Source organism: Schistocerca nitens, chromosome 9 (genome assembly GCF_023898315.1).
Source record: "Schistocerca nitens isolate TAMUIC-IGC-003100 chromosome 9, iqSchNite1.1, whole genome shotgun sequence".
NCBI classification, from domain to species: domain Eukaryota; kingdom Metazoa; phylum Arthropoda; class Insecta; order Orthoptera; family Acrididae; genus Schistocerca; species Schistocerca nitens.
The window spans coordinates 168,657,862-168,729,950 of NC_064622.1; the positions used below are offsets into that span (position 1 = coordinate 168,657,862).

The window sequence follows — 72,089 nt, forward strand, 5'->3', positions numbered from 1 at the left end:
TGAACCTTCCCCACTGCATGCAAATGTCGCACGAAGGTGGAATGATCACAGTTGATTTGTCACTACTCGAGTATACTTACGTGGATAACTGTGGATTAATGCGCTTAAACGATCTCCATCAAACCCTGAAGGTCTTTCTGAACGTAGAGAGTTACCAATGTCAAAACGATCCTTCTTAAAACGAGAAAACTATTCTCTTGCCCTTCTCTGTCCATGGGAATTATCCCCATACACGGTGCAAATGTTTCTGGCAGCCTCCGCGGCTGTCTTCTCTCTATTAAACTGAAACAGAAGAATATGACGGAAATGTTCCGATTTCTCAACTTGGCACTCCACTTTGAAGCTTTCACACCTCAATTCACCGTATCTAGATGACAGAACGACAATATATAAATGCAAGTAGCAACAGTGATCTACAGATAAAAAGTGACAATCGATAAACAAACCCATAGCAAACGGAATACCAACATGCAAAACCAAAAAGACTACGAACTTGTGCATCAACCCAATACTAACAAAATGTTGCAAGTTACAGTAAATAAAAACACTACTGCCACTATGACCTTTACTAAATGAAACCTGATCAGGTGGAACTATCTTCTATCTTGAAACATCTGGAAAGCTGAATTATATTATTGTTGCATCTCTGCAATTAACTAACTGAAAACAAAATTATTATCACAACAGCAAAGCCTTTACCGAGAAATTACAGCTCGTTTTATCGCCTAAAATTCCAACCAAATGGCAAAGACTACGCCTGCTTCGAATTTTGCTTTGGCCGTGGCATATATTAATAACAGTTATCTCAGTCATTTAAATCTTGTATCTCCGTAAGCGTGGCAGTTCGGTGCACTGTATAATAACAGTTAATTACAATACATTATTTCCTATGATATACCTTGTAAAAAGAACCGTGCCAAAGCTACGTATTAACCTTGAACATGAAAACGGAGTAATCGCAGCCGTATATTAATATTAAAAATTAAACAGTACCAGTTAAATCTGCCGCCTTATAAAGCCCACACGCGAACTTCAAGAGCCTAAGGCACAACCCCAAAAGGGACTAAGTACACCAAATGTTTATTTGCAGAGAAGGAGAATTACCGAAAACTGTGATATACGAGGGTAATCCCAAAAGTAAGGTCTCCTGTTTTTTTATAAGTAAATAGACCTGTTTATTTCTGCAATGGTTTACATCAGTTTACAGCTTGAACATTTAGCTATTTTTCGACATAATCACCATTTCTGTCGATGCATTTTTGTAGACGCTGTGGCAGATTTTACATGCCCATATCATTCCAGCTTACAACCACGCTGTTCAGAAAGTTATGAACCTCTTGTTTCACCTCGTCGTCGGAGCTGAATCGCTGGGACCACAATTAATGCTGACAGGTACTGTGAGACTCTGAAAAAACTTAAACTGGCAATTCAGAACCGGAGAAGATGCGTACACATTCTCCATGACAACGCTCGCCCACATGTCGCTCGGAAAACCGTTGCTCTCCTGCAGCAGTTTCAGTGGAACATAATCACCCACCCACCTTATAGACCTGACTTGGCGCCCAGTGACTATCACCTGCTCCTAGGTTAAAAGAACATTTGACCCTAAAGCGATTCAGCTCCGACGACGAGCAACGTGTGTAGCGTTGGGTCTCGGGATCGTGGTGGCATGACCTAAAACCACCCCTTCCTATCCACCGGTGGGGAAATTTTATATCCAGAAACTATTTGCGTAGCGTGGAGAAGCGTCTTATTGTTGAGAAATGACATCTTGAGAAACTGTGGCATTGCATGCTACTTAAACAAATCAAGACAATTGTCTGACGTCACCGTCTGCTCAGCAACACGCCACATGTTCACCTTAGGGGTGTTACATTCGTTCTCAGCGTAGCCCGAGGATTTTCACAAGCCCATATTCTGATGTTATAGCGATGAACGTGACCACAGACATGTAAACTGACCTCTTCGCTAGCCAAAATCTACTTCAAAAATCGTTCATCACAGTCGATCTCATTAAGTACATCTATCACAAACTCGAATCGTTTGGGGCCTATTAGTCAGGCTGATAGCGTGCAATAACTGCAATTTGTAACCCGAAAAATGAAGATACTTCTTTAAAACCTTATAAACTGTAGTATATTTTTAGGCCTAATTCTCGAGCGCACGTACGCATAGACTATTTTGGGACGCTTTAGGTAACAACAGTTCCCTATAGCTTCTACAGACTCGTCACTTACCGAAGACCTACCAGAACGGTCTTTATCAAACCAAAGGCCGGTATTCTTTAACCGCTTATCACACCTATTAACATTATTTCTATATGGTGGCTCTCCGTTGTACACATGACGATATTCATGTTGAACGTTGGTCACAAGTTCGAATTTAGCAAGCCACAGAACAAACTGAACTTTCTTCTGCACGCTACATCTCGTGACCTGATCCGCTGCTGCTACTCGGTTCGTCGTGTTTCGTCGTCACCTGCGCATTCACGCCATTAAACATCATACTTCGATACAGTCCAATGTAGCCCAAGTTTCAGTCTTTTGTTTCGTTTCTGTTAACCACAACAGGCGTTCGTAGCTGCACCATGACTTTACGGACGCAATGTACTGACGCTACAACTTATTCTACAAGGCATGCTGAACAGAGGCAAAGCTACGTTTGTAACATTTGTAGATTTAGAGTAATCTTCGACAATGTTGGCAGGAATACACTGATATTCTGAGGATAGCTAGCATAAAATACAGGGAGTGAAAAGTTGTTCGCAACTTGCACAGAAATTAGACTGCGTTTGTAAGAGTGAAGAAAACGAAAGAGAAACAGTAATTGAGAAGAGAATGAAACAGGTGTGTAGCCTATTCCCGAAGTTATTCAGTCTGTAAATTTAGTAAACGGTAAAGGTAATTATGGAGAAATTTGCAGCAAAGTTCAGAAGAAGAAATAAAAACTTTGGGTCTGTCGACGACACGGTTATTCTCTCAGAGACGAAAATGACTTGAAAAAACAATTGACTGGAGTGGGTAGTGTCTTGAGGAGGGATTAGGAGACGAACATCAACGAAAATAAAGCACAGGGAGTAGAATGTTATCGAATTAAATAAAGCGACACGAGGGAACTACATTAGGATATGAGACGTTAAAAGTAGTAGATGAGTTGTGCTATTTTGGCAGCAAAATAAGTGATTATGACAGAGGTAGAGGGGATATAATAAGCAAGTTGGCAATTACAAGAAAATAAGTCTGAAAAATAGGAATTTCTTGACATCGGATATAAATTTAAGTGTTAAGAAGTTTTTTCTGAAGGTACTTTGAAAGGAATTGAAACGTTGACGGTAAACAATTCCGACAAGAAGAGAATAGATGTTTCAGTAAAGTGGTGCTACAGAAGAATGCTAAAGATTAAATGGGTGCATCTAATAAGTAATGAGCAGGTACTGACTCGAATTGGGAAAAAAATTATAGCACGACGTGACTAAAAGAAGTGGCACAACCTGAGACATGAAGGAATCATCAATTTGGTAATAGACAAGAGTGTGTGGGGTTAATATTGTGGAGGGAGATCAGGGCTAGAATACAGTAAGCAGGTTGGAAGAGATGCAGGTAGTAGCAGTTGTACAGAGAAGAAGAACCTTGTACGGGAAAGATTAGCGTGGAGGGCTACTTCGAACTGGTCTTCGGACAAGAGCAATAATAAGAACAGAAGACTAGTACTTTCGCAGTCATGATAAATACGGGGGAATGCAAAAAAATTCCAGGTTTTGCGTAAAAAGAAGAAAGCTGGACTTTTGAAATTATCCGTTTATTAAATATATTCTTCACTGAGACTAATACATTTGTCACATCATTGTTGCAATTTTTCTAGTCCGTGCAACTGAAAGCCACGTGGTCGGTCGCGAAACGAGTTCTCTGCAGCCCCATTGACATCTTCAATGTTCTGAAAACGGTTGCCTTCAGACGTTCGCTCCAGTTCGGAAGGATGGTTGTCTAGTTGGATGCCCAGGTTCGTCAATTTGGAAGCCACAACGTTGGACGTGTATACAGGTGCGATAACAAGCAACAAAAGAATACCTACGGTCAACTTTCCTCGGTGTTTATTCTTAATTGCTTCCTTCAACTGGCCCAGCAACATAATGCCGACTTTGCCCCAGAAAACGGACGCCTTCACTTTTTTGGCCGAGTTCTGGGTGCGGAACTTCTCCAGCCGTGGGGACCTGCTGTGGTACAGTTCTTTTGATTGTCCCCTGGCTTCATGGTCATAAACGTGAAGAACAAATTTTATCCTCAGTCACTAACATCACCGAAAATGTCTCTGGATCTTTGAAATGGAACAAAATGGCTGCCAATGTCTCAGCGTCTTGCTGCCATTGATCACGATTCAAACATTTCTGCACCCATTTCACTGAAAGCTTGCGCATGTCTAGGGATTGTGGTGATAATGAAACCAACATGTTCCTGAGAGATATCCAGCATCTCGTCTATTTATCTGGCGGATATTCGTCGCTCCTGAAGAATCAGCTCATGGACAGCATTGGATGTTGCAGTGTCTGCTGCGGTATTAGGGCGACCACGTCAACAATGAAGTGGCCAGTCTGGAAACGAAATATCCAAGTTCTCATAGTGTTGTAGGAAGCACACTTCTCTCCTAGTGTTTGTGACATCTCATTGTGGATGTCCTTAATGGAATTTTCCTGAAGATACAAAAACTTCGTGATGGCCATATCTGCAATGACGAGAAATATGCTTATGATTCTATCATCTTGGCTATCACCTGCAACACGACAAATTGTACGAATAGTGAAAACCAGATATTTACGCAGCTACATTTTAAGATTTGGGACTTCAAATGAGCCCTCATTTGTTTTTTTATTTCAACTATAAGGCAATAAAGTCAGGAACTTTTCAGTACCCCCTCGTAAAACATAGACATACATTCAAGCATATACAATAAAAATTCTCTTTCATTTTTACTTTTGTCTTTCTCCGCTGGTAGTTTTGGCGTGCAGCCTCATTCTGAAGTGCTCTCTGCGGTTCAAATCAGCCAAGCTGTAATGCTGGAACTTTGCATCATCACCGCCTATAGTTAGTCCAACTGTGGGCAGTGATGATGTCAAGTTTCATCGTTACAGTTACCACAAAGAAAACTTCAGAATGGGGATGTGGAGAAAAAATAAAGGAATGAAGGAAAATACTCGTTTACACCTGATATCATTCGAAACAGAACATACACTCTGAGGAAAAAAGAAAACAAAAGACGCACCTCGAAGGATTTATGCAAGTTGGACACAAACTGATATTCATACAGCTATCGACGGAGAAAGAGAAACTGTAATGTTTGGCTGCCGATGGATGAATGAATGTGTGACGCTTCAGAGAAATTTCACCGCCCATCTAGCAAGGATGGTAAACAGGGTCATGTCGGTATCAAAACATGAAGTCTTTGCGAATTTCATTCCGTGTATTCAGCTGAGGCAGGAGCATGAACAGTGTATACAGATACGCGTACCAACATTTGAAAGAGGACGTGTAGTTGGGCTCGATCGGAGTAATCGACGAATCGCTCGACATGCCACTGAGCGATGTCACTTTTCGACGATGTTGGTAGGAATGGGTGAACCAAGGCCGAACATAACGTCAAGAAGGAAGCGATCCATCTAGAGACACGACAGAACTAGAGGACCTAGCAATCGTTAGAGAGGCACTCAGAGCCCCGGATTTATCATTATCATCGATCCTATGTGCAACTGATGCTTCACTGTACGCGAATAAGGCCGTATGCAGTAGTGTCGGGCACATTCGGTCTGGCATCTTATTAACTGGAGCAGAACTGTCATCAGTGATGAGTCTCGCTTCCATCTGAGGCCCAGTGGCCAGGGAAGACGTGTCTAGAGACGCCCTGAACAGAGATGTGATGCCAATTTGATGTCGCCACCATACGGCTCGAGACCCAGGACTGATGGTCTGGGGTGCCATTTTATAGCAGCAGCCCTTTGGTTGTCATCCACGGCACCCTTACAGCTCAATGGTACGTCGACAATATTCTACGACCCGTTATGTTACCCTTCAAACCAAGCCATACTAGGCTTACATTTCAGCAAGATATTACCCGTACTCACACGGCGAGAGTTTCTACTGCTTGTCTTCGTGTTTGCCAAACCATATCTTGGCCAGCAAGGACGCGGGATCTCTGTTGATTGGGATGATTTGGAAAATTGTGGGAAAGCCCTCGAGCCACCTCGGATTTTGACGATCTCATGGGCCACTTGGACAGAATGTGGCACGATATCCCTCAGAAGGACATTCAACAACTTCGTCAACCAATACGAAGCCGAATAACTGCTTGCATAAGGACCAGAGGTGGACCAACGCGTTGTTGACTTACTCAATTTGTGAAGCCGGCTGGTCCTGCCGGAGGTTCGAGTCCTCTCTCGGGCATGGGTGTGTGTGTTTGTCCTTAGTAGTGTGTAAGCTTAGGGACTGATGACCTTAGCAATTAAGTCCCATAAGATTTCACACAGATTTGAACATTTTTTTGTGAAGTCCTTTCTGTTGAACAACTCGTCCAACTTTTCTGAATTTGTACTTATTTGTTTGTCTGTGCATGTACGTCACATGTACCAATTTCCTTGCCATTCGGATAAATCCTTCGTGGCAGAGTGTATGTCTGTAAGAATTATTTTACCCGAGCCTACCGTTTTTGTCACACCCAGATTAATAACTTTTCCTCCTAGTACAGAGAGTTTTTTTTCATTTTTTTAACCATCGTTTCCTAACTCTAATGTTAGACCTGGTTGTTCAGGTAATGACCCGCTGAGGAGAGGCAGCTTTCGGCCAAATACCAGGAAAGCTAGTAGTAGAAAGGAGGAATATTTGGGAGGGGAGATGGCTTCTAGCTCGGGCATTTGATTTCAGACCAAGGAAAACCTCCCGAAAGGCTTGGTCAGAACCAAGGGAATGGGAACGATTTTTGGTTTAATTCTGTAACGGTATGTCCCAGGTAACAAATATGCAGCCTGTGTATTTGAATGTATATTTTTTGATGTAGGTGACTTCCTCAACACGTAAAGCACTCGTAATGCTAACAATGCATAGCGTGGAGGATACGGTTACAAAAGTTTCTAGACATCTGAAATGCGATTGTGAGCGGACCATATAAGGGAAACACACAACTAACAGGTCACCAATTTTGCTCATCATTCGCATGATTGTAGCGCATACTTAATATAAAACTGTTGCTTTTGTACTGTAAGCTTCTCAGGCGGTTTGAGGAATAAAAGTTCAATGTTTGGCGAGCTTGTTGATTAAATACCATTCGAGGGCGCCATCTGTCGAGCAGCGACGTTGGAGCAACCAGTATATTAAAAGTCTATTACGTTCGAGTGACCTCATTTTCCTTTTTTTTAAATTTTGCATCAAAAACATGTATAACATGTTTCATCGGAGAGGAACAACAACAATAATAATGATGATCACTGTAATGAAAATAAAAACGGCGTATTTCCTTTACTATTTCAATGCGTTTATAAGAAGGTTGCAAGGATGTGGTATTTGGATCTATAAAATCACAAAACTGAACAAGTATCTCTGGGAAGAAAAACAGATGGAATTAAGGTAAACTGCCACGCTGTTGAAGACGATTTTGCAGTACTTACAGAGAATCTGACAGAGGCAGTTACCAAATTAATTACTCTATAAAAATGGCAAATAGGACTGGTCTCAAAATTTCCGCTGAAAAAATAAAGTTCATGACAAATACAAAAAATGCTCCAAAATACAGTTAGTAAATTTAAATATCTTGTGGAAACTATACACAAGAATGGACTAGAATTATTTGCAATAGATTTAGGAGTTATGGAAAGAGCATGTGGTTTGGAAAAAAAAAACTAAAACGAGAAATGCATATCTAGAAAAATAAAACGAAAACAATATACTACAGTGGTAAGACGAGAATGTTTGTATGCCCTTGAATCCCTAACGACGAACTGCAACCTGGACAGGATAGAGGCAATTGAGAGACGGATTATTGGGAAAATAGTGGATGCAATAAAAACTACTGATGGTTGAAAAATGAAGAGTAACAAGGAGATCTACGAAAATATAGAAAAAATTTCAAAACTAGTGACAAAGTGAAGTTTCAAAAACGGTTCAAATGGCTCTGAGCACTATGGGACTTAACATCTGAGGTCATCAGTCCCCCTAGAACTTAGAACTACTTAAACCTAACTAACCGAAGGACAGCACACACATCCATGCCCGAGGCAGGATTCGAACCTGCGACCGTAGCGGTCGCGCGGTTCCAGACTGAAGCGCCTAGAACCGCTCGGCCACAGTGGCCGGCAAAGAGAAGTTTAATTTCTTTTTTTGTTTATCTCTATTGAATGAATGTGAATACGCTAACGAAGAAAATACGCCTATAATTCAGGAAAAGTAAATCGACCTTGGCACAGATTACAGAAGGAAGAAAAGAATTAGAAATAAAGAACATCAACGAATCAGAAGTAACGGAAAGAAACACTTTTAAGAATAAAATACTGAAGTTTGAAAGCTTCAATTACAGAAAAAAATAAGAAATAGAGAACAACATGGACTGTAGAAAGAAAAAGATAACATGGGGAGAAGTATTGGAAAAACTCGAAACAACAAAGAATGAAGAGGAACTGAAATGTTACGTGACTTTAGTTGGTCAATATAAAGATTAAATAAAATGGTAATACTTATAGTACATTCGTGGTGCTGTACCATCAAGATATAAGAACGAACGATGAGGTAATGATCATTTATTTACGGATACATTCATGCGCTTATTACAGTGAAAAATATAGAAAATGACAACACTCTAAGGGGAGTACTGGTCGTATGGTCTGCCGCTTTAGCTGGCTGCGCTAACAGCAGGTCTCAGCGGCTGCCACTCTAGTACAGTAATTAAAACGATCGTGAAACTTACAAGGAACCCCTTCAGTGAGAGGTCCCAAAAGGCCAATGATGTTTATGGCATTCGACGCCCCACGTAATGTCTATCATGCTATCACAATATTCGCTGGTAATGGCAACAGGCGGCAGGACTGGAGATATCGAATGGTGAGCACAGCATGAAGCTAAGGAGTGCACTTGAACTGCTTAGTCGACGAGCAACTCACAATAGTGCTACACTATTAGCGGTGGTGATACAAAGCAAAGCAATGGCAACGATAAACAAAGCATACATTGCATTATATCTACAACAGTTGCCGAAGTTGACATTTAGTCAGAAAGGGACCCAAGAAATTTCGCAGAGTGAGAAAGAAGTGACAGATGAAATATTACCGTTTCTGCAAGATGAGTCAGTTGAATGTATGGTGTCGTATACGCTCGACTGTGTGAACAATATATGTGACGGATTACAATGATGACGATACCTGCTTGAAAAGTTAAAATGATTTTGAAACAGGTATCTAGTTCATAATCCTTGTCGGACACGGAGCCTCAAATCCCGTGTCCAGTTAAACGATGTAAAGAACAATCGTTGTCCGAGGAGCGGGTACTAAACGTAATTACGTACACGGAATATTATCCACTGCACAGTAAAACGACAGTTACGAACAGATTTCGAATAAGGGAAGCAGTGGATGGTTGCATAACTTCTAATAGTGCTACAGAATTGGAAGACGTAAGGTAACGAAATTTCAAACAAAGTGTCAACTCGACGTTGCACAGCAAACAGCGGAATTGGCCCTAAAATTTATAGATGAGATAAAAAATCTTATCCCATCGTTCAGTAAGGAATGTGTTTTTCATTCCGACCAATCGGGATTTGAAGAGGAAATACATGTTAAAGGAACCCAGGAAACTATAGGTACAAAAGGAGTTGTATCATAATCGGATAACATCAACGCCATAACGCATTCGTATAAAATTGTGCCGACGGTTATGTGGATGGTAAATTGGCTGGAAAGTTTTTTTATTGCTGCGAGAAATTGGAGGTGCTATGTCCCTACGATTCGTTTTCGTGTGCGTGATCTCGTAAGGACAGTAAGGAATATTTACTCACATGGGCGTAAGACAACCACAATTGAGATGTGAACACTGCTTTCAGCCAATTGCTGGTCAAAATAATTTGCTTTTGCTTGATTCATAGTCTGCGTATCAAAATCGTACGTCTTTAGAGCTAACTATCCCTTCCGAAAACTGTGTAACATTGCAGTTCATACCACCTGGAATCCTGGATGTTTGTATTTGTCATTGCCTATAAAACATATTATCGCACTGTCTGCGGCTACACGTTAAAGGATAGCCAGTTTCACGATAAGTTCCCCGACATACTGTTTCGCATTCGGTTGCATGCCATCACAATCCGTCAGTTCTCATCACCCCGTTACACTAATTTGATTCTATATGCATTCCTTAAGAGTGGATACCTATATGAACGTTCTACACGGCTTGTACTCCCAAGGAGTTTGCCTTCGATTTTGATGGTGCGAACCTTTGTGATCATCATGGTGAGCCATTTTTCATTTGATGTTCATGGTGCAAGTCAATGGTTCGTTCTGGAAATTTTTTGAATGTCGACTATGTCCATTTTGTGAAGTGTAATACATACATCTCATAGAAGATTGAGCTCTGCGCATCCCGGACACTCATTTTCTGTCGGCTTCTTGGTGCACATGGTGAGTCACTAGCAGCTAATATTTCTGCTGTCATAATTGTTAACACAATACTTTCAAATGGGCCTTAGTAAACACTGAACTTGCGACCTCGCACTCAAGGGGTTCCTTGTTGGAACCACGATTTCTCAACAATGCTCGAGAAGCACTTCGTATTGGAACAGCAATCGTTACACCTATGCACGTACTACAGTCGTGCCGAGGAGGAGAAAAATCGGTGATCGGTTGCTGTAACCGTATGTTTCCCTCGTAGGAGTGAGGTGAACCATTAACGCAACACTCGGAGTGCTTCTCATGTTTTGCATATTGACTGCGCCCTCAAATATTAATAGACCCTATCCTGCCGGCTGCATATTTCAATGCCTCTGAGCAAAGCCTGCTGCTGAAGGAGGCGGAGCAGCGTGAATATAAATATAGGCATGGACTTAATGAGAACTTGTGCGTGTTGTCGTCATTCATGAGGCATTGACGTTTGCTGCTACATTCTGGGCATCTGCTGCATCGTCTACACTGCGCGATTAAAGACCCATGCGGCAAGGGGCTTCATATTTAATGGCTGGCACACCATACTGCTAATTCCGACACCGCGCATCGGTCTGGCGAGATGGCAGACTACGTACACCGTAAGCCGGTAGGTATCAGCCTCCTGTAAGTATACCCTTACAGGTGTTACAGGGGGTTAGAAAACTGGATATTTTCTTGAAGTGGTAATTGAAATTGGTCTTTTAGCGTTCGAAATCTCGCTGATGCCCTCTGCATTTCATTCGTTTCCTTCCGTTTCAGTGAGACGAAGGTCATTCGAAACTGATGCCCCTCATTTATTTTCTTGGAAATTACAATAGATACAGAAAGCATAACACCGAAGTTAAACAGATACATATCGTCATTTTTTCCACATAATCACCACCGTTTGTTATGCATTCGTTTTCGCCAACGATGAACAAAAGCCTGTAAACAGTGCACTTTGAAACCTAAACCAACTGATGATAGCCACTCTCTTAGCGGCCGAATCTGGAAAATGTTGACCAAGTTGTTTATCTTTTATAGGTTCACAGAAATTGAGACCTGAATGTCCTAAATCAAGAATGAATGGTTGACCTGATAGGTCACTCGACCTAAATTTTGGCAACGAGTTCCGCTCTCACAAAACCATGGCGAGATCTAAACTTATTGTATTGCAAGCGCAAGTTCCTATTCTTCTCTGGTCAGACACTGGGAATTTGTGCTTTAAGCCTAGTCAGGGTCGTCTTGTAGCTTTTTAAGTTGACATTTGCTTCAGGCTTCATGCAATTTCGTGGTTTAGCGTAATGTGGTTTGCCTTGTAGCGCACTGAAATGACAGTTACTTTAGGCTCCAAGACATCCAGAAGAACCATACCCTCCCTACCCCAGAAGAAATACAGACATCACTTTTTCTTCAGGTGGCTACGTCTCGAAATATTTCCTTGTTGTCGCCTGACGCCACTCATCGACTGTTTTTTGGGTTCCTACTAGTAGGGTGACATCACTTCTTTTATCTAGTGGTGATGGTGTTCAGGAAAACATCACCTTCAGCCTCGTAATGGTCCAGCAGGTCTTGACAAACTTCCATTCGACTTTTTATTTGTATTTTGTCTCGTGTAAGCATTCGCGGTATCCATCTCTCAGACATTTTGCGTAAACTGAGGTTGCGTAACGTGTTCGAAGGACACTAGTCGACACCCAGGTGTGTACACAATTCCACGGTCGTAATCTGCCGATCATCACGGATGAGTCGAACGAGGCGCTGTTCATTAGGACGAACGGAAAGTGCGCAGGGTCGACTGAAACTTAGCTGGGGTATTCAGCATCAGTGGGGGTAAAGACTAATCCTAGTTAAATAATAATAGTAGTATGCTATCAACACATTTATTAAAAAAATCAAGGAAACTGCAAAACAGAATCTATACTGTACAATATTCAATTAAACCTATTGGTCAGATTAAGTTTGGCACAGCACCATCTTCTACGCATAAGTCGCATGTTCCGTTTTCGCGTGAGAAACTCTTAAATGGTTGATATTGCGTAGCCTTTTTGTTAATAAAAATCTCCACCATGACTGGCGCTGACAAGAGAGAGCTCCAAGAACAGTCTAGTGGAACTAAAACATTTATCGTTATGGTCCCTCAAGCCGTGGCGCATATATCACCACAGTCGAGCGGAGAGCACATCAGCCGTTCGATCTGCGGAAGGCTGCAGTCGTCATGGAGACGAAGTACGATGTGCAGATGTGAAATGAATTACACAAAGAACGCGTGGTTGTATCCGCTAACTCCTACATTCGAAGTTACTCAAGCAGAGTTCCCTCACGAGTCAAGACAATCTGCTTGCACACTTGCCAGGAGCAGCCACTTGACTCAAGTGCGTGGTTGGAAGTGAGCACTTTGGAATGCCTAAACCTCCTTGGAGAAGCACCAATTTCTTCCTTTGCTCACTGAGAAACGAAATGATTCTGCTCCAGGCGGCACAATGGGCAAAAATGCCGTTTTATTACCCTGTCAACCCGCGGATCCCCATGTGATGCGATTACAGTGACTTTAATAGACTATATACGCTTCAATGAACTGGCGGGTTCGTAATTTGGACGCCAGGGTTATGCCCTTTGTCACCAGAAAAATGTGCAAAACGTGAATGCGAAACTAGTACAAGTGTTCGTTCTTAGCAGAGTACTTCATATAGAAGTACGCTGGCTCTCAAAAGGAAATATGCTAGGAAGATTATTTGAACTTCGAGACGAGGTGATGCAGTTTTTGGAAAATAACAAACAAACTGAATTGTATGTGGAATTTAGAAAGCCCGGTGTTCATGTTGCATTGGTTTATCTGTCAGATATTTTCGAATCTTTAAACACATTGAATTTGAAATTACAAGGTGGAGAGTCAAACATAATTTTTCATCGGGATGCCATCAAAGCGTTTACTGATAAGTTGCAACTATGGAAACGTAAAATTTTAGCCTGCAATTATTCCTGCTTTCCCAGATTGTTTGGAATCCTGGAAGGAGCCCGATTTCAAAACGATTTTAAGCATACTGATACTAAGAGTAAAATATCAAACCATTTGCAGCACCTCACTGATGAATTCGAACGATACTTCCCTAACAGTTGTGATGATAAAATTTATTATAGGTTAGCGACGGATCCATTTCACGTTGACGTGGATGTGTTGCCAGACAGACTACAAGAGGAAGTCTTAGAAATTAAAAATGATTCTGCAGCGAAGTATGACTTTGAGAAGATGGATAAGCCTTTATTTTGGGTGAAATATCTCACGGTGTATCCCAGCACAGCAGAACAAGCACTGAAACTATTTACCATTTTCAAGCACTTATTTCTGCGAAAGAGCATTTTCAGCAGTAGTGGTGATAAAAAATAAACTTAGAAGCAAACTCAGTATTGCCAATGATTTACGTTGCGCAGTTTCTACTATTCAGCCAAGAATTCAAAATCTTGTAAAAAATATGCAAGCTCATCCTTCACATTGATTTATTTGTTTGTTTCTTGCCATATGTGTGTGGAAATAATATTTTTATAATAAATACGTCACATTATAAGAGAACTTGTTAGTTCCCTGCTAACTATCCTTACATGTAGGTAATACTGTAACATTATAAAAAACTATTTCGAAGAAACAATATAAAATAAACATAGTGAATCTGATTTAAATAAAAATAATGCGTGTGATCCTTATGGATTCTGATGTTACGTGTGGTATGTTATTTCAACTAATAATAGTATTTCTTCTGGATGAAGATACAGCGAAAGTTTATCCTAGAGATGGCAAGCGAAGAGTAGTCCTAAAATCGTATACGGGTGAAGAAATTGTGTGCAGCAAGGGAATGTAATCAAGGTAAGGAAGTTGTTTTATTCATATTTTTAAAGTTCTGTGTAGTCTGCACGATTATTGTGTAAAACTAATTTTTAATTTTTTGTCTGGTTCTGGGAACTGGGCCTTTGTCGCCGTTCGGTAACTGTCGTCGTTGAAATAAATGCCAACTTATGCGCAATGACAATGGGGAGCGCTATAGGCGTACAAATCAGTGATGTTCGTTAACACCGAGACTGAGTGACTAGTTTTGATAATGAGTGAAAGTAATAAGCTACACTCAACTTAAAATAATAGCCCGCATCCACTAATCTGCAAAGGTCTCAAATATTTTTCCTTGTTTACCAAGGATTTTCTTTACTTTCGGAGTGGTTTTTAATCACAAGACTAGACTGATGACGTAATAACTGCGACTCGATACATTAACAGCCCACCATGTTACATGACGTCACCATCACAAATTTTTCAATAGTTTCTTAATAATTAATAAAAATCTCTATATTTTTTTAGGGGGGGAGGGCACGGAAGTTTTCTTTTCGGCAGAAGGGGGGCGTGACAAACAAAAGTTTGGGAACCTCTGCCCTAGAGATAGTGGCGGGGACGTGCTAAGCGTTCTGTGTGGAAAGAGCTCTTGACTGTGGACTCCTGGGCACCAGTGTGGCGACAGGAGACGCATTCCAACATGGTTGAAAAAATTTCAGGTGATTCTTGTTAGATGACTGTATTGCTCAGCCAATCACAAGTCCTTGGAGACAGTGGTGGGAACGTGCAAAGCTTTCTGTGTGGGAAGAGATCTGCACGGTTGACTCCTGGGTACCTGTGTGGCGACAGGAGATGCATTCCAACATGGCTGAAAAAATTCCAGATGATTCTTGTTAGATGGCTATCTTTACTGCCCCCTTTCAAATTTTTATCGCACCCCTGACGACAGGGGGTGATGCTTGCTGGGCCACTCCTCATGGCGGCTTCACAGAAGGCTGTAAAATTCTGCCCTTTGGCCGCTGACAGGAATCTCCAAGTTCAATCCCAATCTGCCTGAAATTCATCGCTTCCTCAGCCTCTCTCACTACCTAATCAACCAAATTAATTATGTTAATGATCATGTAACGAGGCAAAATACTGTCGCCTTACATAACATACCCCTTAACGAGCAGTTTTCTGCTACTACCGGGGAACAGTGGATATGTTGCCTGATCACACAGAAAATTTATTATCCTGATCATATTACATATTTTCATCAGTCCAAACCTAACCTCTGTTGTCCCAACATGCACACACACAGAGATTTGTTTCGAGACTCTATGAGTAACTGAATTTAACTTGTGGTCATTATTTACTCCTTCACCAGCATCTCTTGATGGCGAACTCTGGGTTCTGTTACTCAGTATTTACATTTTGAATGGCAAAATGACCAAGGATAAAGAAGCAAATTTACTACAGATCAGCTTTGATGAAGACAGTTCTTTAGATTGTCTGTTTGGCAAAGGCAGTCTCCAAACTGCAAGTCTACCTCAGCCATCCATCTGCAAACGAACTCTAAATCAAGTGAAACAATACCAAAATCCTAATGTCTATGACCGTCTGCCCTCATAGCTGTTTTGATTATCAATGCACAATTGACATATAAGAGAACTTACCAGAAAAATCTTTTGTAACTACAAAAACTGGCATGACCACATCCTAAATCCGGTAATATATCTAGAATTATTGTGATCTGGATTTTTTTATGTTACTTTGGATTTAAAAAAAACAAGAATGAAGCTGGATAGCCACTGTGAATAAATGTTAACGTATAAAATAATAGTGATCTGCATTTATTTTTACGTTAATTGAATGCCAAAGATGGCAAGTTAACCAGTAAATGAATACAGTAAAAGTATAAACTCCTGGTGGTCTCAATTTAACTTTAATTTAGAGCTGGCCATCATTAATGGCTGAAATCCACTTAACTAAACAAATCAAATATATATAACTATTTTATGTAGAAACATAGAACATGTAAACATCAAAATATTATAAGACGTAAAAGCAAACAGTGTCCAATGTTTTTGACAAACAGAGACATATTTGTATAAATTTTATATTTTATTTTATTTATATAAATGATATGCCCTCTAGTATTACGGGTAACTCTAAAATATTTCGGTTTACTGATGACACTAGCTCGGTAGTAAAGGATGTTATGTGCAACATGGGCTCGGTTTCAAATAGTGCAGTTCATGACCTAAGTTCATGGCTTGTAGAAAACAAACTAACGCTAAATCACAGTATGACTCAGTTTTTACAACTTCTAACACACAATTCAACAAAACATGACGTTTTAATTTCACAGACTGGCATATTATTAGTGAAACTGAACAGTTCAAATTTCTAGCTGTTCAGATAGATAGTAAGCTGTCGTGGGAAGCCAACGTTCAGGATCTTGTTCAAAGCTGCCACTTTTACTGTTCTAACGGTATCTGAAGTGAGTGATCGTTCGACACGAAAATTAGTCTACTTTGCTTATTTTCATTCGTTTATGCCGTACTGTATTTTATTCTGGGGTAACTCTTCCCATTCAAAAATGATATTTTTGGCTCAGAAACGGGCAGTTCGGGCAACAAGTGGTGTAAGTGCACGAACCTCTTGTCGACCCCTGTTCACGAGTCTGGGTATTTTGACATTGGCTTCTCAATATATATATATATATATTCCTCACTGTCATTTCTTGTTAACAATTAGCTTATTCCCAAGAATAAGCAGCTTTCACTCAGTTAATACTTGGCAGAAATCAAACCTGCATTTGGATCGGACTTCCTTAACTCTGATTCAGAAAGGTGTGCAATATACTGCTGCATACATTTTCAATAAGCTAGCACTCGAATTTAAAAATCTTAGCAGTAATCCATGCATTTTCAAATCGAAAAAGAGTTTCCTAATAGCTCACTCCTTCTATTCTGTCGAGGAGTTCCTCGAAAAATTAAGTTGATTCTTATTGTATTGATGATTGCGTTTACCTAAACTTACGGACTGACTTTTTCGGATTCATAACATTTTATTTTTATCTGTTATTACTTTTATGTTGTAATTTCATGTACTGACACGTTCCATGACGTTGGAGATTTGCTCCTCAATTTGGTCCTAAGGAACTTGACGTGTAAATAAATCAATAAACAAAGACACCATTTGATAATAAAAACAAGAAATATTACAGGAATGTAAAACATGTACTCAGAACATAGTAAAAATGCAAACCGTTATTAAAAGACATACCGAAATCACTTTATTTTTTGTTCGTGGGCACTACAACTGTTTTGAAAGAACTGACGTTACTTTTTGACAGGGGTGCACTAAATTTCACAGGAAGACCACTGTATTTTGAACAGGGGAAACACTGTATTTTGAATTGGGGAGGAACTGTAATCTGAGAATGGGCTTTGACTCATGACACTGTACTGCTGACTTTGAGGTAGAAGTTCATACATGAATTCAAGTCTGTGTGGAGCTTCTGCACTACCGTAAGAGCGCATGCTGCTTTGCAGTGATGCATGTATGGCAGTTGCTCAACTGCAGATGAGGCTGATGTATTGCATGGTACCAGAACACGATGCTTCTGTTTGTGGTTGTAGCTGGTGCGGGTGTGGTGGTTGCTCGGCCGCAGGTGGAGCTGGTGCCCCTTCTGGTGCAAGTACACTGTCTTGACGCTACTGTTTGTGGCTGTGACTGCTGTAGACGCCTAATGGGTTGCTGCCCATGATAGGGCGTCGGGGGGAGCAGTGAGACTTGCCCATGTGAGGTACCATCTGACTTGCAGATTGTCTCGTCTTGTGCACGTCTCTCCCCCTACAGTCCGCAGAGTCGATCTCCTACGTGGCGTTTGGTCTTGACCGGCCGGTTTGACGACCTCCCGTAGGAGCCTGCTTCTTCACACAAGGTCCGCAACATACGCCGTGCGGCCATCACCATTGCTGTTAAGCGGTCCCATGGGGCCTCTCGAAGGCTGCTCCTAGGCTGCCTCCTCCACCTTTGCTTTCTTTTAAGCCTGGACTCAGCTTCCTGTTGGCGGCGGCATGCCATCGGGCCCCGCCGTTGCCTCTCCACACAGTGGTGGACCCTTCGCTACTCTCTTGTGTCCTGGCGGCGCCTACCGGCGGCGCGACAGTTATCTGCACAAACGGAATATCGAATCTTAATCTACAGCTTATGACTAATGCTAGAAAATCTTCTTTATATTTACATAAATGACATTTGCAATTGAAAAATGAACTCTGATTGTGAATTAAGAGCAAAATTACTTACAATAAAGACAAATGACGTAAATTTCGACATTAAATATCGTTCCTAGATTATCAATTTTAAAAATCTTTAGCAAAAATCATAAAAAAATGTTAAAATTCTTATAATGTTCCTGTCACAATTCTTGAAAATGATCGGTTGAATATTTTTTTGCAACATGACTTTCACACAGGTTAGTGTTAGTGTTGCTTAGTGTTTTTAGTACTCGGTTGGTAAGCATGCAAGTGGATAGATAGTATGCGCTTTACTGGTTTAGTAGTGTATGCATTCTATTATCCACACAGATACAATTAGTTGAAATTATTAAGATGCCCTATTTAACTCCATTTTATTGACGTCAGCCTCCCATTTCGAGGAGGGTGCTGCACTCGATGTCCCCAATCGGTTGTCGCCGTCATCTGTTTTCCATTATCGCCTCTTTTTCTTCTGTAGCTTTTGGTATTTTACTTTTGTACGTTTAATGGTATTTTACTGTTGAACGACCAGACCATTAACAGCAGAAGACACGCTCTTTTTTAATCATGAAACCACTACGACAAAGTATTACTTGAATTTCTCCGCACAATACACCTTTTCAGTTTGCATCTTCGATAAACGTTCTCCGGTCTCACCTTATGATCGTCCTGTGTTCTTTCAATAACTTCCGCTTACGCGCAATACGTCAGCCCCTCTACAGACAACCCAAAATATCACTCTCATACCTGCGATGAGCCGTCCTTCATCTACATAAAATCATCTTCTTTGTTGGCCTAATAGGGAGAAAGAACCAGAATAATAAACAGCTCGCACTGACTTGAAGGGAAATTGAGTGAGTACTTGCATGTCTTCTGATTGGTGCTGGACAATTCTTGTACGTGGGAACGAGTATACGACAGCAAGATGAATACGGGAAAACGGCGAGATGGAAGCACCGTGAACCGGCGATATAATCTTTATTTTTCATTGAGGCAACATTCTACTGTATGTCTATTGAGATAATAGTGGTCCACGCGTGTTGACAGCTGTCTTTCATGCTTTCTTGGAAAAAAAAGGAACCATCTGCCTCTAAACATACTTGCATCTGCGTTAAAGGATGACAGAGAGCGGATGGAGTGATCGGTTGAGATGCAGTTGCAATGAGGTAGGATTTAATGATAGACTGATAATGCGTTATAGAGAGAGAGGAACATTTTGTTGCAGGTCATTTGACCATTTTTTTCTGTTGTTCTGTCGGGATGCACCAGTTGTGTGACATAACCTGCTTTCGACTCACATACAACTGTGTGTTCTTTGTGTGGCTCAGAGCACAGTCTACTTGCGATTGTTAACAGAAAACTTCTCGTCATCAGACGACTTCCATCGTGTTTCTACACATTCCTCAAGACAAACTAATATTTATGCGACGTACTCCATTCCCCTGCCGCATCTTGGGCATAAAATCGAGTCTTCAGTTTCATAACTACGTTGATTCTAAGTTAGCGACAGGTGTTTGTGAGGTATTACTATCTCCGTGTATACATCTGCTTGACAGATGCCGTGCTTATGGAGTTAGTGGTGGAACGGAATTAATTTCACATGTCAAACAATGCTGCTATGCGTTTGTCCCTTTCTTTGTAAGAGGCATTCTCCGTTACTAGCGGTCATTTTATTTAGGACGGATACGAGCTTAGTATAATTTCTGAACTGTCATCGGATGTGAATAGTGGGGAGCTATAAACCCAAAAAAAGCTATATTGTACGTGTATCACAAGGAATCGACGATTGAAGGAAGTAGTTTTTCGTATTACAGTTTAACACCATCGTAGAGAAACCGGCAAGGAGGGTTATGTCATGCGCTGGAAATATATTTCTTACATTGGGACAGTAACAGCGTTACATTCCATATGACTAATAGGTCGGAAACCGCAACCATCTAACATTATAGCGTGTTTTAAGTCCAGAACATTGTAGCCTTAGGAGTGCATGTGTTTATGTTCTCTTACCAGCGCCTTCTTGGTAATCACCCCAGACCAGAACAATACTTTAGAATCGATAGCGCAGTTGATTTACGTAAAACGCAACAAACTCCATCCGTCTGGAGCTCCATCATGCATAAAAACCACCTGTTTCTCGTTCTTAACCGCCTATTATATCATCACGACAGTTTGATATCTACTGTACACCGATAAGGGGTGCTAACCTCTTCGACATTCGCGCATCTGGAGAAATCTTGTGGTCTTAAATTGGTGCAGAGCAGCAGTTACAGCCTCGGTTTGCACTGTTCCTACACGGAACGTGGAATGTAGCGGTCTACTTCTGGTCGGATGCAGAGAGCGTTGCCCAAAGACAATGCGAGGAGATCTTTCGGTCTCTTAACTTTATCCTAAGAATGCAAGAATGCCCTCTGACTACCATCCACATAGAGAAAGATCGTAAGTTACGTACTATGATCGAAGTGCTGGAGATATGTAGATTGCTGTCTGGTATACTTCGGTGTATGTGTTCGAGAATTAACAATGAATGAACGTACTGCACAGTTATCTACTTACATTCGCGATGGTACTCACGAAGTAGTGGAGGGGGTGTTTAGCGATGATACAGAAATTGGTAAGCATGTTGCCGTGTCATTGGTCGGTGTTGAAATTACGATAAAATTGCTAAAACTGATCGCAGTATCAACTATGATGCTTATTATTACAGTACATCGACGATGTATTTTCCATCCCAACAGTCCACTGGTACGCTGTTGATTACCACATAATGATTGACTGACATCGTTTGATATTGAGAAAGAGTCTTGGTGGAGGAGGCAATACATTCCGGGGATGGCTAACACCGAAACATTGATAGTGTGCATGGCAGAAATATGAGGAATCAGTCAATCACAACAAAGCGCCATCAGCTGTCCTGTCACTGCGAATGATGAGTTTAAACGTAGAGGTCGTCAGTCACCTTTGGACAGCAGTTTGGAAACGCTCCACATTGCCTCAAAACTCTTCCAGTTTCCTTATGTTGTGACTGTCTTTTATTTCAATCACCTAGTGTGTGGGTGTGTTGTGGCATCATCAGCACCAACATGATTTACACCGTGCGACGTCTAGTTTTCTGAGGAGGCAATGGACCAAACGTGCTAATGTCAGTTTGAAATTTGACACAGACGTCGAAGTCATGGCGGAGAAAAACAAAATGTATGGCACTGTACAAAGTGTGTTACAGCAAAAATAGCGATATATCAAACAATGAAACAGGGACCCTCTCCAGCGACTTCTCGTGCAGTACAGGCGATGAAACTTTATTGCGATCTGTGCAGGCGATGTCGATCACTGGCCACCTGCTCCAATGGATAAATACCTGTATATTTAATAGGATCACTCGATGTCGGCATGTAGACAGTATTCGTTTTCGATGTATTGGAAAAAGAGAGATGTGGTGAAAATCTACTGGATGAAGTTAGCGGACCTTTTATAGTTCGTAATTTTTGTCTGTTGGATGGTACAGAATAACTACGATAGAATTACCCCAAAAAACAAAGTCACCAACGAGACAAAAGATAACGCGCCATTAAATTGATTACAGGCAAAAAAACTTGCCTTAGAATAATCATTTTATTTATTTAATCGTATGGCTAGGGCCCCCCGTTGGGCAGACAGTTCGCCGGGTGCCGGTCTTTCAATGTGACGCCACTTCGGCGACCTGCAGTCGATTAGGATGATAGGATGATGATGAGGACAGCACAACACCCAGTCCCTGGGCGGAGAAAATTCCCCGGCCCAGATGGGAATCGAACCCGGGCCCAGAGGATTCACATTGCGTCACGCTGACCAATCAGCTACCGGGGGCGGACGCAACAATCATTAACCTTCTTTAAGTAAACACTCATAGAAGTCAGAGTGCAGGTGAGAAGCGCTGCATCTTATACTTAAGGAACAATTCCAGTGAGTGGACGTCATGAAATAACTGCCTTTAGGAGTCTAAACCACTAATAAGCCACAATAATTTATAACCTCGGCTCAGCATACTTTTACTATGGGCGAGGACAATGGCGGCAACGTCATTCAGCATTACGGCTCACAACCAGAGGTCACTGATAAGCAGTTACCAGACTGTCAATAAATTCGGAGCATAATGTAACGAGAATGCTCACGATATCTAAAACAGAAGACCATAAGTATTGGCGCACTCGTAGTTGAACAACAGAGAACAGGCACGCTGAATGCGTCCTGGTGATGTTGCGGGGACGTGAAAGAATGTAAACGGAAGAGGGACGAAGGGGCGCTCATTACACCGAAGACAGGCGCCGCAAACGCAGAAACCCACTGGTAGAAGTGCTTTTCAACCAAGGCCACATTGTTGTGACGCTGCGACTGGAAAAGAGAATCTCTGAAACGGCGAAGCTGGTAGGCTGTTTGCTTACTGCTGTCGTGAGCAATTACGGAAAGTGGTTCGAAGATGGTGAAATAATGAGCAGGCCGTATGATATTGAACGACCATGTCTCATCACAGAAAATAGGGGTCAGAGTATATTACACAGTGAAAACCAGGATAGGCAGCGCTCTGTGGCAGACCTGATGACAGAGTACAATGGTGGTGCAGGTACTAGTGTTTCGGGCCACACTTCAAAAGCCTTTGTTGAACATGGAGCTCCAGATCACACGACCCATAAGTTTTTCTATGTTGATCCAAACACATCGTCATTTATGACTACATTGGGCACAACATCATTGAGTTTTCCCCGTGGATCAATAGAAAGGCGTCGCCAGAATGAATCACATTTCTTGTTACACCAGGTCGATGCTTGGGTCCTTACACGCCGTCATCCAGGCAAATTGCTGCACGAACCATGCACCGCGCCACAAATGCAGGCCACTGAGAGCAGAATTATACCGTGGGGTACATTGAGTTGGGGTTCCATGGGATCTGTGGTGGCAATCGAAGGCATCATGACAGCAGTGAACTACGTGAACATTATTGCCAACCACCTACAACGCTTCATGCTTGATGCCTCCACCTTGAGGCGTGACATTTTCCAGCAGGATAACTGTGTGTCCCCAACTAGGGGCGTGACATCTTCCAGCAGGATAACTGTCCGTGTTGCAGGGTCAGAATCATGCTACATTGGTTCGAGGGGCATTATAGTGAACTCACATTGATGGCCAGCACACACTGGAACATACATTGGGCGCCAGCTGAGTGCCCGTAAATCACCATCCCGTAATTTGCGTGAACTGCTTGGTCTGGGCGTAGACATCTAGTGCCACATACTTCTGGAATCCTGTCAAGGACTTTTAGAATTTATCCCAAGGAGAATATCTGTTGTACTGCGTTAGAAAATTGGAGCAATAAGCAATTAAACAGGTGGTCATAATGTTTTGACTCATCGTTGTACACACACTTGTTCGGTCGTGCCCAGACACAACACCGTCGGTGACAATGCTCGTGTGTTCCTCCAGCATGTCTTCCCCATACAATGACAAGCATACTGCCCTTACCCGCCCACTGCCCTCATGTGGCGTCTTTCCACTGGCGTCCACATCTGCAGCACTCTCCCCATCCGGTGCATGTGCTGGCACGTTAATTTTCTCACTCACGTGCAAAGCGCGTTCCCGTCACGGGACCCAGATCTCATCACTGCATAAAGAGACACCGAGTGTGAGTGTCGATACGGCGGTATCAAAAACGTTCAATGAAGATGTCGACAACCATACGTGTAACTTAGGGAGTGGGGATGAGGGGTACACTTAAGGATGAAAGTCAAGGCCCCTGTAATGTCATTCCTTAAACAACAACTACTAAATTCATTGTTTATTCAAAACAGGTAAGAGACAATCAACGTGTGCATCTTTTATAAAATATTACAGATATCTTGCTTCTCAAGCAAGACAGCAGATAACAATGACCAACAGACTTAAAGAGATGACCCACAGAGATTTCAAACAAATTACAGTTTGAAGCTGATTTACAGAAATGGCATATTTTTTTAAAAAAATAATTTACATTATGAAGGTGATTTACGAAAAGCATCAGTTGGTTTAGAACCCCCGAAAACCCAACCAGCACAACACGTGACTATAATTACAATTCATACTCAATAAATTTAAAACTTAAAAAAAAATACATGAAATAGACATGAAATAGGTTATGTTTATCAAACGAGCAGTGACCCCAGGCTGCCCTGGGCAAATGTGATTTAATTTAAAATACCGGAAGCAGCAGACCAGCCGTCCAAACAACACCTAAATGCCGGGGCCCAACCGGGAGTCACTTCCCATTAGACGGCACGTCACAGCTTCTGTGCACCGAAGCGGGACGTGGCGCCGCACCCACGCACCCCAACTCGCAGAAACTGGAACACAAACAGACCGCAGGAGACACAGCAAACACCAACCAAACATCAATCAATATAAGTTAAGAGATCGATAAACAATAAAATACACAAACCAATTACTGTTGAGTGAGTGCATTCAGTAAGTTCACATATATAAGGAAACTATAAGTTTTACTAATAACAGAATAACTGGTTGCAATAGAAGTGGGTGAAAATTTTTTTTTTCTTTTGCAGCAATATACCAGGGACGTCGCTTGATGGCAAAAACCCAAAATCACACGTACTCCTTCGTGCTAAACTGCTTCCTAATAGTAATCCAACCAGCGGATTTTAAAGGTAGTAGTAACTGCTGGTCTCCATAATAACTTCACATATACCAAGAAGTACATATAAATGACTAGCTTTACCAAATACAAGTTTTACTAATAACAGAATAAGTGGCTGCAATAGAAATGGGTCAAAAACACATTTTTTACACCAATATACCAGGAACGACGCTTGATGGCAATAAACCCAAAATCACACGCACGCCTTCGTACTAATCTGCCTTTTAATACTCATCCAACCAGCGGATTTTAAAGCAAATAGTAACTGCTGGTCTGCATACAATCACACAGACTCTTCCTGCTGCTCTTACTTCGACAACGCGTACATTAGAACCAACCGACCAACAAACACACTCGCTGCAACGCAAATCTTTTGAAGAAACGAAGGTACCAAAACCACTTACACGTACGATGGAGAGCGTAGTTCGAGATGGTTTCGAGGGATGGGTCTCTCCGAGAAAACAGACCCCAAAGCAATGCGACGAGCAGCGCCCGAAGTTGACATCAGAATCAGACAGGCCCACCTCAAACTCGCGACGGTCTTGCAAGGTAGACCGGCCGCGCCACCGCTGCCCGAGCCCGCGTGTTTGCTCCGTTCTCCCCTCAAGCACCTCCTAGCCCCTCGTAGCGAGTCCGACGACCAACTCCCCTGCCGCAAATACCCGCCGCCAGATCACAACAGGAGCAAAGATCGTAGTACAGCCGGGTAATCGATGGTCCTGCCAAAGAGCTGGTGTGCCAGAAAAGGTGCACCATGGCTCAGTACGTACTGGTCTTAGCAGCATTTACAAGGTATTCCTGAAAATGAGGAGAAACTTCAAAGACTGGAGAATAGCTGAATGGTTGCTCCCTGTAGTTCGGGATCTCCAAAATAGACCTGTGAGAAAATCGTTGATGGTTGGAAGCATTTGTTGGGTTCTCTGAACTGAATACAGTTCGCTTGCCTGACAGGTGGTCGACATAGGTCTCTCGAAGGCTGCCCTGGTGGTCATTGGCCTGTGGGCCCCGTCGCGGCCCAACAGGATCTACTGGGTCTACACGCGGTGGTCGCTGCTCCAGCTGGTGGTCACCATCGTGGGGCAGGTGGCCGGCCTGCAGGGACACTGGGACAACCTGCCTGTCGTCTCCACCGCCCTGTGCTTCGTGCTCACCATCACCTGCACCTTCATCAAGGTATCACTCTAACTTGTTCTGTAACAAATCAGACTGCTGACCTAGTTTATTTTCTACCTGAGGCAATGCACCATATATACCGTGTGTTTCCGCAAGAGCGTGCAAAAAAATGTAACAGGATTGAACAATTTGAGGTAGGGAACCTGGGGATGGAGAAGCCAGCTGAAGGAGATATGGAAGGAAACTTGTCTACCACTTTATCTATCATTAACGTTTTCCAGCTTATTTACAACTAACATACGTACAAGTTTACACATACTGTGCTGTTTATTTACATGTAAATTCTTTATTTCCTGCAAGGAAACATGGAGGACGAGCGTGATTTCTAGAAAGTCATTATGCAGGTTTTGTTTCTTTTACGTGTTCGTGTAGAGTTCTATCTGAGTTGATGGCTGTTCGTGAGAAGATGTGGATACAACATGAAGAAGTACCTCTTCACTTCAGTGTGGATGTCTGAAACTATCTCAGTGCTGTATTTCCATGGTCTGCGAAGTCACCTGGCCTGAATACCGCTGATTATTTGCTATGGGGATGTCTAAAGTCACTTGCTTACCGCCGACCGGTGTGGCCGAGCGGTTCTAGGAGCTTCAGTCTGGAACCTCGCGACCGCTTCGGTCTCAGGTTCGAATCCTGCCTCGGGCATGGATGTGTGTGGCATCCTTAGGTTAGTTAGGTTTAATTAGTTCTAAGTTCTAGGAGACTGATGACCTCAGATGTTAAGTCCCATAGTGCTCAAGCCATTTGAACTTGCTTACCAGACCCCAGTCGACATAGAGATGGAATTACACTCCTGGAAATGGAAAACAGAACACATTGACACCGGTGTGTCAGACCCACCATACTTGCTCCGGACACTGCGAGAGGGCTGTACAAGCAATGATCACACGCACGGCACAGCGGACACACCAGGAACCGCGGTGTTGGCCGTCGAATGGCGCTAGCTGCGCAGCATTTGTGCACCGCCGCCGTCAGTGTCAGCCAGTTTGCCGTGGCATACGGAGCTCCATCGCAGTCTTTAACACTGGTAGCATGCCGCGACAGCGTGGACGTGAACCGTATGTGCAGTTGACGGACTTTGGGTGAGGGCGTATAGTGGGCATGCGGGAGGCCGGGTGGACGTACCGCCGAATTGCTCAACACGTGGGGCGTGAGGTCTCCACAGTACATCGATGTTGTCGCCAGTGGTCGGCGGAAGGTGCACGTGCCCGTCGACCTGGGACCGGACCGCAGCGACGCACGGATGCACGCCAAGACCGTAGGATCCTACGCAGTGCCGTAGGGGACCGCACCGCCACTTCCCAGCAAATTAGGGACACTGTTGCTCCTGGGGTATCGGCGAGGACCATTCGCAACCGTCTCCATGAAGCTGGGCTACGGTCCCGCACACCGTTAGGCCGTCTTCCTCTCACGCCCCAACATCGTGCAGCCCGCCTCCAGTGGTGTCGCGACAGGCGTGAATGGAGGGACGAATGGAGTCGTGTCGTCTTCAGCGATGAGAGTCGCTTCTGCCTTGGTGCCAATGATGGTCGTATGCGTGTTTGGCGCCGTGCAGGTGAGCGCCACAATCAGGACTGCATACGACCGAGGCACACAGGGCCAACACCCGGCATCATGGTGTGGGGAGCGATCTCCTACACTGGCCGTACACCACTGGTGATCGTCGAGGGGACACTGAATAGTGCACGGTACATCCAAACCGTCATCGAACCCATCGTTCTACCATTCCTAGACCGGCAAGGGAACTTGCTGTTCCAACAGGACAATGCACGTCCGCATGTATCCCGTGCCACCCAACGTGCTCTAGAAGGTGTAAGTCAACTACCCTGGCCAGCAAGATCTCCGGATCTGTCCCCCATTGAGCATGTTTAGGACTGGATGAAGCGTCGTCTCACGCGGTCTGCACGTCCAGCACGAACGCTGGTCCAACTGAGGCGCCAGGTGGAAATGGCATGGCAAGCCGTTCCACAGGACTACATCCAGCATCTCTACGATCGTCTCCATGGGAGAATAGCAGCCTGCATTGCTGCGAAAGGTGGATATACACTGTACTAGTGCCGACATTGTGCATGCTCTGTTGCCTGTGTCTATGTGCCTGTGGTTCTGTCAGTGTGATCATGTGATGTATCTGACCCCAGGAATGTGTCAATAAAGTTTCCCCTTCCTGGGACAATGAATTCACGGTGTTCTTATTTCAATTTCCAGGAGTGTAGTTGCCAGAAATGTAGCTGCCTGTGACGTGATTCGAAACATACCAGGCATATTTTTGCATTAAGGTTGATGGCCGTCAGTTTCAGCACGTTTTATAAGATACAGTTCATATGGCATTGGGTCAATGATGGTATTTTGCAGTTAACTGTAACTAATATAAATAAAAATGTGCACAGTAATGTGGTTTCATCCTTATTATCTCCTTACGATGGCTTCTCCCACCCCAGGTTCCCTGCCTCAAATTGTTCAGTGGAAGATGCTCTACGTACTGTTAAACTTTTGCACGCTCTTAAGGAACCCTCTTTTTACATAAAGAGAATACCGCATTAGCAAAAACCTCATGTTTGTTTACTTAAAATCGTAAAACTCTGGAAGTTTTTCACCGATCTATTCGAAATTTTGAAACAATATTGCACTCGAGTACAAACATGTTCTTATATAGCTATTTTTAATATATGTACAATAGAAATAAATTTGTAACATTTAAAGGTGAAAGGTTTTTGACCGATTTACTTTAGATTTTTACGTGTTACTGTGAGAAACGTTTGGACACATGTAGGTTAGAGCGTAAAAATATAACAACCTTGTTAACAAACAGGAAAGTTGTTTTTATGGCTTATCGCATGGCTTATCAAATTATGATTAGAACAATACTACAGAATCTGAATCTGCAATAACAATAAATAAGGCTCAGTATGAGAGAGAGTGGTCAAGAAGAGATGCACAGAGGGGTGGGAGGAAATAGGCATAGAAAGCGGAAAGGGGGAGATGGCAGAGAGGTGAGGAGCTGAAAAAAGAGGGGTAGGATGGATATAGAAACGGGAGACAGAGAGAGAGAGAGAGAGAGAGAGAGAGGGCAGGAGGAGACAGAGAGACGGGGAGGAGGGGATTTTTTCAGAAGGGGGAGGAGGTGATGGACAAAGAAAGGGAGGAGGAAAAGATGGGCAGAGAGTGGGGGGAGGAAAAGATGGACGGAGAGAGAGGGGAAGGAGACAATGGACAGCGGAAGAAAGAGGGAAGGAGGAGGAGAGCAACAAAGAGAAGGAGAGGAGGAGGAGATGGATAGGAGGGAGATTAGGACGTATATTCCCGTACGTATGAGAAACGTGTGCTTTCTTTTTTCTTTCTTTTCCATTTGATCCGACTCACCCACAGCAAGGCTTGGCTGGGAGCAGCTAGTCAAGTGGCTTGAACTGGATATGGTACATCTGAAGAAACTTGTGAACTCTTTTGCTCACCGAACTGAAGCACGTCAGTGGGTATGTTACATTGCAGCAGCTTGATGTAAACTGGCGGTGATAATTTTTTTGGTCAGAGGGCTTGCAGTCTAAAATATAAAATAGGGAGATGACACGCATGTGAGTGGCCAGTAACTTAATTGTTCCGACGTTTCACAGGCGGTCATCTTCGTGACACAGCGGCCTCGGGTGGACGCTCTGATGGCGCACCTGGAGTACAACATGGCCATGTTTTGCTCGTTCATGCCGCGCGTCAAGGACGCCATATTGCGCAGCTGCAGACTGCGCGTGCTGTTCATGTTCACGTCGTTCATGGGCATCGGTGGCATCACGCTGCTCTCCTTCTACACGGGGCCCATCGTGCAGAACTTCAAGGACGCCAAGCTTCTCGCCGATGGGGCAAGTAAGTCTCTACCCCTTGGGCGAAAAAGCGCTGCTTGATAATCAATTTGGGACATTTTTCTCATCCAACGCCGCCTTACAGCTCCACAGGATGTCCCAGTAGGAATGGTCAGTATTTACGGATATGACAGGAACGTTCATTCGGAGCAAAAGAGTCTAGTAAACAAGGGCTCCAAAATGTATACTTCAAGAACTGTGAGCATTTCCTCATTCTCGACACGGTGAAACGTATTGCGTCTGCTGCAAGCTCTTTGCTTTCTTTATTTTTGGAGGAGGCAGTATGGAGCAGCACAAGAAAAAAATGTCTAGTAAAATTGGGCTCTGAAAAGCACACCGTAAGTGCTATAAGCACTTGTTCAGAGGGAGAGGGGGGAGAGAGAGAGGGGGGAGAGAGAGAGAGAGAGAGAGAGAGAGAGAGAGAGAGAGAGAGAGAGAGAGAGAGACTGATTTCCCTAAATCGCTTCAGGCAAATGCCGGGATCGTTCCTTTGAAAGGGCACGGCCGACTTCCTTCCTCATCCTTCCCTGATCCGATGGGACCGATGACCTCGCTGTTTGGCCCTCTCCCCAAATCACATCACCAAAAACATACGTTTTTCGTATTAGGTGCATTGTACTGCCACGTACTCCATATCAGTGACCTCAATAGTCATTAGACATCGTGAGGGAGCAGAATGGGGCGCTCCGCGGAACTGACACTTCGAACGTGGGCAGGCGATTGGGTGTCACTTGTGTCATACGTCTGTACGCGAGATTTCCACACTCCAAAACACCCCTAGGTCCACAGTTTCCGATGTGACAGTAAAGTGGAAACGTGAAGGTACTCGTACAGCACAAAAGCGTACAGGCTGATCTCGTTTGTTGACTGACAGAGACCGCCGACAGTTGAAGAGGGTCGTAGTGTGTAATAAGCAGACATCTATCCAGACCATCAAACAGGAATTCCAAACTGGATCGAGATCCACTGAAAGAACTACGACAGTTAGGCGAGAAAACTTGGCGGCTGTTCATAAGCTACACATCACGCCGGTAAATGCCTAACGACGCCTCGCTTGGTGTAGGGAGCATAAACATTGGACGATTGAACAGTGGAAAAACGTTGTGTGGAGTGACGAATCACGGTACACAATGTAGCGATCCGATGGCAGGGTGTGGCTATGGCGAATGGCCGGTGAACGTCATCTGCCAGCGTGTGTAGTGCCAACAGTAAAATTTGGAGGCGGTGGTGTTATGGTGTGGTCGTGTTTTTAATGGACGGGCCTTGCACTCGTTTTGCGTGGCACTATCACAGAGCATGCCTACATTGGTGTTTTAAGCACCTTCTTGCTTCTCACTGTTGAAGGGCAGTTCGGAGATGGAGATTGCATCTTTCAACACGATCGACCACCTGTTCATAATACACGGCCTGTGGCGGAGTGGTTACACGACAGTAAATGGCCTGCATAGAGTCCTGACCTGAGTCCTATAGAACACCTTTGGGATGTTTTGGAGTGCCGACTTCGTGCCAGGCCACGACATCGATACCTCTCCTCAGGGCAGCACTCCGTGAAGAATGGGCTGCCATTCCCCAAGAAACCTTCCAGCACCTGATTGAACGAATGTCAGATAGTGGAAGCTGTCATCAAGGATAAGGGTGGGCCAACACCATATTAAATTCGAGCATTACCGATGGAGGGCGCCACGAACTTTTAAATCATTTTCAGCCAGGTGTCCGGATACTTTTGATCACATATTGTATGTCTCACAGTAGCAAAGATGAACACGTGCTCGTGGCTCGTAAGCTGTGCACTTTAGAGCCCATGTTTACTGGACTTTTTGTTTTTCTTGTTTTGGCCAATATTATATACCACCGCTCAAAGTATGGAAAGCAAAGATCTTGCAGTGGAATACGCTTGTTTCACAGTACTGAATATGAAGTTGTGCCCGTAGCTCCTAGGATGCACAGTTTAGAGCCCATGTTTACTACACTCTTCTGCTTCGAATGATCGTTCGTGTTGTATACCTCAATAATGACTACTCACCCTGGGACATCCTATATATACAGGGTGACCCAAAAGTCCGTTAACATTTGAAAATTCAATACTTTCATACTTTCATACTTTCATACTTGAAATGACATGATGTTTTATTGAAACCAAAAGAAGTGTACAAAATGACCAACAGATGACGCTCCATATGATACAAAAGCAATAATTAGCGCAACAATGGATATTTGGGAAAGATTATGTTCTGTATAAGACAAACTCAGCATATTTGCCGTCATTCATTAACAGTGCCTGCAGTCTAAGGACAATGTTGTGAACAGCACTTACAGCATACCAGCAGGTATGGTGAGAAACCGCCGTCTTACGTTGTCTTTAAGCGACCCCAATGAGGTCGGACGATCGCAACACTTCAGGTAACCCCACGAGTAATAATGGCACGGGTTGAGACTTGGGGACCTGGCAGGCTAAGCATGATGGATGCACGCAATCCTCACTGAACCATGTGCGCAAGAGATCTTTAACACGTGTAGCAATATGGGGTGGAGACCATCCTGTAGAAAAGTCGTGCCTTCTAGCAGGTGTTTATCAGTCAGGCTAGGTTCAAAATGGTTCAAATGGCTCTGAGCACTATGGGACTTAACTGTTGAGGTCATCAGTCTCTTAGAACTTAGAACTACTTAAACCTAACCTAAGGACATCACACACATCCATGCCCGAGGTAGGATTCGAACCTGCGACCATAGCGGTCGCGCGGTTCCAGCCTGTAGTGCCTACAACCGCTCGGCCACTCCGGCCGGCAGTCAGGCTAGGGATGATGCAGTTCTGCAACATACCGATGTACCTGGCACCCGTCGCTGACAATCTGAAAAGCATCACCTTGGATTTCCTCGAATAAAAAGGGTCTGATTGTAGGGAAGCAGCCTACTCATGCCTTATAAAATTCACATCAGTCTTTCCATTGTGTGCCAGCCAGTCCGCTGTAACTAGCTCTGACGTCATAAATGTTGCGCAATACTTTAAAAATCAAGTAAATAACCCGAAACGTTTCTAGCATGTCAGGAGTAATACTAAATCAATGTGTGTTGAATATCAGTTTAATAACTTAAACCATTTTCTAAATTTGGACGTTTTTCTGTAAAAATCATTGTCCCAACAGAAAACAGCTAGAATCTTAAAAATTTATATTTAGATTACTCTTGCATAATAGAGTAGAAACAGTATTCTGGATCTCTCAAATTAGAATTTTAGTTGAAATTCATGATTTTCTGGTTTTTATCTTAAAAATTAAGGAAGCAAGATTAAGTAGGCGAATAAATAAAGCTAGGATGTTTAAATTTAAGTAGAATGGAGATCCGCTATAATCATAAAGATGTGAGAAGTTTCAACTGAATAACTATAAAACTATAGCGATAGTGTATCTCCAAAGGGCAAGTTCAAAGCTCGTCTACTGCGTGTAGCTTAATTAAATTAATTATCTCGCCCAAAATATTTGACGTAGCCACATCAGACTTATGATTACTTACCTGTGTGCTGATTGCACATTTAAATTGAGAACTTCATCGGTCATCAGCAAAGGAAGTACTGATTTATTCGATAACTTAAAGTGGTGCATTACTAGCCCAACGGCTAGTTGGGAGAGCAGATTTGATCAGGCGTTCCCTTAGCCGTCCGCACCACGGATTTATATGTAAGAAAGCTGCGTGAAGAGGAAAAAGGCCCCACTTCTCTCCAGACGCTGATTAGCGCACCACCTGTGCCGGGCGTCGCGTAGAGTCGGTATCACTGCTATAAACAGCCTCGGATGCCATAATAAGTTACTCGGGATACGCGTAACCATGAAATCGTTTTCGAGTGAAGTGTTAATTTTGGGATGACGTTAATGGTCTATCTTTAGTTTACGTATGTCGTATTTTCACGTGCCGCCGCAGGACAGACATTCTACCATTATTAGCATGGCCTTTGATGAACATTATCATCAAATTATGGCGAGCATTCACTTAAACATTTAATTTGAACAGTTATAGTTGCATCAGTGCATTAGACTCTGAACTGCTCTGGTAGATGGATTGTGTGGATTCTTTTTGGTCTGTGACTTTCAGAATATAGTGAACATTTTAGAGAGAATGGTTTTTGATTATGAATCCCAGACAATCTCTTAATTCCTCAGAGCTATAAGCTGTAGCTATAAATGTATTTCTCAGATGAAGTGGGCACTAGGAATTCTAATTACAGTCTTCACGTTTTGCTAATCACTTTCTGGTTGCCAATATTGTAGTTAGAGAGCCAGTGTTGAGAACGGCAAACAACAGCATTAAATAAATAAATAAATAAATACAAAACATTTATTCTATTATTCCACCCGCCGCCCCACATGACGATTGATGTAAAACCACAGCACACCGTGACTTTCACGTCATCCAATGGTGTTTCCACAACAGTTTTAGAATTTTCTGTAGTCCAAATTCAGCTCATTTTATACACGATTCTCATGCGACATCACTAATTGTTGCTGTCCAATGTCATCTGTTGACCGGTTTTTGCACTAGCTTTTGCTTCTCTACCTTCAGTATTCCGTGAAACGGAAACTGCCTTTTGGGTCACCCTGTATTTTGTGTAAGTGGGGGCAGAACACGTTTTTATAAAAGGCCATAGCTAAAGTGCAAAGAGCAGCTAGTAAACACTTGTTTATTCGCCATCGGTTGGTATCTTTACGTGTACATTAGGTATCTTAGAATTATTTATAACAACTTATAGGGCAATATTAAAACTGTGGCGTCAAGTAGCATAAACTCAATTCTGTATCACTGCTGTCACTAACAATGTAATTTATTTTCGTGTTTTACTACTTGGCAGCAGTGATATATGATGGGTTTTGTGCTACTTGACACCACAGTTTTAACACTGCCATGTAAGCTGAAATGACTGACAATGATCTGAGCACTGAAGCCACTTCCAAATAAGTAAGTATTTATAAGCAACTTTTGCTGGTTGAACTATGACTGTTTTTAAATTGCAGCTATCTATCTACATCATACTAGTAATGGAAAGACTGGAAAGTGGTCGACTCCAGTGATACTCAACACTATCAGACTCCTCCTAACAGAAAAGTATGCTGTGGTCACTTCGTAACTAACGACCTCAGGAGACTGTAGAAGATAATAACAGTCAACTTTAATGCGACGCTGTCACGAACATCTACGTTTTTACTCCACAAACCACCTTACTGTATTGGAGTGAACATGGAATATGACCACCATTTCCCCCTCCTCTAGCATTCATGAATATTGAGCACCAACAACAGCCGCTGCTAAGTCTCTGTGTAAGTTTGAATTGTTTGAAGTCACGATCATTTCTGAGATGCATACAGGAAAAAGTAATATGTAACTTAATTCATAGTGAAATGTTTAATTTCGTAACTGCGGGTCTCTTGTTACTAGTTGAAAGTTCTCCAGTCGGCGAAACGAATCAGTGACAAAGCACTCGGCTCTTTTCGCGATCTTCTGTATCTCGTGTACGTATCATACCTTTTAAGGACGCAAGATAATTTAGCAGTACACAAGGGACATCGAACAATGATCTCGCGAACTACTTCTTTCGTGAATTAATTACATTTCCTTAGGATACGTCCGCTAAATTTAAGGCTGGCGTCTGACTTTCCTCGGATACTGCTCGCTCGTTGCCAGTCATATAAACAAACAATGATGAGTATTTTCCTTTATGTACGCAAGTACAATACATTTGTATATTGAGAGTCAACCAGTTCCTCTACAAATCAGGCCTTCGTGCATTTCGCTACAACTTCCTAGCGTTGCAACCCTTTTATAAACAATAGCCACATACGTCCGGGACTAGCCTCATGGAGCTATGTTATCAACGACGTGACTTACATGTATCGTGAAGAGCAGCGGCAATTACGAGGGAGATTAATGTTTAACGACACGATGATGATGACGAAGACATAACAGATGGAGAACTGCTTTTACTGCTCCGGGCAATCGTTTCGCCTGTGTGATTTCATAGCTAATGCTCTGAATAGATTGGGTTACCCCTTGGATTGTATTCCACTAATTTTGATCCGCTTCTTTTCCTAGCAGCCGACCAAGTAGAAAGCACGTTATATTTCATTCTTTGTTGCAGATAAAAGTAACCGTTCAGAAACAGCACTGTTAAGGTAAAAACAAACTGAGTAATATGTGCCTGCAGGTAACGTACAAGCAAAAATTTGTTGGATATTGCTGTTTGTCGTATATCTTCTTCTTCGTACATCGGGTATTACACTTCTCGTTTAATTTTTTGGAATTCCATTTTCAACTAAATGAATTGTTAAAAAGTCCTCAGTAAATAACATTCTCTCTTTTTATCGATATATTAATTACGAAGATGTCTGTATTAACTATGCTTTTTCAGATGGCCCTATTATAATTGCTGCCACTAGTACCGTAGTCCTAAAACAGGCGAATTCAGTGTGATTTCTTTCTTAAAAATCCGATGAGTAGTTTCGAAGAAATTGCAATAGTTATAACTTAGGATTTATCTGTTTTGAGCATGAAACTAATTGCTGTCTTAAGTGGACGTTAGATTTGTAACTAAATTGTCGCGTCAGGCTAATGGAAAGCGCCAGCTTAGCGCAACTAAGAGTCCATTTACAAAAGCGGAATAATTAATAAATATTTGACTTAAAACTTATAATAATCGTATTTGGTTACATGTGATTTCGCCGACACCCCAGCTAAAGGGCTAAGGACGTTGCTGCTAAGGATGACAATAGTTCTGCTCTTGTTTCTTTCTGCTGGTAGTGTCTTACTTCTAAAAACGGCGGATTCAACAGAATTTCGCGCTTCGAAATCTGACTTGGCCTGACATAGTGCGCCGGGGCGGGATCGTTCTGTCTCTTTTGTCCTCTCTCTCTCTCTCTCTCTCTCTCTCTCTCTCTCTCTCTCTCTCTCTCTCTCAACAGTTCACCTACCTCTATATTTCTTCCTTCCGACGTCCCTTCACTCTGCAGTAGTAGATACACGCTAGGCAGTGTAAAGCAACCACCACCTAATACCTACCACACAGAGGCCGCGTAACTCAAGTTTGGTTCAAATGGCTCTGAGCACTATGGGACTTAACATCGCAGGTCATCAGTCCCCTAGAACTTAGAACTACTTAAACCTAACTAACCTAAGGACACCACACACATCCATGCCCGAGGCAGGATTCGAACCTGCGACCGCAGCAGTCGCGCGGTTCGAGACTGAAGCGCCTAGAACCGCTCGGCCACCAGTGGCCGGCAACTCAAGTTTAAAATCAGTACCTGTAAGTTCATTTTGACAAATTTCGGGTGGTAGGAGAATGCAGTTTCATTGCCGTAAGCATTTGAAAATTTTATTAACGTCTTTTTATTCATAAGGAAGCACATGAAATGGTTATCAAGTCTGTATTTATTAATTCAAATGCTCTGTCATTCCAAGTTCACTGTTTAACATATTTCACACGTAAAAGCAGCCAGAATTTCTGCAAGTCCGACCTGGCTAATTTTGGGATCTAACAGTCACTGACCTACCACTATTTGCAAGTTGAACATTCGGTCGTTTCAGTGGTGTTCTATGTCAGAAGTGCTCGCCAAAGTAATCCATAAAGAACACGGAATATGCCACGCGGAATTGTCTCTACGACCAAACGATCACACGCTTATAAAACTTCAACTAATTAATTCTGAAACATTACACTTTCCTCAAAATGTGCGTAACTTAAACCGCTTTAGTCACGTCACGACACGACACGACACGCTCTATCTGAAATGATCTCACTGGCTCTTCAGTTTACATACTATTTTCGCGGAGACATCTAGCATGGTGTTACTCTGAAGCAGACTGGCGAGCGACTATATCGATGCTCCTCTCCTCTCTGCCTATATAACTCTCTGCACACGGGAACCGCTTAGTTTTGATTGGCTTTTTATCTGAATGGCCCATCATAATGATCCTTCCAGATCATTCACGCGCCCAAACTTGCCTTAGCCAACCACTAATCAGATAGTCATTTATGTCATTACAAATTCAATTTCTAATAATTCTATTTCTAATATATTGTATAATGAAATAGGACGAAATGCAAAATATTCTTTAAATTAATAGAGAAACTTTTTCCGCTTCTACTTTTATTCTGGCTGCTCTCTTACAAAAGTAAGCACACATCGACATACGTCATGAGCAACATGGTCGCCACACAGTTTTCCCACGGATCAATTTTATAAGGTTTTACATAAAATGACATTAAGTTTTAACGTATGTCCCACATACATTGTCTCATTCATTCTCATGTATTCACACAATAAAATAATAAGCAAATAATTCTGAATGGATTTTATACTACGTAACGTAGAGTAATTAAAGTTTTGAAAAGAAAATTCGAATGAAGTGATTTTATGTACTGTGAGCTTTGATATGACTTCAAATGATAATAAAAGACATTTGGTTATTTTTCCTAACTGAGTTTTGAAACATAAGTGTCGGTTTTAGAACATTTAAGTAATTTTCTCAGTCTCTCTAACTACACTCCTGGAAATTGAAATAAGAACACCGTGAATTCATTGTCCCAGGAAGGGGAAACTTTATTGACACATTCCTGGGGTCAGATACATCACATGATCACACTGACAGAACCACAGGCACATAGACACAGGCAACAGAGCATGCACAATGTCGGCACTAGTACAGTGTATATCCACCTTTCGCAGCAATGCAGGCTGCTATTTTCCCATGGAGACGATCGTAGAGATGCTGGATGTAGTCCTGTGGAACGGCTTGCCATGCCATTTCCACCTGGCGCCTCAGTTGGACCAGCGTTCGTGCTGGACGTGCAGACCGCGTGAGACGACGCTTCATCCAGTCCAAAACATGCTCAATGGGGGACAGATCCGGAGATCTTGATGGCCAGGGTAGTTGACTTACACCTTCTAGAGCACGTTGGGTGGCACGGGATACATGCGGACGTGCATTGTCCTGTTGGAACAGCAAGTTCCCTTGCCGGTCTAGGAATGGTAGAACGATGGGTTCGATGACGGTTTGGATGTACCGTGCACTATTCAGTGTCCCCTCGACGATCACCAGTGGTGTACGGCCAGTGTAGGAGATCGCTCCCCACACCATGATGCCGGGTGTTGGCCCTGTGTGCCTCGGTCGTATGCAGTCCTGATTGTGGCGCTCACCTGCACGGCGCCAAACACGCAGACGACCATCATTGGCACCAAGGTAGAAGCGACTCTCATCGCTGAAGACGACACGTCTCCATTCGTCCATCCATTCTCGCCTGTCGCGACACCACTGGAGGCGGGCTGCACGATGTTGGGGCGTGAGCGGAAGATGGCCTAACGGTGTGCGGGACCGTAACCCAGCTTCATGGAGACGGTTGCGAATGGTCCTCGCCGATACCCCAGGAGCAACAGTGTCCCTAATTTGCTGGGAAGTGGCGGTGCGGTCCCCTACGGCACTGCGTAGGATCCTACGGTCTTGGCGTGCATCCGTGCGTCGCTGCGGTCCGGTCCCAGGTCGACGGGCACGTGCACCTTCCGCCGACCACTGGCGACAACATCGATGTACTGTGGAGACCTCACGCCCCACGTGTTGAGCAATTCGGTGGTACGTCCACCCGGCCTCCCGCATGCCCACTGTACGCCCTCGCTCAAAGTCCGTCAACTGCACATACGGTTCACGTCCACGCTGTCGCGGCATGCTACCAGTGTTAAAGACTGCGATGGAGCTCCGTATGCCACGGCAAACTGGCTGACACTGAGGGCGGCGGTGCACAAATGCTGCGCAGCTAGCGCCATTCGACGGCCAACACCGCGGTTCCTGGTGTGTCCGCTGTGCCGTGCGTGTGATCATTGCTTGTACAGCCCTCTCGCAGTATCCGGAGCAAGTATGGTGGGTCTGACACACCGGTGTCAATGTGTTCTTTTTTCCATTTCCAGGAGTGTATAATAGATACAAAATCTGAATTTTTGACAGGATCTCTTCCTTAATAACAAACGATTGCGTACCAAATTTGAAAAAATCGGATGATAATTACTATGGTTTATTTAGGTTCGTAGGGGGTATGAATTTGCGTACCGACTAAATATTATTTGAGACCCTTCTCGCCGGCCGGAGTGGAAGAGCGGTTCTAGGCGTTTCAGTCCGGAACCGCGCTGCTGCTACGGTCGCAGGTTCCAATCCTGCCTCGGGCATGGATGTTTGTGATGTCCTTAGGTTAGTTAGGTTTAAGTAGTTCTAAGTTCTAGGGGACTGATGACCTCAGAAGTTAAGTCCCATAGTGCTCAGAGCCATTTGAACCATTTTTTAGACCGTTTTGACGGTTGGTAGCGTCAGCTGGGCTGTGAGTCAGAGCGGAAAAAAAACGTAGCCATCCTGAAGCCACCGTGCTATACGGCTGCGTGCCTTACTGCATCGAATGTTCTCATAACTTACTCTGCCTCGGTTTGGCGAGATCTTTGAATGGGTGCGAGGAGCCACGGGAACAATGCTGGCAGCGACCTTCCTCTCGTTCAAAACGTCGTGCAAGATGTTGGAAGCTGATCCAAGATTGATTTTCAGTTTCTCCACTATCGCCTCGATTGTCATAACCCGTTATTCAACAACAGAGCTTCCAGTTCTCTTGATATTCTGGGGTATTCACAAAGAAGTAGTCTGCCACTTCGTTCTTTCTCATTCAGACTTGTTGGACCACAACGGATGCTTCGGTGCTACTTACCCTCAGTGTCGTATGAAGGTGCTCTGTTGTTCACATCCAAAAACTCAGCCTGGATATTTGCGCCGTTGTTCCCCCACTTTATGAAAGAGCTACGCCTTTTCGTTTTGGAATCTCTGGCCGCGCGGTACGGTACTGTGGCCCGGGGATTTCAAAGTGTACCAGAACTGCACACATGTACCTGCAAGAAAATAATAAAAATAATAAAAATTTCGTAACAATTTTTGTGGCGATAGTTATAACTTTCTGACTATACCGCGTTCATCATAAGAATAAACCTAATATAAACACTATACCATCTGTTCTTCCACGTTTGCTGGAATCTCATTGGATTTCGTCTCACGTGGAGCGGAAACCAAGCTGTCTTGAGTACAGTCAAGTACAATAGTAGGGATAAGTTTTATGCTGTGCGTTACGTGCACATTGACTGAGCTATAATACGCTTTAGCGCCGCCTTAAGTCTGACAGCGCAGGCCAGCTACCTGGTCCGGCTGATCTGTAGTGACGTGAGCAATTGCAGTTAAGGTGTAAAAAGAGACGAGTAGAAAAACAATATATCTTAGAATGTCATTTACTTTTTAATCGGAATGAAATAATATTCGGCAAAACTCCAGCAATACCGAACACTGGGGACCGGGCGGAAAACATAACATGCTCTAGATCTTAGCTAACATAGTGATCTAATTGAAAACAAGAGTGATGAAATTTCTTAACTTAAATACAGGGTAATTTTTCTGTGCGAGCTATGTGTGACTCAAAAATGTGTTGCAGCGATTTCATCGTGTAGTTAAATACTGAAGCCACTGAAGGCATATTGCATTCGTAGGCTTACCCGGCGTAATAAATTTTGATAGTCTCGTCCGGTTTGCTACTGAACTCTTTCCATACCCGAGAAATACATTTCAGTACCGGAACTGTCATCTGCTACGTTGGTAAAGACAACAGAATCCACGAGGTCATTCAAGCGCCACGTTTTTTCCTCTTCTTCTATGATGTGTCTTTCTGTACCCCGCCAGCGTTCGGCAGTGGCGTTTGACAAAGTTTCGTGTTTTAGTTCCAGTCCTTGTGACAGCTAAAATGGCTTGTTATTTCTGGCAACAAAACTCTTAACCTGGCTACAGATCAATTCTGTTGGATTAATATTGCAATGGCAACTGTGAAAATGCAGCATTTGTATGGTGTGCTCGATGCCATGGAAATTTTTTTCCCATGTTTCAACAATCTCACCACTATGAGTAAAACAAACGTCACAGTCCAAATAAAGAGTATTTAATTTTTTATATTTGCCCTAAAAATTTATTTTTTCTTAATTTAAACAACCTTTATTAACAGTATTTTACAAAATATCGATAGTTAATTTACATTTGCAATGTAAATTGGAATTTTGCATGCAATATGTAATTAGAAACAAGAAGACGTGCAATTTTTATAAAAAGTGATGATTAGATATGTGTTAGCATGTATTTGATGAATTTCATATTTAAAAAATGGTTCAAATGGCTCTAAGCACTATGAGACTTAACATCTGAGGTCATCAGTCCCCTAGAACTTAGAACTACTTAAACCTAACTAACCTAAGGACAACACACACAACCATTCCCGAGGCAGGATTCGTCGAACCTGCGACCGTAGCAGTCGCGCGGTTCCGGACTGAAGCGCCTAGAACCTCTCTGTCACCGTGGTCGGCTAATTTCATGTTTAAAAGATCTAGGTATTCCAAACTGAACGAAAAGAAAAGACCAAACAGAAATTTGAACCAGCAATCCATGGAAATACCTGATTGCGATTATCAGCTCTACCGAATCACCTATGCGACCCGTTTACGAAGATGCTTTAGCTTTTGTGTATAAAGTCCTCTGAAAACTTCAAAGCTTATTTTTTCTGTAACTTGCGGTAAACATTCAGGACAATCTGATTCTTGTCACTTTTTAGCGGCGTGTCACGCGCTTGTTTCACTATGGAGCGGAAATCAGTGTCAGCCATTTTCAAAGTACACTTTAACAGTGCGACTGTACAAGATTATTGAAATGAAACCTACATAGTGAAAGTATGTGTAAGAAAACGTCGATGGATGTTAACGCATTAGTATCTTAAAGAATATCTTTACCTTAACAGAGTAACAAGATATGTAATACACAAGTAGGACTTAATTCCAAGTGTGCTACGGCTGCTGCCGAATCATCGTGTTTGTTCTTGTGATGAATAAAGTGCACCATGTGTCTTTACCAAACTGTCTCCATTCCGTCGTAACTTTCAATCGTATAACACTTAGCCTGTACGAATAGTGTTAATAACTGTGAAACGTGCATATAGACAATACTTTTCTGTTTATGTTATTAATGACTGGAACGGATAAGGAAGCGGTATCAACTGCAACCATCACTAAGTCTATTCCTTTCCAGTAGAACCGAGATGGTTGTCAAAGTTAACAGTGACTTTGGCTTTGACAAAGGGTGAATGCAAAGAAGCTGGTACTACATCCTGTACAACAATACTGCATTGAACAAAAATATGGAAAGAGAATTTTGTAAACTTGTACATAGGCATGCTTTAGGAGGACAATCGAGTGGTGAGATTACCTGTCTAGTGCTAACTGGCGACAGACCCCATGTCGGGTTTCCGTATGCAACCAAAATGACGCCCTAGCAAGTGTCATGACGGTTCTTACGACAGTGGCGTCGTGTGCTGCTGTTTCGGTACGCACTTGTCAAAATTATAGTTCGAACGTCTGCGGTATGCCGTCAACTCATAATATTCGGACAACATTCAGGTTTTGGCAGAACTGAGCCAAGAAAACAATAGACAGAAAAGGAAGCATAAATGTTGCATTTCGAAGTAGATTTTGTGCAGGAATAACACTGGGGAGTCCGAAGGGGAGAGGCATCAAACACGTAACGGAAGTAACTGTCGAAATCTAAAATCCATTTGCCAGCCACTTTCGAATAACAAATGTAAATTTCGTATACTATATAAGACGTGCATCGACCTCTATTAAAAAATCCGATATTCACATTACATACGCAGTACTGGCTCGAATGAAATTACAAATGACACTTCGATAACTGACATCTGGCCCGCAGCAGAGTAGCGCCTCAGGGAAATCTAAGAGGGTTCAACGCGGCTACTTTTGTTTCTAAAATCTACTATATAAACCATGCGCGGGTATTGTTAGTTCTCTTGTTTCCTGCGCTCTGAATAAGTCCACGTAGCTGCGGCGTCTACAGTTAATTTATATGGGACAGTCTTTTGCCGTAAGGTCACACAGACTAAGAATATCTGAGGAATTGAGCGTGTGAGAAAAAGTAGCGCTCAATATTAAATTCTATTACATGCCGAATAACTGAGAATAGGATCTGTGGACTATACGAAGGGACGATAAATTGAGTATAAGGACGGGACTAGACACTTAGTGTGTGAAAATGAAAGTGTACGAAATTTGAAAGTCTGTATCAAAGTATAGTAATGGAAAATGGTTCAAATGGCTCTGAGCACTATGGGACTTAACATCTATGGTCATCAGTCCCCTAGAAATTAGAACTACTTAAACCTAACTAACCTAAGGACAGCACACAACACCCAGTCATCACGAGGCAGAGAAAATCCCTGACCCCGCCGGGAATCGAACCCGGGACCCCGGGCGTGGGAAGCGAGAACGCTGCCGCACGACCACGAGCTGCGGACTATAGTAATGGACCATAGTCCTTGCTACAATATGTTTGAGTGACCAACTATAAAAATCATGGCCGTTTTAGTTGCCGCAATTGCTGAGAGTAATCGTAGGACCAACCCTCCTTTTCCTTCTATACAAAATGCAATCATTCATGATCATCTAATTATTACTGAATGTTGTTAATAAGAAACTAAAGTTATTTCCATAATTACGTGTGTATTGGTGAATAATAGTTAACAACCAAAGACGTTATTAACTATCTTGTCTTCGGTAACGCAGCAACAAATGAAGGGTGATCGACTGAGAAAAAAGTTACATTAATTATCATTAAAACCCGAAATTTAGTAGCCGTTAAGGGGCTCCGGAAAGGCTCAAAATCATGAAAAGTTCAATTTTTACTTTTTTGCGTTTTCTTAATCTGCAGACTATTACCTTTTAATAGATATATAATTTATTCAATTCCGAAGACTACAACTATTTTTAAATTTTTTTTGAAATGTGTTCTACATGGGCGTGACCCACTGTGGCGCTGTTAAACTACTGTCAAATGGTGTTATTATTAACGTCCGTTTTCATCAGGTACATTTTAGTGATGTGAGAAAGTATGTGTTGTGGCTAACCTGTGATGGTTCAATATATATTGCTGGTGTGATTGTCGATTGTTTCATGTTTATTTACTCTGTCGTTATCTCGAAAATATTCGTAATTAATTCTGTTTCTTGAGACTCTGTTTTGTTGAAGTATAATAATGAGTAAAAGTAAAGTTATTAGAAATCCTCTGAAGGCTTTTAAGAAAAGGAGAAATGTTGGAAAGCCAAAGGTATGTGTTATTACTGTAAACAATAAAGACGATGAAAATCCCCAACATAGCTTGTGTCCCAAAGAAGAAGACAGTTGGTATAAACAAAGGATTGCTAACTGGTGAAGTGTACACTCATAAGCATAATCTGCCTCATGCAATAATGGAGGTGATAAAACCTATTTTCAGAGACTTAGCAGCACCTGAACTGTTGAAAAAGTGTATTCACGGAAAAACTCAAAACCCCAATGATAGTGTAAATAGTCTTATATGGTCGAGAATCCCCAAGACTGTATTTGTTGGAATAGAAACACTTCACTTTGGTGTGTATGATGCTGTTGCTACTTTCAATGATGGCAACATTGTAAGGTGCAAGGTATTTAGAAATATGGGAATGAAGATAGGTTCTAACATGGTACGAGCGATGCTTGCTTTAGACAAGGAACGCCTTCGGGCTGCAGACAGTGCTGTAAAGAGTCTAGAAATACAAGCAAGAGTAAACAGGAGGAGGAACAAGAGGAAGCTGGGGGAGGAGTTTGCAGAGGATGAAGATAATCCATCCTATGGACCTGGAATGCACTAAAAAGTTAATCCAATCTTTGTCGCTCGATTCACAAAACTTTTATTTTCTCATACTAATTACATGTTTTCTAAGGATCTTCCAAACATATTTGTTTCAAACTTTCAGTAAATGTTACACAGTACCTTCTGCATAATTTAACACAGCCTTTTTCCAAAAAACTGTATATTTTTGAATATAGAAGTAAAAAATTGCAAAAAATGTTGTGAATTTTCATTACAATTGAAAAAAATCATCTTTAATAACTGAACTAAAATTTTGTAAAATCCCTGTGTTAAGTTGTAGCCCATATTACAATAAATAATCTGTAAAAAGTTCAACTTCCTACCTCAAATACTTTGTGAGGAAAGATGTAATTTATAAGCGTTATTTAAACATTGCAAGTATAGGGCGTTCCGGAGCCCCTGAAAGTGAAGACGTTTGTGGCCGCTCCAGCTGATGTACCGATATAACTAAAAGTCGGGCATATACAGTAGAAGTTTAATATCGTACGTCAGAGAAGTCGACGACAGCAGGTCGACGGAGGGCGGCTACACGTTTCTACAATCGTATCACCAAAATTAGAATCTGGCAGCTTTAGAAGGGTTGAAAAGTGCCTGACAGATCTGTCACTCAGGTGAAATCCAGTGACTAGTGGAAGCGTTCCCTTCTAAAATTTATAGCACAAGAGAAAGGTCTGAGATGTTACTGTTATGAAAACATTTCCCAGTGCGTCACGGAAAATAAAAATCTCGAAAAATATTGATTGTTAATCCAGTTATGCGATGGGTGAGAGAAACGTTCAAAAACGACAAACCTGAGCAAAAAGTGTAGATAAATGAAATTAATGATTAGTGTCCAAAGATGTAAGTTACGTGTTCAGGTAATTATCAGGTTACTGCCTATTAATTTTATGAGAGACGATATTAATCAGAACCATTGAAGCGACTGCCGACATCATTGTTCGAAGGTAATTGGCCTAACATGATTTACGTAAAAATATAAGTAAAGAACGAAAGGGAATGATAGGCATTCGATTTCAGGATAGGTCTGCTCTAAGATATTGAACAGGCAACAAGAGGACACGTAATGTGTTCGGCGGTTCTACCCTCAAACAGTTCATCACCAATCCTTTCTTTACGACCTCGGAAAAGAATGCAGATATTAATACCACGTTATGCTTATTATCGTGGGACATGATCAGGTTTGATTCTAAATTCCCCTTACACATTTCAAAAAATCTTATATTTACCTGAATTTATGATACTAGAAACACGTGTTTACAAGAGCCAGACGAAAAACGATGCCACAGAATGGCTAGAATAATTCTAGTACAGTTTCATTTGTTTTACAGCAAAAGATATATGAAACCATGAGCAGAAAAAACGGCTAACCTTCAAATGTAAAAGCTTAGATATATGTTGCCATATATCGCTGGGTACGGGAACTATCAAAACTGACATTGTTCTCACCCCTAAATATTCCTGTCGGCCTGTGTGACCGAGCGGTTCTAGGCGCTTTAGTCCGGAACCGCGCTGCTGCTTTGGTTGCAGGTTCGAATCCTGCCTCGGGCAAGGATGTGTGTGACGTCCTTAGGTTAGTTAGGTTTAAGTAGTTCTAAGTCTAGGGGACTGATGACCTCAGATGTTAGGTCCCATAGTGCCCATAGCCATTTTTGAAACTAAATTGTCCAATATGATATTTAGAGGTGAGACCAATGTCAATTTTGGTAGTCCCGTACCCGGCAACAGATGGCAACTCTTATCTCTAAGTTTTTACATTTGAAGGTTTGCCCGTTTTTCCGGGCTTGTCTTCATATAGAGTTCGTTTCCGATGACGTCTTTAGTAAACGATTATAATTATGATTTTAATTACAAGACGTGTTTATACAGAAAAACAAAAACAGAAATTCACCACGTATCACAGTATTAATATGTTTCTATCGATATATTTCCATCTCACACTTCAGACGGTTGTGAAGTCACATGATAGCAAAGCATATATGCGTATATGACACTACATAGTCCACGTTACAAGCTAATTAAATAATATGTCACAGGTACTGTAAATGTTAAAGTTGGGAGTTAACGCATTGTGCAAGTGCACAAAAGACTGTGTATAATAGTCGGGTTTTGCATATTCACGCCTCTTTATCGAAAGCTACAGTCAATCTGAAATTATACAGCTGAAACGCCCTGCTTAACCCGCAGGACAGGACAGATAGAATCAGTTGTGGAAAGAGGCCAAAATAAGGGGTTGTCAGTTACACTCGAACATACAACTTTGTTATTTGATCAAACATTACAATAACCCAACAAAATTTTTTAAACACACAGCTTTAATCTTTTGGACTTAATTACCGGCTGAAAGCCACTTTAATTTGAAAACGGCTGAAGACCAATAACTTAAAACGCAAGCATAATCAGTTATTTAAAAGGCAAGCTTTATCTTAAAACAGTTCTTTAGTTAGGCTGAAGTAAACAAGTTGAATTCAAATCGGCTTAAGGCCGAACACTTAAAACGCGAAAACATTTTTTTTAAAAAAAATACCGAAGTCCTTACGTGAAACAGTACTTTAAACTAGGCTGAAGGCCTTAAGAGTAAAACAACTAATTTAAAGCACAAAACCGGCTAGAAGCCTACAAGTACCAACAACAAGAACAAATGAAAGAAATATAAGGCAGTACACACACATGGCGCCCAGATGTTCGAGGGTCAGCCTGTAATTCAAACACTAAAGCTCGTTTAGGTGAGACAGACAGTCGGGCCAATCATTCACGATCCGACGACAACCCAACCGACCGACAGTCAGTCAGTCAGCGGACCCACCGACAAGATAACTTCCACTTCACCCGACCAGAGCACAACAGGGAGTTCAAAGGAACAAGGTAGGAGATATTGGCGACCACAACCAATCATATACGGAGCTGTCAAACTACACAACGTGCTGGACAGCAACAACACGATGAGGAAACTACACTGCCTGAAATTTATGTCAATGCTCAGGGCAGGTAACCGGAACGTTAACGGCCACAAGGCAGAAGATTCCGCTGGTGCACTTCAATTCAAATTACCAAATACAGTGAAACTCCACCGGAGGGTGGCTAGAATTTTCCAAATTGAAAACCACGTTGTTGCTCGCGGGAATATCCCAAAAGCCGACAATGAACTCTAAACGACACAATGTGAACAGTCTGGACTTGCTGGTAGTTTAAATCAGAACTTAACTTTCGTGTCCAGGGTCGGTGGATCTCGTAGCAATGGGAACAGCGCCACACTCTCCGACACGGCGTAGAGACCGCCAGCGGGTCCCGGCCAAACTACGCCCCGCCGAGAATTTCTCAAAGATCCACGCCAACCGACCAAATCCTCAGAGCCAGTACGCTGACAACATATAAAATAACTTGTCTGTCAAATCACACAAACTCACACAGTTTCACGAACACTTGCACGAAGAACCAGGCAATGCTAACGGCAGTGACTGTACAATAACAGGGACGAATCACACACAGCCAACCCATAAGCGATCGCCGACCATACACACGTTGTACGGCAAGACGACCGACCGACGACCAACCAAAGTCGTCGCCATGTGTTTCAGCGACCGAAGGGCGAGTCATGGCGGTCCGGACCCCACTGCTGCCGCGCCCCGACTAAACTTGTGCCGCGTGCCAACACAAACACTACCAGATCCGAAATAATTGCTGGCACGTTCCATCTCCCTCGTCGACACACGATGACCGGGAAGTAATAGCAGCCCAGCAAAGATAATACGGCAGGGCTTATATCGATAAGTGCTGCTGCTGCCTTTCACGGCCAGGCAAGGCAGCAACTCAGTGACACCAGTAATAGAAATTAATATAAAGAGGTGGCAGAACGGTCAAAACAGAGTGTTAAGTAATAGATGGCACGAACAGGAGCCACGTATGAATCAACAGCTATCAGGAATCTTGTTACTCCCGTTCTTAAATTTGCTGGACATGTGTTTAACTAACACGGAAACCGGAATACAGAGATAATACTTCGAAATTCAGCCACGAGATGTCAGTCGAATGAGGCTGGCGACGGTGGATAACAGAAAGTGGCTTCACAAAGTAAAGACGACTTTTACTTTAAATGGCATAATAAAAACAGTGTCGTCAAGCGAGTGATGCCACAGAAATTTGGATGTTTCCGGATCCAACTTCGCTGACGTCGTTCAAGTGGCGGCCGAGTAGCGCAACTTACGTGTAGAAACCCGGATTTAGGCCTGTGTTACATGACGAACGAATGTTTGCACTATGGTTGAGACTGCATAGGAATCTTATACATAACGTGTCAGCTGACCAGTGGAGTCTAGTCACTGGATTATTGATCACTTGCAGTTTAGACTATAGCCTTCAGATTGGTTCATTGTTCAACACCGGGTATACTCTGCAGTACTGTTGTGCACAGGTAAGCCGGTCGGAGTGGCCGAGCGGTTCTAGGCGCTGCAGTCTGGAACCGCGCGACCGCTACGGTCGCAGGTTCGAATCCTGTCTCGGGCATGGATGTGTGTGATCTCCTTAGGTTAGTTAGGTTTAAGTAGTTCTAAATTCTAGGGGACTGATGACCTCAGAAGTTAAGTCTCATAGTGCTCAGATTCATTTGAACCATTTTTGTGCACAGGTAATGTGACCATGAGGCCGCACATGGGCCGCAACTTGCCGATGCTGATGTGGTGGTACAACGGGCAGCCGGAGCAGACGCCCTACTACCAGCTCACGTACGTGCTCATGTGCTACTGGCTGATGCTCATCTACCTGGCGTGCGACGTGCAGGACGCCTTCTACGTGACGCTCATCATCTACCTGTCGGCGCAGCTGACCATGCTCAACGCCGCGCTGACCAACGCTCTGCACACGGGGGATGGCGAGGACGACCACACTTCTGAGAGGAGGCAGCTTCCATTCAGAGGCTGGCGTGGTGACGCCGAGAGCGTCGTGCTGGCGAAGCGCAGTGCCCGTGACAGGCTTGTCGAATGCATTCGGTTCCACCAGGAAATTATAAAGTTCCGTAACGCTCTTCAGTCAAACACATACACTTGTTAACACATTTAAAATGCCATATAAATGGTATCTTGTGAGGCAACCTATTTTCCATATCGGCTAAGTCACATTAAGTGCCCATTTACACGTTATTTAAAGCGCGCAACTGGCTCTGAGCACTATGGGACTTAACATCTATGGTCATCAGTCCCCTAGAAGCCGGCCGCGGTGGTCTAGCGGTTCTAGGCGCGCAGTCCGGAACCGCGCGACTGCTACGGTCGCAGGTTCGAATCCTGCCTCGGGCATGGATGTGTGTGATGTCTTTAGGTTAGTTAGGTTTAAGTAGTTCTAAGTTCTAGGGGACTGATGACCACAGATGTTAAGTCCCATAGTACTCAGAGCCATTTGAACCATTTTTTAGTCCCCTAGATCTTAAAACTACTTAAACCTAACTAACCTAAGGACAACACACAACACCCAGTCATCACGAGGAAGAGAAAATCCCTGACCCCGCCGGGAATCGAACCCGGGAACCCGGGCGCGGCAAGCGAGAACGCTACCGCACTACCACGAGCAAAGCGCGCAACAAATCGAGTGCAAACGTCTCCTTTGCACCGAAGCGAACGTGCAACAGTGAAAGAGATTTCTTCCTGGTGTAAAAGCTAAACGCGCGTTAGCGAACGGCTTTCGGTCGTGTTCGGTTTACATTCGCTTGTGTTCGCTCGCGTTCCGCTCGTTGTCGGTCTTTTAGCGGAGTTCACGGCGCCCGCTTCAGAGCTAGGAAAACAGAACGCTTTCGACAGCTGTGTTATCTACTATTGTTGTTGTTCACATGACTTGCGTGAGAGACGGAGTGGTCCGAAGATAATTAAATGTTGCTGATAGAAGAATATAGTTATCATACATGTTTGTGGGATCCAAGAGATACACGGAACAAGTGCCGAAGGACAGGAAATGCTGGATGGTTATAAATAAAGTGCAGCTACTCATGGAAGTCCATTGTGGGCTATACAGTAGATACGCAAATATTTCTATGGGGATACGGTATACGTTGCCAAAAATTAATTCCAATTTTGGTCACCATGTGTAAATCTGGCGCTGTACACTGTGTCTGTGACGGTATGACATCCACGTTGTCATCTGACGAACCAAAATGGTTAATAGTAAAATCAAAATTATGTCTTTCTCAGTTGTCTGTCCTTTTCTGCTCGCGTCCCATTTCTAATGCATTACATATGAAAACGTTTCTATACGTTACAGATGCATTCACAGATTACATGGCTCTTCCAAAGGTGATTTTATGTACCTATAACCTTTCCGTAATCATGGATTAGGTAGCATAGATTTACAACATACGCTGTCCATCTTTGATCATCAATCAACCAGTAACACCCGTAGTAAATTTTCAGACCACGTACACTGCTCATGTAACTACTGTATTTGATATTCATTCTGTGATTTTGTACTTATCTGGGACACCCAGATCTTGGCGAGGACTTCATTTCACAGTCTAATTATACCCAGCATGTAAATAGTATTATTTCTATAATTTTTATCTGACATTGTAATGGTATAATGACTTTAAATTTTGGTCCTTATCATTTTCCATGCATTTATACAAAACATTTTCTTCAGTGTTGTGCTTGACAGTAGCTTAAGTCCGAAATCATGGCAGTAATAGAAAATAAAGACGGTTGTGCACTCAACTGGAGGAAATATAATTCAGACATTACTACATGACTGTGACCCAAAAATACGAAAAGATTATTTTTGTACGTCTTTCTTACATTCGAAGCGGCTGATATGCACCTGGCGACCAAAAGTGGGACTAACTTTTTGTGGCGTTAATTAGTTCCTCATTAAATCATTAGCAAATCTACCGAGTTTCGCTGTCATACGATAGTTATAGCACACACTCGACCTTTGTGAGTAGATAAATTTTAATTATAACCACCCGGTATGATTGGTAGGAAACCTCCGAAGCACTCAAGGCTCTTACCGAGGACATCAGAAAGAGGATAAATTTGTTACATGCTTACATCAGGAGCGAACGAACTTTGTGTTTATTTTTATTAAAATGGAAAAGCACAACAAATTTCGTTGGAAGTAAACAAGTGCGAATATGTATCTACTATGCTGATAAAAATTCATAATATACGAAAGAAATGATCATCTCGGTACTTGCATTCATTACTGTTTACTAGAGTACATTCCTTATGTTAACGTACAAGCATTCTTGAGTACAAAATACACATGGGAGTGTACTTGATATTCCTTCGTTTCCATACAGAACAATGTGCGAGATGATAACGACGTAAGCACTATCCACTTTACGAAACCAGGGTACACGTGCTTCAGTATATATTGTTATATTTCATTCTGATAGGTATGACTCAGTTTACCAGTCCACGTGTTATAGCGGCTTATTGTTATAGAGGGGGTCCGAAATTCCCGTTACAAACTTCTAGGACATGTAGAGGGTAGTGAGAACAGAACATTTTGAATAGAAACCCATGTCCGTAATCGTATCGTTTCCGTTCTACGACAGTTTCAGTTCAGATGTGTACCTCGTCAACGTCTGCTTAGGGCAAGAGAAACGTCTCAGAGTCCCCTGTCCTGGTATGCAACAGGGTAGACACGATGACGTGTGGCAGAGGAGAAGGAAGGGGGAGAGAAGAAGGTGGGGGGGGGGGGGTAGGGGAAGCCCAGGGGATAGAGGAGGGAGGGAGCAAGAGAGGAGGGAGAGAAGGGAGAAGGGTGCCCTGGGGTAAAAACACAGGGGGAGGAAGGAGAGGATCAAAGTTGGTAGGAGGGGTAGATGGAGAGGATGAGGGAATCATCAGAGAGGGGGAGTTGGCGGAAGCCACCTTGGACAAGGGTATGGAGTGTGGGAGAGATGGAGAGCAGGTGGGATGTGGGAGCATAGGCGCAGCAGCGGACAGGGGTGGGAAAGGATGGGAGAGACAAGCAGGTGAGGGGGATCAAGTTTGCGTGAGGTGTAGAGGATACATATCCGTTCGAGGAAAAGGAGGAGGTATGGGAACGGAATTAGGTCATATAGGATCCGCGTGGGGGAGGGGAGGTGGATGCGATAGGCATAGCGTTCCAGGATTTGAAGGGATTTGTAGAAGGTAGGAGGGGCGGAGATCCAGGCGGGATGGGCATAGCAGAGGATAGGGCGGATGAGGGATTTATAGGTGTGGAGGATGGTGGAGGGGTCCAGATCCCATGTGTGGCCAGAAAGGAGCTTGAGGAGGTGGAGTCGGGAGTGTGCCTTAGGTTGGATTGTTCGGAGATGGGGGGTCCAGGAGAGGCGACGGTCAAGGGTGACGCCAAGGTACTGGAGGGTGGGGTTGAGGTTGATAGGACGGCCGTACATGGTGAGACAGAAATCGAGGAGACGGAAGGAAGGGGTGGTTTTGCCTACAATGATCGCCTGGGTCTTTGAAGGATTGACCTTGAGCACAGGGTAGGTACAACGCTACGAAAAATGTCTAAGTTGGACCGGCGGTTATGTAGAGAAGTAGCTGGAAGATGTACGAGTAGCTAACTGCTGGAAACGAAACACTTTTGATTTTCGCAGTGGTTTCCGTTTCGCGATCGATCGGACCTTACTTTCCTAATAGCTCTCGTATTGGTTGCATATGCCATTCCAGTCGCATTAAGTTGACCACTATCTACGTTCGACGTCAATGGACAATAACCAATCGCGGACGGCAGATGGCAGCACTAGCAATGGAGGGTATATAAAGGGTGCCGAGGGACGCAGAAATCAGTGCAGTCATGGTTGTCATCCGGAAAAGGGCATGATCATTGGATTTCTGGTCAGAGGTGATTAAGTTTGTAAACTGTTCGCATGCCACCGCTGTTAAAGCACACCTTGCATGGCAAAATAGCGCTATCATAAACTGCCCCGAGGCAACTGTGCTGCACCTAGTGGCATAGATGATAGGGCGAACGACGACCACGGAGATGCGTACGGGCGAATAGCAGTGCCACTATCGTGTAACTGATTGCCGAGATGAACCAAGGGGCTACCAGTAGTGTCTTCTCAAAGACTGTTCAGCGAACGTTGCTGCGTGTGAGCCACTGCAGTGGACGCCTGGTTCATCGTCTCATGCTGACTCCTGCTCATCGGCGACGGAGGCTGGAATTTGCACCAATACTGCAACTGTACGTCCACCGAATGGAGAGACGTAGCCTTTACAGATGAATCACATGCTCCAAAGCACAGATGACCGTTGGTGTGTACAGTTCTGCAAAGCTCCAGGTCGGACGAGGGAATGTTTCCGTGGCATACCCTGGATAATCTCGTGATTCTGAAAGGTGCAATGGACTAACACAAGTGTGCGTCTTTCGTTGGGGTCCATGCCACACGGACTTTATTTTTTCCTCGACACGATGGCATCTACCAGCTGGACAATGCAACGTGTCACAGCTTACTGTGTATATCTACATCATCTACTGACTGCGCTACAAGTCACACTTAAGTGCGTGATTCGAAGAACACCAGCATGAGTTTCACGTACTCCCCTGGCCACCATACACCTTCGATTTAAACCCAATCGGAATCTGTAGGACCATATCGATCGGGCTGTTCGCGGCATGGACTGTCAACCGAGAAACCTAGTGCAGCTGGCCACAGCACTGGAGTCAGCATGTCTCCACATCCCTATCGGTAGCTTCCGAAACCTCAATGACTCTCTTCTTGCACGTCGACACTGCAAAAGGTGGTCATTCAGGCTTTGACAGGTGGCCTGCCTTAGCTTCCTCACTCTGCATCTCAAATGACCATAGGAGTAAAATGAAAGAAAACAGAGCTTAAACAGGCATTTGTCTTTCTTCCTGTCCACCGTTTACGAAAAAAACTGGGGGAGAGCAATATCACCAGATGGGAGCTGGGAACGACTGAAGTATTCCCTACACTATACGCCACTGCGTAACTTGCGTAGCGTAAAAGTGACTGTAGTTTCACATAAATTTTTTTTTCTCCCGACTTTCTGAATAAGAATGTATTTGTTGTCTTCTAATGAGCACATTTTGTTCGATGCTGAGTTACTGAGCACTTAGACTAAGGTAATGTTAGTATAATACATGAGTAAGCCACTGAAATGAAAAGTACAGCTTTATTCGTATCTTCAGAGTTTCAGAAGACGACCGCATGAAAATTTAAAAATATACACACCATTTCTCCAAATTTTTAACTCACATAAAAGTTCTCTATATGAGCACCATTTGTGACTTAGTGAACGTCAGTAAGCGTGTGCAATCCATTGAACTCGTTGCCGCGCATCCCGGTTTGGAAATCTGTTCATCTGGTTGCCCATCTACAAGTGCGAAATAATTCGATCCGATAACGTGGAGCGTATTAAGCGCTTGTCTACTCTTTCTGACCCACCTGACCTCTAGTGGTGCGCTCTGCAATTAAGCCTCGGCACGTATTACGAATCGAAAGTTCGAGAGATGCTCTGTCCATTGATTCGTGTCCTTTTTAGGGTTCCATTCCTAATCCGGTAAAAACGGAACCCTTATAGGATCACCGAGCGAGTGACTAGCACACTGGACTCGCATTCAGGAGGACGATGGTTCAATCCCGCTTCGGGGGCCATCCTGATTTGGGTTTTCCATGATTTCCCAAAATCGCTCCAGGCAAATACCGGGATGGTTCCTGTGAAAGGGCACGGCAGACTTCCTTCACCGTCCTTCCCTAATCCGATGAGACCGATGACCTGGCTGTCTGGTCTCCTCCCCCAAACAACCCAACCCCCCGTTTAGGATTACGCTGTTGCCCGTCCATCTGTCTATCTGTCCGACTGTTAAAAAACCGTTTTCTCAGGAACGGGTAGGCGTATCAGTTTGAAATTTATGCCCATTCTAGAGTTTAAGGTCTCTTGGCGGTGAAGCAGACTTAAGTCAATGCTGTCAAAAGATACTGCCATTTACGTCACATAGTTTGATACTCGCAAACTCATTAAAAATCTACAAGACATTTCAGGTTGGCCTAGAGTCATGAAATTTGGCAAGAAGGGAAGTTTCACAGTACAAATAAAGCAAAGAAATAAAAATAAATTGTTAATTTGTAACTATGTCACAAGGGAAAAATTTTTTGCATTTGTTCTCCGACTGTCTGTCTATCCGTCTGTCTGTGAGTAACCACTTTTCTCAGGAACGGTTAGACAAATCGATTTGAAATTTATGTCACATACAGAGTTCTATAGTCCCTTGGATGTGCAGTACATGTAAGCTTCTAAGTAATTGAAAAGATATGGCGATTTATGACACATATTTTGATACTCGCAAACTCACTCACTGAAACGTATAGGGAGAGCTTCCCGTTGACCTACAGTCATGAAATTTGGCAAGAATCAAGATCAATAAAAAATAAGGAAATTGTTATTTTGCATTTATATCACAAGAGTTTTTTATCGTTTGTAACCCGACTTAAAACTTAAAATTAGAACACTCTCAAAAGTCTTGGATTTTCTGAGGTTGATACCTTACCAGTATCAGAGTCGATAACTGGCAAAGATCGTCGAGATTACCGACTTCCGGCGTGGATGAATCGTCTGCATACATTATTAAATTTGTGCGGAACCCCCAGGACGTGAGTCCTACTCACACCTTGCCAGATTTTTTCTGTTATGTCTCACAGTTCTCGGGCACTATTCTTGTGAATCCCTATGGGTAGTTATGAACAACGCTGTACTCGCAGACACGGGCAAATTGTGTGCAGTCACTTCAAGACGACCGTTATGTGTAATTGACTGCTTCATTCTATTTTGGTGCACTTTGGGTCACATTACAGCAGGATTCTGCTTGTAATGGAGCTGACACGTCCTTGGTAGCTTTCTAGAGGAACATGGCACCATGTTTTGACGCACATGCCACGAATTTCGCTTCAATTACGATCCGATGGCTCGTGGGCGTGCATTTGGCATGAACGTGAGTACACCACAACACTCCTGAATGCACTGCAGCACGATTCCAGTCTTGAGTCAAGAACACATGTATATCTACATCTAAATTATACTCCTCAAGCCACCTAATGGTGTGTGGCGGAGGGTGCTTTCGGTACCACTATCTGATCCCTCCAACCCTGTTCCGCTCGCGAATAGTACGTGGGAAGAATGATTGTCGGTAAGCCTCTGTATTGACTCTAATTTTTCGAATTTTCTCCTTGTGGTTAATACGCGAGATGTATGTATGTGGGGGGGGGGGGGGGGTAATATGTTTTCTGACTCCTCCTGAAAAGTGCTGTCCCGTATTTTCAGTAGTAAATCTCTCCGTGATGCACAACGTCTCTCTTGTAACGTCTGCCAGTGGAGTTTGTTTAGCATCTCCGTAATGCTCTCTCGCCACCTAACCGATCCCGTGACGAAACGCGCCGCTCTTCGTTGGATCTCCTCTATTTCCTCTATCAGCCCTACATGATAGGGATCCCAGATAGATGAACAATGCTCAAGAATCGAACGAACGAACGACTTATAAGCCACTTCCTTCGTGGATGAGTTACATTTCGTTAAGATTCTTCCGATGAATCTCAGTCTTGTGTCTGCTTTACTCAATATCTGTTTTACATGGTCATTCCACTTAAGGTCGCTCTGGATAGTTACACCTAGATATTTTATGGCAGACGCTGTTTGCCATCAGTAGTGTAGCTGTACAGTAGCGGATTTCTTTTCCTATGTATGCGCAATATGTTACATTTATTTACGTTCAGGGTCAACTGCACCATTCATCAATTCTCTGCAGGTCGTTCTGCAAATTCTTACTATCTTCTGGCGTCGCTACTGCATCATTTGCGAATAGCATCCGACGCTTTCTTCTAGATCATTTATATATATCGTGAACAGCAACGGTTTTATCAAACTTCCCTGTGGTACTACGGATATTACCTTTACATCTGCCGATTTAGTTCCGTTAAGAGCGACATGTTGAGTTCTATCTGCAAGAAAGTCCTGAATCCAATCGCAAGTCTGCTCCGATACTCCGTAAGCTCGTATGTATTTCATTAAACGGCAATGCGGGACGGTGTCGAATGGCTTACTGAAATCAAGGAACACGGCATCAGCCTGAGCGCCGTTGTCCACTGGTCTGTAGATCTCATGGAGGAACAGGGCGAGCTGAGTTTCGCGGGATCTCTGTTTGCGGAATCCATGTTGATTTTTATAGAGGACTGTTCATTTTCCAAGAACGTCACAATTCTTGATTATAATACATGTTCCATAATTCTACAACAGGAAGATGTCAACAATATAGGTCTTGAAACTCCGCTGCAGAGTGAAAATCTCATTCTGGAATATAGGTCTTAAAAACGGGAATGTCCTGCCCTTTCTTCCAGTCGTTAGGTACCTTTCGTTGCTCAAGCGATCTACGATAAATTACTGCTGGAAGGGGAGCAAGTTCTTTCGCATAATCTTTATAGTATCTTATAGGTATCTCATCTGGACCTGAAGCCTTTCCACTACTAAGCGATTGTATCTGCTTTTCAGTTCCGCGATCGGTTATCCCAATATCTGCCATTTCGACGTTCGCACGACGATTGAAAGGAGGGACAGTGTTACGATATTCCGCAGTGAAACAACTTCGAAAGACCGAATTCAGTATTTCGGCCTTCTCTTTGTTATCTTCAGGTTCGGTGCCGGTGTGGTCGCTGAGTGAATAGATGATTTTGACCCACTTACTGATTTTACATACGACCAAAATTTCTTCGTATGAAGATGGTATCTGTTCTTGCGGACATGTCCGAAAGAACAGATACCATCTTCATATAGTTAAGGCTAACCGGCCATTGACCTCCTTCTTCTGTGCTGGATACACACGCATTGCCCGAACTCTTACGGAATTCGGTAAGATTGTCTGCCGCGAGTAATCAGTGTAATGGGCAAGGGCACTACGAATGTAGTGTTTGGACGTTAAGTTGGGAATGTAGGTTTCACGGGGAGCGTGCAAGGGATAAATCCCTGCAGTCGCACTATCCTCTGTGACCTCGATGGCTCAGATGGACAGAGCGTCTGCCATGTAAGCAGGAGATCCCGCGTTCGCGTCCCAGTCGGGACACACATTTTCACCTGTCCCCGTTGATGTATATCAACGCCTCTCGACAGCTTAGGCTCTTGATTTCATTATCATTTCAAAATCTCTTAGGATTTTTACTCAGGTCTGTTGACAACGTCTTACTTTCGAAATCATTGAACGCTTCTCTCATGGCTCTCCTTACTCTCATTTTCGCTTCGTTCAGCTTTTGTTGGTCAGCTAGGATTCTTCTTCTCTTGAATCTGAGATGAAGTGTTCTTTGTTTACGTAGCGCTTTTCTAACGCTGTTAATAAATCGTGGTGGATTTTTCCCTTCCCTTAAAATCTTACTCGGAACATACTTGTCTATTTTCCATTTGTTCTCCACATCCTTCTAGAAGAGGGCACCTGGGAAGACAAAGCGTGAAGAGATGAGTGCCTCGCCCACAGCTACCGCGATGCCTTTGATTACTACCACAGGTCCCATGGAAGCCTAGGTGAATTTTCCACAATGCATGATACTGCCCTGCCTGCGTACGTGACGCAGCGCATGTTTTCAACAATCGGTCGCCAAGATGCCGGCTGATCTGGTCACGGCCATCGACCAGTTGTAACAGAGACTTGTTTGCACTGATCCACGGTCCAATTTCGATGATCCCGTGCCCAGTGCTATAATAACTGACCATGCCCTTTGAACAACATGGGGATATACAGGGTTTGTCTGCCGCGGAGGCCCATGTTCAACAACGTGTTCTTAAGGGGTGGTCTGAAACACATGTGCCCATACCAACACTGTAATCTGTCTTAAGATGGGCCGCAGAGACTCGCTTATCATGCTTTGCAGAGCGGGAATGCCTCTGACCTCCGCGTTCAATATGGGACAGTCAAATGAAAACCGAACATTCGCCGCAATGGGACCACTGAATGGGCGCCACTCAAAAATAATCATTACACGCGTTAAGACATTTACCGCACTGGGCGACAAGACGATGAACTCTTGTTTCATAAAAAGCGGTCGGCAGCTGACGGATCCACTACCGCACTTTCATGACCGGCTGAAACCGACTTCCACGCGCGTCTTTCATCAGGTACACAAAGAAGTGAAAATCACACAGAGAAGGATCCGTGCTGTAAGGACGGTGTAGCAGTGTTTCGCAACCAAAATGCTGAAGCGTAATCTTCGCCCGTTTGGTAGTGGGGCGGCGGCGGGCGTTGTCGTGCATCAGGATGATTCCGTCTGACAGCGTTCCTGGGCGTTTTGACTTTATGACGCGTCGCAGTTTCAGCACCGTGTCTCAGTAGCGATGCGCATTCATTGTGGTTTCACACTCGAGGAACTCGACGAGCAGAAGACCCCGGAATTCGAAGAAGGAGGTCATCATGATCTCACCGGAAATTGTATGAACAGTTTTGGATTTCTTTGAATGATATTTCTGCCATTTGACTTTAGAACCTTCTTTATTTCATATTACTATCACGGTTTCGGCCTTATGCCATTACCAAGTACAATAATGTTGCATATACTTAGACTTTGCTAAGTGAAGTCATCGTCAAGATCTATGAAACTAGATGTCTCAGCGCGCAGATGAGTACAAAATTACAAAATATATGACAGAAAGGTAGCAAACCTGTTTTCCAATCAAAGAACAACTGAGCCACAGAATGAACATCAGTGTAATATAAGATAAAGGAAGTTCGCGCATTTAAACGGCAGCAATATTATTCAAATGTTATTACAAGACTGTGGACCAGTAACACGACAAGATTATCAGATTTCGATTTCTTTGGCGGGGTAGATGTGGGATGTTTCCACTGTCGGCTTTGCCATTTGCCCTCTGGCTGTCAGAATGCTGTCGGACGGAATCACCCTGTTACACAATAACGCCCACCCCCACATTGCCAATCGTACGAAGGCTACGCTTCAGCAACTTACTTACGAAATACTGCAGCATCCTTCGTACAACGCGGATCATTGCGTGGGTGACCTGAAGAAGGACATGCATGGACATGGGTTTCAGGCAGGCGAGTAAGTTCAAGAGTGAGTGTGTTTGTGGATCCGTCAGTGGCCCAGTGGCCGGTGGTGTTCTACAAAACAGGAAATGATAGTCTCGTCTTTCAGTGGGATACGGTTCTTAAGGTGTGTGGTCATCATTTTTGAATGGAACCATTCCATGGCCCCGTTGTGGCGGTTGTTCGATTTTCAGTTGACTGCCTCTCATATGATGTGGCGTGGAAGTCCAACACTTTGTTCCCTGCCTGTGCTTTCACCGATCCTCAACCACTTTCCATAGATGCTAACGACAGTAGCACGCGAACAGTCTGCCATCTTCGTTGTTTCCGAGATGTTCATTCATAGCCGCAGGGTCGTAACAATTTGGCCTTTTAGAGTAAAATTTTCAAATGGTTCAAATGGCTCTGAGCACTATGGGACTTAACATTTGAGGTCATCAGTCCCCTAGAACTTAGAAATACTTAAACCTAACCAACCTGAGGCAGGATTCGAACCTGCGACCGTAGCGATCGCGCGGTTCGAGACTGAAGCACCTAGAACCGCTCGGCCACATAAAATCTTTCACTCTGCAGCGGAGTGTGCGCTGATATCAAACTTCCTGATCGATTAAAATTGTGTCCCGGACCGAAACACGAAGTCAGAACCTTTGCCTACCGTGGATAAGTGCTCTACTATCTAAACTACACAAGAAATACTCAAGACCACTCCTCACTGCTTTATTTCTGCCAGTATCTCATCTCCAGCCCTCTAAATTTCACAGCAATTTTCCGGTGAAACTTGCGAGACCAGCAGTATTGGAAGAAAGGGTATTCTGAAGACACCGCTTAGCCACAGACTGTGGGCTGTTATCAGAATGAAATTTTCACTCTGCAGCGTAGTCTCTACATCTACGTGATTACTATGCTATTCACAATAAAGTGTCTGGCAGAGGGTTCAATGAACCACCCCCAAGCTGTCTCTCTACTGTTCCACTCTCGAACGGCGCGCGGGGAAAACCAGCACTTAAATTTTTCTGTGCGAACCCTGATTTCTCTTATTTTATCATGATGATGATTTCTCCCTATGTAGGTGGGTGCCAACAGAATGTTTTCGCAATCGGAGGAGAATGGTGATTTAAATTTCGTTAGAAGATCCCGTCGCAACGTAAAACGCCTTTATTTTAATGATTGTCACTCCAATTCACGTATCATGCTTCACAATAAAGGATGACAGCCAAAAACAGTTGCAGGATAAAATTTTTTATTAAAATTCTTGACCAAGGTTTCGGTACATATAAATATACCTTCATCAGAAGTAAAACTTCTAAAATTACATCATGCAATGGAGAATAATAAAACAATTATGCCAAAGGCGTCGTCAGTAATTAAGACATCATCTCCATTTGTACAACATGTGTAATGGACACAGGGTCAAAGCGAACAGTTTAGCACCATTACTTCGCCTATGAACTATTCATAGGCGAAGTAATGGTGCTAAACTGTTCGCTTTGACCCTGTGTCCATTACACATGTTGTACAAATGGAGATGATGTCTTAATTACTGACGACGCCTTTGGCATAATTGTTTTATTATTCTCCATTGCATGATGTAATTTTAGAAGTTTTACTTCTGATGAAGGTATATTTATATGTACCGAAACCTTGGTCAAGAATTTTAATAAAAAATTTTATCCTGCAACTGTTTTTGGCTGTCATCCTTTATTGTGAAGAATTTTAACAGTTGCTGCTGCAGCCATGTTTAAAATCTCACGTATCATGTCTGTGGCACTATCTCCCCTACTTCGCGATAACACAAAACGAGCTGCCCTTTTTTGTACTTTTTCGATGTCATCCGTCATTCCCACCTGATGCGGATCCCACACCGCACAGCAATACTCCAGAATGGAGCGGACAAGTAGTCTCTTTAGTAGACCTGTTGCACCCTCTAAGTGTTCCGCCAATGAATGGCAGTCTTTGCTTGTCTCTACCCACAACATTATCTATCTGATAGTACGAATTTAGGGTATTTGTAATTGTAATCCCTAAGTATTTAGTTGAATTTAGAGCCTTCATATTTTTGTGACTTATCGCATAATCGAAATTTAGCGGATTTCTTTTAGTACCCATGTGAGTAGCTTCACACTTTTCTTTATTCAGGGTCAACTTCCAGTTTTCGCATCTTATCTAAATCATTTTACAATTCGTTTTGATCATCTGATGAATTTACAAGACGTAAAGGACAGCATCATATGCAGACAATCTGAGACGGCTACTGAAATTGTCTCCTACGTCATTAATATGGATCAGGAACAATAGAGGGCCTGTAACACTTCCTTGGGGAACGCCGGATATTATTTCTGTCTTACTCGATGAATTTCCGTCTATTATTACTAACTGTGACCTTTCTGACAGGAAATCACGAATCCAGTCGCACATCTGAGGCGATATTCCATAGGCACGCAGTTTGGTTAGAAGACGCTTGTGAGGAACGGTATCGAAAGCGTTGTAGTGTGCACAAAGATCCCGACTTGGAGTTTCCCGTCCAGCATACTGTTTTAACCTGTCAGGAAGTTTCAGTCTGCCCTTGGTCAAAGCCACTTATCTTAGTGGATTTTCCCATCTGTGACCTACATCATCGCTCGAATGATTCCCCATTCATTTCTGCTCCGCTTACCGCTTCGCGTGACCACACCGTCACCAGAGGCATTCAGTCTCGCGGTAGGGAGTGGTCACGATATTTCAGCTCATCGGTGTATTGAACATATCTCTTTCACATCAGGGTGCCTGTCAAGTGTTTTCTAGTCAGTTCTATGCCGTATAAAGAGTATATACACCGGATGATCAGAAGCAGTCTGAAAAACTTGTAAGGCGGTTGCAGAGTAAGTTGTGCTGACAAAAAATTGTTCAGAAAATAATTCGATACGTTGAGCAGTTTCCGAGTTCATTAGCACTGAAGATAGCCAATCAGACCACTGCGCGCGCAAATTCAAACATCTCGCCTCATACACTTAGTGTCAGTTGTTCCCATGACGTACATTATAGGGCACGAGACTGCTCAGCCTTTGGCTCGGGTTTGATTCTTAGTACCGTCCCATGCCCAATTTTAGTATCGTTCTCTTGTTCTGTTTTAGGAAACTAAACAAAGAACACATCTAGCGATACCTTCTCTGGCGAGCCGTTTGAGTTTGCGCACAACGGCCTTATTGGTTAACTACAATGCTAATTAACTAGGAAACGGTGCAGCATATCGAATTTATTCATTAACAATTATTTCTCAGCACCATCGACCCTGCAAGACCCTTACAAGCTCTTCAGACTATTTCTGACCATCCTGTATTTCCTAAGTACTGTGTAGTACGAAGAGAGAATCCTCCTGTCGTTATCTGAGTCCTTACCTTCTACACGTTCTCAGAGTGCATTTAATTGAATTTGGTTAAACGTAACTAATCGAAAAATGTACATGGGTTGGATAAAAAGTAATGACAACAGGTTGTAATTCATACCAGACTTTATTGACAGACGTTCACCGTATCACATCATCTCAGTACAATCGCCCCGCATCTCCATCACCTTCACCAGACCGGTACCTGGTCTGGTCAGTTGTTCTCATAGCGTGCATTATAGCGCACGAGACTGCTCAGCCTTTGGCTCCGGTTTGACCCTTAGTACCAGAGGCAGAACGCTTCGTACACCGACAGCGCATCCATCTCTGTCGATGTCTCGCAAGGACCACCGTGTGACACCGATGATGTTTCTCTTGTGTTGCACGCGTACCACAAAGAGACTCCATTTTGACGAACAGGTCGTCATCACACGGGCCCCGTGTGGGTGAATACCGTGGATGTTTCAGTATCTCTCATCCCCACGTACACAGGAGCTCCTGCACGTAGTTCGCCGTGTGGTATTGTGCATTGTCGTGAAGGATGATGGGATGCAGGCCAGAAGGAAACGTTCTTTTGCGCTCCGAATACGTGCCACTTCAGTCGTGATCCGCACATGGTATTCGTGTTTCCTAAACATACTGTTAGGGTGCCGGAACTGGAGTCCCGCACTTTCGGATAGAACTCGTACACACTGCAGTTGTTTTAACCACAGCCGTCGCCACTCACTGCACCACTTCATCTGACCTGCTCTCAGCTTCAGACAGTGGGCATGCCATGTGACGTACATCCTTCATATTACTGCAGTGTTGCCACTATTTTTTAACCAATCCATGTATCTGTGGTAATTTATTAGTTTCTTGAGCTCTCCCGTTCAGAATACATAGGGTAAACGCAATAGCTCTTCTGTTGTTCTAGCTGATGTGTACATTGTTTTGTGTTCAGGTCTGCGGCTGAGATGGAGTCCATTTTGAGCGCTTCAGTACTCATGCAGTTCATGACCAGCACGCTCGTCATATGTTTCACAGCATTCACTGTTATTACGGTAGGTCGACTGTACAATTAACATAATCTTGTGAAAAAGACTTAGAATCCAGAAAAAACATATTTCAGTACTGTATTAATTTTCTGAGCGTGTGTTTCCAAATATGTCCATTGGTTTACCCTTTCAGATACGGTATGTAACTTACATATTCCAACATTTTCCTGAAACTATATACTGTTATTCAGAGTTCAGAGAAAATTCACTAAATCCTCACTAACTCAGGAAAAAATGTAGCTTTTGACAACAAGGGACGCATTGGGAAAGAAACTGCAGTTAAATATTTAGTAATGTTTAGCATTATTTTTGCCCCATTACCCAGATTTCGAAATACTTCAGGCTAATCATTAGATGTGGTTTTTGACAGGCGCTTTATTTTGTAGACTGCCCGTAGCTATTACCTGAGAATTTGAAGACAACATGTCACCCAGGAGATTCTGAGAAACGCAAGGCGACACTATCCATTCCCGGCTGTGTGGAGACTCATTCTCTAGAAACTAGCAAATTTACACAAACAGCACGGCAATAAATAATCCAAAAACATTAAAATGTGTCCGTCTGTAGTTTCTTTTTCTTTTAAACAGTTGCAATATTTAGCTCTCCAATACATAATTAAACTGACTAAAGTGTTGAAGATAGTATTTTATCCATTATAAAATGGCTGTTGAAGGGTTCAAATGCAGAAATAATGTTTCAGTTTTTGAAATTCAACTATTTGCAGCTGCCAGTCAGTGTTACATTTTTCCGGCGCCTAAAACTGTCATAACGTAATCATGTCCAGGAAACAGCTGTCAGTATTGAGTGGCTGATATTAATCACCGTATGGAAAGCCACAGTTTTGATATTTGATGGAAATCCAGTAGCGGTCAAGAGTCGTGTGAAGTTAGCACCCTTTTTTTCAGAAATCTATATTTTTTTCAGAGTTCTTGATAGATATGAAATAGTTCTAGAGTTCTTTGTACAAAATTTCAATAGTTCTGCAGAATTTAGCGAAAAAAACAACAATACTCGAAAAAATTTTCGTATCGAAAACATTCTTTATCAATTTCCGCAAAATGTAAATAAGTACGAGAGTTCTGAGCACAGTTCTGAATAGAGCTCCAAGAGTTCTATCGAAAATCCCAGTAACATTTTTTTGTGCAGCTAATAGTTTCCGAGATAATTGCAATTTAAGGAGAAAATCTTTTCACTTACTGTGAAGTTGGCACCCTTTTTTTCAGAAATGTACATTTTTTTCACAGTTCTTGACAGGTATGCCATTGTTCTAGAGTTCTTTGTACAAAATTACAATAGTTCTGCAGAATTTAGCGAAGAAAACAACAATACTCGAAAAAAATTTCGTATCGAAAACATTTTTTGACAATTTTCGCAAAAATTAAACTTGTACAACAGTTCTGAGGACAGTTCTGGACACCACGTGAAGAGTTCTATCGAAATTCGTAGTAGAATTTTTTGTGCAGGTAATAGTTTAAGAGGTAATTGCAAGTTAATTAAGAACCCCATAAGAGCTCCTACTGTGAAGCTGGCACCCTTTTTTTCAGAAATATGTATTTTTTTCAGAGTTCTTGATAGATAAGTCATAGTTCTAGAGTTCTCTGTACAAAATTTCAATAGTTCTGCAGAATTTAGCGAAGAAAACAACATTGTATTACATAGCTGATTCAGGAACCCTTTCCTTCTGATACAATTCTTACTGTTGCCACAATAAATCACTTGTGCATACATTCCAACTGTACTGATCATTACAAAAATATAACCATTGACCAGCGGCGCACATTTCTTGCAGCGTTGTACAAAGCATTCAGCTGATCCGCTGTGAAAATACCACACTTAACGCTATTGTAAAATTTACGGTGGATGGCTTCCGTTTATCTACAATGTCAGCATCTATCGAATTATATTCATACAAACGTGATGCCTGGATCACTCACTTCCCCTTTTTAGGTACGGAGGAAACTAGAGTTCAGTCTTGTGGAAGCCAAAAAAGGAAATGTGGGCAGCCCTTCTTTTACTGATAGCAAACTCTAGAGAAATCTCCACGCTTGTTTTTCTTCATCATGCCAACAAAAGAAAAATTCTCCCTTCATAGCTCTATTATCATTCCAGTACTAGTAAACCAGTTGTCCGCTTTCACATTTCGACCTGACTGATATATAGGTTTACGCATTCACAGAACAACATCAAAATGTTTATTGCTCAGTTGGTAAATCCTTCTGGTTGCAACACAGAGTATATTTCCAAATTGTACAGGTAAAATACTTAAGAATCCACACTTAAGAATCCATACTCGTTTGTTTTGATTGATACATATTGGCGAAAACTGTACCTTCCACAGAATCTTTCCAGCTTCTTGTCTACTGTAACATTTTCTCCAAGGGTGTAAGATTTGTGGTAGTTGCGTACAAACACAGTAAATATTTCCCGAATAGCTGTTAGCTTGTCTAATTGTCTCCTTTCATCACGAATAGCGCGACTGTAAAATCTATGGGTCTCCAGAAAAATTTGAAACGTTTTATGTTCATTTGCGAGGTAAAATTTTTCAGTGCCATCACCATCAGTTCCACATATATCTTCCAGGCTTTATCTGTTACTTTTGTTAACAACAATTAAAAACAAGAGACTGATGAAGGCTTTCAATTCAATATCACCTATTGATTTTACCCCTCTCTCATGCTGAAATGAGGCTTTGATGCTCTGAAAATTCTGATTGGAATACAAAACTACAATAGACAGATATCGTTATCTATGAGGTAGTTACAGCATCACAAAGGCTGTTTTGGCTTCACCTATTGGTACAGGTAAATTTGGAATAATATTACGCTCTTCGAACAATATGCTTTGGGTTTCTTCAACATTATCTAGTACTTCCCACTTAAAATAATAAAATTCCTATAAAATAACGCAACCAGGCACAGTGTATTAATCTGATATTTGACGTTCAGACAGCGGACACTGACGGTTAAACAGTTCAAACAGAATTTAAGTGCAGTTTACATTCTGGATTAGCTTTGTACTACTTACTACGTTGATAAACAAATAAATTAATCGCTGAAATGAAATACGAAAGGGCACAGTGGATAAAAACGAGCAATCGGCTCATATCTCATCAAGAGAGCATTAGCGTCGATACTGAATCATACAACAATGAAAGGTATACCGAGAAAGGAAGCTATAACGAGAAGGCGCCAGTGCTGCCAATTGTTGACAAGTAATTGCTCGTTCTTATCCACTGCGCCCTTTCGTATTTCACAACACACAACAATGAAAAGCATACGGAGAAGGCAAGCTGGTAACGAAGTAGCGCCAATACTGCAAATTGTTGAAAAGTAATTTACAGAAAATTTCGACACGTGTCAATCTGAACAGCTGCGCCCGATGGAAGGATAATGAAAACTATGATACGTCCCTGAGACCTCTCAAGACCAAAAAATAATAAACAAAGCAAAGCAACAATGCAAAAGTCGTGGCACTACATCTGGAAACAATGAACACGTGAACTGCGTCTTTTAAACAATCGGCAAATGACGTCAGTGTAGTAGTTACAATAGAGGTAGCATCAAAGCTTCTCACGGTAGCATCAAGGCTAATGACAACAACAGCTGCACTTTTTGGGTGGCGCGCGCCGCGTCGTGTGAAGCCGCCCGCCAGCGCTGCATTTCGCTCCTTGATCTGCCCCTAATGACTAAACGTAACAATACTGCTCACTCTCATGGAATAATCGTTATGCTCGTTCAGTCAGAGCTCTTGTGCAGTCGTTGCCCGTTGTGCAGTCGGTGCTGTTGTGTAAGTGATATTTATGAACCAGAACACCCATAAAAATGTACAATCTACCAGAATTGAAACGTCTTCTCAGCATGGAGGAATTTAAAGTAATCGATGATAGAGGCATTCAATTCAATCCGTCTCATCCGGTCTTCCAAAAACTGTCCGATGCCATGGCCGACATCGGCTCGAAAATGTCTTCAAAACATATTTACACAACAATTAAAGAAGATCGTCACGATCTGCTTGCTTTTGTTAGAAAAACTTTCAGGCTGGAATGTTTCGTTGAAGAAAAAGACGACGACAGCAAAGATGAGTCGTGGAATGATTTTGGTTCTTCGTGCAACAAGGACATGACAAAGCAATTCGACTTACTACTGTCAGCAGAAAAATGGTCTACCATAAAACCAACAAAGAGGAAACTTGGAAAGCCTTCAAGACTGGAAATAGGGAAATGGACCGATTTGATGGCTCATAAAATTTATGAACATCACAAAATTCCATGTGCCTTTTCTTTCAAATACGCGAAAGTATGTGAAAGTTCAAGTTCAAAGTATTTCTTGAAGATCAAAGGAAGATGCACAGAATGCGGAGCCACTTTCGAAGGGATTGCTCTGAAGAAGCCAAAAAAGGACAACGATATTATTATAAACTGCAGACTTTCAAACTTTTCAGACGATAGTATTCACCTTAAAAGAAGACAACTTCGTGGCACGAGAAGACAACAGGTACCTGCTAAATTGGTTGATAACAGGATGCCTGCAGCTCTTTGGCGAAATTATGAAGCGAAAAATATGTCTTTTGGAGACATGATTCCTCCAAATTTACCAAATGCTGATGTCTTGAGAAAGGCTAAAGAAGAGGAAAGGGACAAACGTTTTGGTATAACAACCAGTAAGCCTGTTGAAAACCTGCAAATTGCAAAACATACAACCCATCGGGACGAAATTCACGCAATCGGATTGGACCCATTCTTCTGTATTGTATATATTGTCATCAAATCAATAGCAGTGTATACGATTCAGTAGATGCTACAGGTGGCGTTGCATTTCGAGTTATTTCACGATTTGGGGATCTGTCAAACAGGGCTGACTGTGTGGAAATTAAGTCAAAGTACATATACCTGTATCAGTACATGTGCATCCGCGAAGTAAACGTCACTAGTAAAGATCCAAATATCGTCAATCGATCATCAATCAGTTGCCCAACTTATCAGATGATATCCTCTAGGCATGACGCATCATTCTTGTCATTTTTCTTTATGGAAATCGTCAGGTCTGGAGCTCCCAGACCAAAAATCATGGTAACTGATTTTGGTAAGGCTTTGTTGGTTGCCATTTCTAGAGCAATAGCCAATTGCTCGGACTTAACAGATTATTTGAATAGGTGTTATAGTCATATTGTTTTGCATGAAAGAGTAATTCTACCCTCGTGTTGTTTGAGAATAGATTTAAACCATTTTATGGTCATGATTTCGAGGTGGAAATGCTTCTCGAGAGTTAAATCACAAGTCAAACAACTTTATCTTCGAGTTTTGGCCCATATTTACATGATGACAGATTTTCGTGATATTGAAAGTGCTTTGCGCTCACTTTTGGTTGTTGCGTTAAGTGAACATCTTGGTATTGATGAGTGCGGTCAAGAATATGCATCAATGGAACATCAGCGCCACCTTGATAACATTATCAGAGGTGGTCCACGTCATTCATATATTGACGAAAAGAAAGATGATGACAAAACAACTGATGATGTTGAAAACAATGATGAC

At 42.8% G+C, this 72,089-nt stretch overlaps 1 protein-coding gene across 1 annotated transcript; it reads left to right on the forward strand.

Moving 5' to 3' along the window:
• The first annotated feature begins 18,063 nt into the window (after positions 1 to 18,063).
• Positions 18,064 to 51,196, forward strand: LOC126204084 (uncharacterized). The gene is made up of 4 exons (XM_049938503.1): positions 18,064 to 18,144; positions 26,313 to 26,534; positions 30,140 to 30,383; positions 50,775 to 51,196. Exons 1-4 carry the CDS (start codon positions 18,064 to 18,066, stop codon positions 51,194 to 51,196), a joined length of 969 nt encoding a protein of 322 aa, XP_049794460.1.
• The last annotated feature ends 20,893 nt before the right edge of the window (positions 51,197 to 72,089 follow it).

What these genes read in the sequence shown, in the direction of transcription:
- LOC126204084 (XM_049938503.1), top strand. Translation starts at nt 18,064, where the DNA reads ATGCTTCTGTTTGTGGTTGTAGCTGGTGCGGGTGTGGTGGTTGCTCGG. An exon ending in TGGTGCCCCTTCTGGTGCAA is followed by an intron (nt 18,145 to 26,312) that starts GTACACTGTCTT and finishes CTTGCCTGACAG; the next exon opens with GTGGTCGACATAGGTCTCTC. An exon ending in TCACCTGCACCTTCATCAAG is followed by an intron (nt 26,535 to 30,139) that starts GTATCACTCTAA and finishes GACGTTTCACAG; the next exon opens with GCGGTCATCTTCGTGACACA.